The sequence below is a fragment of the Meriones unguiculatus genome, chromosome 2 (assembly GCF_030254825.1).
Source record: "Meriones unguiculatus strain TT.TT164.6M chromosome 2, Bangor_MerUng_6.1, whole genome shotgun sequence".
Taxonomy (NCBI): Eukaryota; Metazoa; Chordata; class Mammalia; order Rodentia; family Muridae; genus Meriones; species Meriones unguiculatus.
This window is the reverse complement of record NC_083350.1, coordinates 20,276,826-20,348,914: the sequence shown is the minus strand read 5'-3', so window position 1 is coordinate 20,348,914 and position 72,089 is coordinate 20,276,826. Positions and strand designations below refer to the sequence as shown.

General features: G+C 41.9%; 1 long non-coding RNA gene across 3 annotated transcripts; it reads left to right on the top strand.

Annotated features, from left to right (window-relative positions):
* The first annotated feature begins 40,466 nt into the window (after nucleotides 1–40,466).
* Nucleotides 40,467–60,184, top strand: LOC132652280 (uncharacterized). Of its 3 annotated transcripts, none has more exons than XR_009589757.1 (3): nucleotides 40,467–40,631; nucleotides 42,704–44,144; nucleotides 59,853–60,184. It is a non-coding gene; the product is annotated as an uncharacterized LOC132652280 (long non-coding RNA). The 3 variants fall into 3 exon arrangements; XR_009589758.1 differs by having other exon boundaries at nucleotides 42,090–44,144; XR_009589759.1 differs by lacking the exon at nucleotides 59,853–60,184 and adding an exon at nucleotides 55,147–55,866 and having other exon boundaries at nucleotides 42,090–44,144.
* Nucleotides 60,185–72,089: the final 11,905 nt, after the last annotated feature.

Genomic DNA, 72,089 nt, shown 5'->3' with positions numbered 1-72,089 from the left:
CTCCTGAGAAAACAATCAAGCAGATATGCCAAAGGTCTGCACATGTGCACTAAATAATGTTGCAGTTTTATGCATATTAAAATATGAAATGAGCTGCATGTTCATCAGTGAAAATTGCTTAGATAAAAACTCAGATATCCAAATACTAAATTCTTCATGCTTACCAAAATTGAGGATGCTCTGTAATTATTGGCTTCAGGAAAATGCCCATGATATTTTGAAGGGAAAGGGGAATATTTACAGAGCAGCACGCAGAATGCCATCCAGAAATTTACATTTGTGTGGAAAGCAACGGGCTTGCAAAAATATGCCATCTCAATCATCATGGGAGCGGGATTATGGCTGATTTCCTGTTGTGTGTGTTTCATCCTCATCTCATCTCGAGGACAGAGAGAATAGACAGTAAAGTCACTTTTAACCACCGGAACTAAGTGAGTAAAAATCAGAAGCACTTCAGCTCCGTTCTCAGCATGTGGTAGGGAATAGACGGTCATCCGTTTGTTCTTCTCCTGCCTCCTGAAACTGCCATGAAGTTATTTAAGAAGTGAGGCTCCCATCCAGCAGCTGATCAAATCAGATGCTGAGACTCACAGGCAAGCGTTAGGCTGAACTCGGGAAGTCCTGTGGAAGACTTGGGGGAAAGGATGGAAAGACCCGGAACAGACAGGGATGCCACAGGAGGACCAACACAGTCAACTAGCCTAAACCCGTGGGGGCTTGCGGAGAACCAACCAAGGAGCATGCTTGGCCTGAACCTGGGCCCCTACACAACGACCTTCATGTGGTTCCCCTCACGAGTTCAGTGGACGCTGTTTATGGCGTGAACTCTATTGCCTACTTCCCCCTAGATCACGTCCCTCTGACGGAGTTACCGTGCCTGGCCTCTGAGCTCAGTCCTGATGTGACCTGATTCATGGGTTGGTGGATGGCTCCCCTTTTCTGAAGAGAAGTAAGGGGGCGATAGTGGGAAGAGGGTGGGAGAGGGAAGCGGGAGGAGAGGAGGTAGGGGCTACGGTCGGGATGTAAAGTGAATATAAAAACTAAAAATAAATTTTAAAAAAGGTGGGGCTCAAAGTGGCTGTCCCACATTGACTCCAGAGGCAACACCAGAATGTAAGAGTTCATAAATTACCTCTTGGCATGCCACTGGACACCTCCAAAAATCCACATTAATTCTGGGGATTTTTTTTTTCTGATAAGAAAATTAAAGCACAGAGAAGGAGTGACACGTGACTACCATAAGCCTTGGGAAGTAATGCCAAATGTCAAACTGGGGAAATGCTGGATTTTAACAACTTAATGCAGTGAAGTGTATTCTTTGATTGTCCTAAAGCCCACTGTAAGTCGTTCTGAATGACCGAGCATCTTCCAGGATTGCACCTACGGTTCACAACTAGCCAAATGCTCTGAGAAAGAGTGAGTGCAGAGTGCTCAGCTACCAGCAGGACAGCAGGACATCTGTATCACACTCACACACCTAACTCAAGGAACATCTCAGAGGAGGGAGCAGAAAGAGTGTAGGAAGCAGAGGGTGGCAAACACTGATGTGAAACGTCATCTTCTAGACGTGACAACACCTGTGGTCCCTGCATAAGGTCAAGCTAGTCAGTATTATGGCACGGGAGAGAGGAGAAGGTCATGATGTCTCCCCCATAGCTGAGGAGTGTGAGGCAGGCAGCGGCTGCTGAGGGAGTGAGAATCTGTTTCCCTCAGGGCTGTCACCACTGGCATATTGTCCAAGTGCTCCCAATGGTGGCCCTACACTCCTGTGGATGTGGATAGCACTAAACAGATTCAGTAAAAGAAAAAAGAAAAAGATTAGGGCAGGAAGTCAGGAGGAGCCAGCTAGCAAAAGTTTTGAGGTAGGGTGGGGAGTGGGGACAGACACACTGTAAACACATTCACACATATATGAGGTTTCCAAGGATACAGTTTTGAAAGTGAGTTACCCACATGGTGACTCCTTGGGCCTGCAATCCCACCTTCTACTAGTGTTTTGTTTTGTTTTTTAATTGCACCTATCAAGCAGTTATAGAAAGAGATGGTGGATTATCCTTACCCTAAGAGTAATGGGTGTAGCTGCTGCTCATGTCTTGTGACCAGAGCAAGTTGTTTCTGCCCTGATAGTGGCCCTCACCCTATGCTGTACCTCAGTGTTCTGAACATCAATGCTACAGGCCAGTGAATGGGATCTCTGAGTCTCGAGAACTTGCATTCTTAGGAATATTCAGTATTCAGGGCACAGCTATAATAATCTGAACCCCTCGGGATGAGGCAAGAACATCAGAAGTTCGAGGCTAGCCCAGACAACATGGTCAGGTCCCGTCTCAACATAAAAAGAGTACAAGATGTAGCTCAGTGGCAAATCACTCATCTGATGTGTGCAGAGCTCAGGGTGGGGAGGGGGAGTTGAAGGGAAAAACAGAAATACAAAAAAATGCATTCTTCTTACCACCAAAGTATGCCACTTCTCTGTCTCTCTATTTCTGCTCGTGATACAGCTTTGGATCACATTAGCTCATGACCCCCACACTGGACAGTAGCAAAGGTGAGTTGACACCCAGTAGGAAAAAAACATTTGAACTGACGTGGGACAGGCAAGTGGAAGCCCTTACCTGACAAAATCATGGAATCCTCCTCCACGACTGTTCCTGGCCCTAATTATTTTCCCCTAAGGCTTTTAACCTTCCAAGAAGCTCTTGATAATAGGTGGGAGATTGTAAAGCCACACAGCATTAAAATAATTAACTAAAAAAAAAAAAAAATGGGGTTTCTTGTTGTTGTTGTTGTTGTTGTTGTTTTAGCACATCATTTGTCTTGGGTAATCCTTGTTTCAATCACTTAGGCTGTTGGAAACAGTGGGGATTGGAAAAATTCCCATAAAGATATCTTTTGCCTTCCAATGATTAACCACAGGCTCCATGGTTCCTGAGGACCCAGCTTAGTCACTTGCTGAAAATGCCTTTCATTTCTGTAATCACGACAAACAAATTCTAGTCACACACACCCCTAAACAGAGTGTGCCTGGAAATACTGGTTCTCTCCTTCCCCTCTTGCCTGAATCCAGAAGTGTGTATTTCACTGGAAGTGGCTGGAGGTGATAGGAAGGCAGAGGGCATTCAGCAGGGAGCCAGCTCTGTAAGGAGCCTCGCTGGATCCCAATGGCCGTGCTTCTTCACAAATCTGTAACGACCCTTCCACCTTGAGAACACCTCTGTGGCTTTCTCTTCTTCCTCTTGTGCATGAAATATCAGACAGAAAATCGATCGGAGGTGCTCCCACCGGCTTGTCAGATCTGAGCAGCTTTGTGTACTGGTTTCTCAAGTTTTAGGAAGTGTAGTTCTTTCACACGTGTTTGCCTACATACTGCTCCTTTAGTTCCTTTCCAATTCCCTGAAGCAGCAAGTGCTAACCCAGGGTGACTAGCCTAAAAAGCTGATCAGTCCCACTGTCTTCAGACATACTCAGAAATGATGTGCAGCAGCCATTTTTGGACGGGGCCAACAGAGGAATGGTTGCACCTGTATGTACTATACTATGTTTTTGTTCTTTTATTTGTTTATTTTTGTTTAATCACTTCTTTTTTTAATTTAATTTTATTTTATTAATTACACTTTATTCACTTTGTATCCCGCCTAGGCCCCTCCTTCCTCCCCTCCAGGTCCCACCCTCCCTTCCCCTTCATGCATGCCCCTCCCCAAGGGGGATAGGGGAGGACCCCCTCTCCTTCCTTCTGATCCTGCTCTATCAGTTCTCATCAGAAGTGGCTGTATTGTCATCTTCTGTGGCCTAGTAAGGATGCTCCCCCTCAGGGGAAGGTGATCAAAGAGCAGACCAATCAGTTCATGTCAGAGGCAGTCCCTCTTCCTATTACTGTGTAATCCACTTGGACCCTGAACTGCCATGGGCTACATCTGTGCAGGGGTTCTAGGCTATCTCCATGCATGGTATTTGGTTGGAGTATGAGTCTCTGGGAAGTTCCCTGTGTTCAAATTTTCTGGTTCTGTTGCTCTCCTTGTGGAGTTCCTGTCCTCTCCAGCTCTTACTATTTCCCACTTCTTACATAAGATTCCATGCACTCTGACCAACAGTTGGCTATAAGTCTCAGCGTCTGCTTTGATAGTCTGCAGGGCAGAGCCTTTCAGAGGCCCTCTGTGGCAGGTTCCTAACTTGTTTCCTGTTTTCTTCTTCTTCTGATGTCCATCCTCTTTGCCTTTCGGGATGGGGATTGAGTGTTTTAGTCAGGGTCCTCTCTCTTGATTAGTTTCTTTAGATGTACGAGCAGCTTTATTTGTAATAGCCAGAAGCTGGAAACAGCCCAGATGCCCTTCAACTGAAGAATGGATGCAGAAATTGTGGTACATCTACACAATGGAGTATTACTCAACAATGAAAAATAAGGAAATCATGAAATTTGCAGGTAAATGGTGGGACCTGAAAAGGATCATCCTGAGTGAGCTGTCCCAGAAGCAGAAAGACACACACGGTATATACTCACTCATGTAGACATATGATATAGGATAAGCCTACTAAAATTTGTTCTTTTATTTTTTTAAAAATATCTTTGATACCTGATAAGCTAGGGTCAAATGGAAGGGGAGGAGGACCTCCCCTTCCAGTGGACTTGAAAAGGGGCAGGAAGGAGATAAGGAAGGGAGGATGGGATTGGGAGGGAATGAGGGAGGGGGCTACTGCTGGGATACAAAGTAAACAACCTGTGATTAACATAAAAATAAAATTAAAATTAAAAAATATCTTTGAAATGTAATTATTGAGTATACAGAACACTGGAGTACTTACTATCAAAGTTATGATGACTTTTTTATACATTGCTCCAAATCCTCTATGGAAAACAGGTGAGAAGTATTGTCCACGGGACTGCTCTGTGTAATCCTTGTGCGTTTCTGTGATACGCTTATCTAGAATGTGTCAGATATGGTGTTCCTGCAAGTTTGCTTGACAGTAACCTTTTTTTTTCCCTCTCAAAATGATTTCAACAAGTCATAAATATTACCATTACTTCACTTATTTGCCAAACTCTTTCATGCATCAGGCTGGTTCAATTGGCATAATAAGAATTCTGAATTTGATTGGCATACTTTTTGTGGATATTGATCAAAAGGGTTACCTGTTCAGCAAACTGCTGACCACTTGAAATTGGTTGTCTCTTTTAAATGATATTTAGGACTTTGTTAAATGCTCTATTTAAAGTCATTCTTCTCCAACTATTTTTTCTCATTATATTCAACCTTTATTTTATTTCTTTCTAATAATCTGAACTTTTAGTAAAGCCAGACTCCCAAGTGTTAGGTCTCAAACCCAGGACAAAGGGCTAAATAAGGTTCCTATTTAACATAACAAAGCAGACCTTGTTGCCAGGTTTTCCCAGCATCCCTCAGGCCCTACCTATTACAGGGTGTGGCTGGCATACCATTTCCCTACCCTAAACTTCTCCAGCCCAGGAGCTGGGCTGCCCTTCCTCCACCTGCCCTTCCCTATATAATCCACCCGTCTGGTCACGTGGCCTGCTCAGGGTCATGTTCACTCTGGACTCTTCCCGATGTACTCACAGTAATCCTTCTCTTGCACCATACCCAGAAAGTCATGTCCTTCTTTTTATTTCTTTTTTGCATCAAGTCAGAGTTTTTCTTTATGATTTATACTTTGGTAATTTTAAGAAAAAAAAATGATGATAAATAATTTTCCCCTAAAAATATTGTTTTATTCCTTACTATTTGGGTTTTTTAATCCTCTCCCCCACAGCACATGACCACAGGATAAACAGTTATGCCATCAGGAACCTAATTTCATGGAAAATTAAAAACTAATTGCTCCACACTTGTTTATGAAACTAGTGGAGCTGTTTTTCCCATGCTACCCTTCAGAATTCACTAACTTTCCTGGCTATTTGTGTTCTGGAAAAAACTTTTGAACCATAGGAGGTTGTATTAGGTTGAAACTTTCAGCAATAAAGTCACTAACTATGGAGATAAGGATTAGCATTCTTTGTAATGTTAGCTTTCCTCATCCAAGATCATGATTTATTTTCCTATTCTAACTCTTATTGTCATTTAATAACTTTTTTGGCTCTTTATCGTGGTACTTACTATTCATCTTTAATCAAATGCATTTGTGCTTACCTCAGCATTCATGATGGCTCAAAACATCATGTAGTTAGCAATTATAGTAGGTTTGTTTATTTCACATGAAGAGATACAATATTCAATTTTGTGTATTGATTAGCCTTTCTGAGTTTTTCTGATGGTTCTACCAACTTGTCCATAGAGGATTGGGGCTTTTCCTTTTTTCATATAGACAATCAATATTCTTAAAATAAGAAAGTTTTATCTGTTGCTTTCTAATGTCTTCCCTCTTCCTTCCTCTTTCTCCCCTTCTTCCATTTGCTATCCCTTCTCCAATATCATGCCTCTTTCCTTCTCTTTCCAATACCTTCTTCCTCTGCTCATCACATGGCTAAGACTATGAGCAAAATTCTGAAATAGACTCTCATTTTTGTCTTCATAGTAACCAACATGGGATGCTCCAGGACTTTACAAGTATATGATATTTACTTCAGGCTTTTCATGATCCACTTATCAGGTTCAGAAATATTTTCCCTTTTTCCTAGTTTTCTCTGTTTTGCATTTGATTATTATCTTCAAACAACAAATCTCTGTAGAAATTGCACTCATTTGTAGCCCTTGAGATAATCACATATGATATCTTATTCTTTAGTTGATACAAATTACATTATTATATTTCTGGTGTTAAGATATAGTTACATTCCTGATGTAACCTATTTGTTTGGGCTTTTAAAAATATGCCAATGGACAGCTATTTGATGTTACTTTATCTAAGATGTGTGGCTATATTTTATAATTAATTTGTATTATTTAACTTTTCTTTTTTTAAAGTTTTAGCCAATAATATAGTCCTCTGTCACATTGTAACTTCTGAAATAAAGAAAAGATAATGTAATGGATTTGTTTCTAAAAGCTTTGATGCTGGGACCTAAATTACTCCTTAGTTTTATCTAAACCAGTAGACCACCAGTTGTCCACGTCTAGATATTGTAACATTTGTTACAATTTTCAGTAGTATCATTTTAATTTTTGCATATCGTGCTCTCATGGTTTCAGCTCTCATGACTTTGCATTGTTTTTGAAAATGTATTTACCTGATGTATGTACGTTTGTCTGCTTTATGTATGTGTACCGGGTGTCTCCAGAGGTCAGAGTTGGACATCAGATTCCCTGGAGCAGAAGCTACACAGAGTTGTTAGTTGCCTTGGAGAGCTAGGAACTAAATCCAGGTCATCTTCAAGAACAGCCAGTTCTCTTAACCACTGAGCCATTGTTTTAAGGGGAAACCCCTTGTTTTCCCCTTCAAGAAATATAATCTTCTTGTTGATATCTTTCAGTAGTCTAAGCACCCTCTCTTCAGTCTTTTTTTTTTAACTGTACTACTAAATTGACTTTTATTGATTTTAGTCAGTTTGTTCATTGATAGATTTCCTTTCATGTTTTCTTTTTGTTGTTTTCTTGCTTTCTCTCTATTTTTTTAACCTCCCTTTTTCTTTTTATTTAACAGTCTGGGACATCTCTTCAGTGTTTAACTGCTGAGAGCAACATCCAGACAACACTCAGGTCATCTTAGGATGTGTTCTTTCTCCTGCTCTATCACGATTTGAGAGACACACAAACAAATCCAATCATCAGAAGGCTTGGCTCAGTTCCTTGTGAGGAAGTGTTTTTATCAGCTCATCTGCCAGGGCCTGTAGAAACCCATAAAGCTAAGACTTGAGGCAGTGAGTCAGCTAGGACATTTCTCCTCAGCCCTCTCAGGAGCCATGGGGCTCACCTCAGTTCCTGACATCCAACTGTGAGTTTGGCAAGGTACACCCCTATGTCTGTAACATACATACTGACAATTGCTTCCTGCGTCAGAATCTGGCAGGTTCTGCACATTCAGCCTGAAGGGACATTTCATGTTCCATTTTACCAGTGGTCTGCAGATAGCCTTGTGTGCACTTCTATCCTTTGCCTTGTCTTATTTTCTAATTGTATCCATAGCTGCCAAATGTTTGAAATAGAATTCCTTGAAAAAATTAATCACTTTGCAATTGTACTCAATTCCTAAAAAAAAAAAAAAAAAGAAAGAAAAAGCTTCTTACATCTGTTTTTGTCTTTCCTAATGCCTGGTCACAACTGTGCATGCTCCCTTTTTCTAATAGTTATATTAATGAATGGAATATAATAATTAATGATTATGTTAATGAATTAAGAAAAAGAGGACAACTAAAAGAGAACTAAAACTATTGGATACTATTTTAAAGCACTTGAAATAATTAAAACAATTAATAATCTCATTGCTCAAAGTTCATGAGTAGTGTAGGCTTGTGTAAGGACTTAGCAGGCCTGCAACCTCTATGATTCTTTTAGCTTAACCTTTCTCTGACCCAGCATTACAGGAAACCTAACCACAATGGAAATATTTGCATTTTAATTCGCATTTAGTGAAAAAGAGTGACTTTCCATCCTGAGAAACCTCCAGCTGACCTGTATAAGGACTCTTTGGACAAAGCCACATTATCCTTTCAGTCCTTAAACTAAGGACCAGAAAGGTGTATCCTTAGATCAATGTGGCCCATCCAGTAAACTAAGATCAGTCTCTTAAAACATATTGTTACCTTCTCTAGAGCCGAAAAGTTTAGAATGGCCACTGGACAGCTAACCCCAATGCTGCTCCAGCGGGTAATTTGACTTACCCTTCCATGCCAGCACATTAAGTAATTAGGTGATATGGAAGAGACTATAAATTCAAATTCAACAGCATTATTCAGGTTAGGTTTGAGGAATATGTATTTAAAGGTTTGTTCTATGTATAAGATATGATAGAAAACATTGCTTAAAACAAAATCATTCACTCGGTATATTCACCCAGCGTGGTTGGTTAGTAATGACCTTTTCTTTCATTTTAGGATCTTAAAGAATCCTAAAGCAGTACTTCCAGGCAGCATCATTAGTACTCGTCTCATTTTACAAACAAGCAACGATCTTATCAAGGAACAGATGTCAACTAGATATAGTTGCAGAGAATGAGGACAGTGAAATAGCTGTCAAACACACTCTTTACTCACACTTGTTGAGAGTATATATATATACATATATATATGTATATATGTATATACTTGCTCAAGAACATAGAGGCAAGCAGAAAAGGGACAGAGGTTTGACATTTCTTTGTATAATTTGGCTTATTCTTCTACGTTTCTCATATCAAACACAGTCATGGGATGTCCATAGTCAAGATGTACAGGTACCACAAACAGGGTGCTGTCAAGGAGCAGATATGGTACAAGTTAGATCTCAGTGTTCCAGTTGAGCCTCGTCACATGTGAATAATGCAAATAGTTTGACCAAATTCAGGTTCGGGAATGGGGAAGAAATAGTGCTGTTTTGGGCCAGTGGCTGCTGAAACTGTTCTGTTGTCCAGCATTATCAGTGTAGAGCTAACTGATACCGATAGAAAGTAGAATGTAAAATGATTATTAAAAAAATTTAATAAAAAAATAACTACTGAAATGTCTCACTGGTTATGAGCATTAGAGGCTCTTCTAGAGGACCCAGGTTCGACTCCAGCACCCACATGATGGCTCACAGCCATCTATAACTAGAGTAACAAGAAATCTGACAGCCTCAGCTGGCACTGCATGTTCATCACATAAAATAAAATAAATTAAATGAATTAAAAGAGGTAATTTAATTCAAGATCATTTGGAAAATAGTTGAGTCAAAAATTACATCTGATTCTTGTAACTCGGACTATTGTTTTTTTTAAGACATTCATCAGCAGGCCACTGTGATGGCAACTCTGCAGACAGTTCTACTCTTTGCCTGTGGCAACACTGTTTCAACAAGCCATTCCTCCAGCCATGGCATCACAGAGACTGTGATTATTAGCTGTTACGTTGAGTTAAACAAGAGATGGTTGTCGAATATGAGAAAATTGGGAAACAACTCACTGCACTGTATTCACAAACCTTTTGTCCTATCACATGTAAACTGCACGTTTCCTCTGGAGCTGCTTCACGCAATGAGGCCTTGGTAATCACGTGGTGACTAATTAAGTTTAGATTTCTTGGCATTTAAAGCTCACTTCCCCAATCAGAGTAGCTGCCTTTCCTCTGCTCAGCCACCCCATGCTGCCAGCGATGCCTCACCGGATTACACCAACACAGAGTGCATCCATCATTCCAGAAATTTCCTCTGGAAGGCGTTCTTACAGAAACTATGTGAAAGAAGTCCATCTTTTCAATCAGGTCTAGTTGGCCCATTTGCAGAGTTTTGGGATACTCCCAACATGCTGTGCTTCACTGGGTCTCCCTTGTGAAATGGGTCTCTCTTGAAGTTGAACACATGCAGCCCTACAAATCTGTCAGCAGTGCTGGCTGGTGATGCTAAAGAAATGTATATAGGTAGCCTTGAGCCTGGCCTCCTGGTTCAGCTGGAGCTCCCTGCGATGAAAGAGTGGCTGTCTAGGGCCACAGCATCTGGAAGCAGGCTGAGCAGTCGTGCAGCTGTGCTTACCTCCAGCTCACTGCCAAGCTCAGAAGGGAACAAAAATCAATTAAAGGGATAGATCACTGTGTTTACAAGGAGGAAATCCCCAAACTTAGAGCACCGAGAAGAGGGAGCTAACGATTCAGAAGTGCCAGCATGGAGAGAATGATGGTGCTTGCTCTAGATCGGCTTGGTGGGGGGGAAGTTATTTTCAAGTTCCTGGTTTTGTGTTTCTCTTTGTAAGCTAAAGTGAGCGCATTCCTACACTGTCAAAGGATGCAATACAGAAGAATGTCTAGAATGACCGGTCTATGACAGGTGTCCCTTGTCATCAGTGTCAGAGCTGGCATCTCCAACCCAGGGACAGGTCATCAGACAATGCTCAATTGCCTTACATAGAATTCTGACCTTAGCCGAGGCTAGCACACCTGCTGAAGGAGTTATAAAAACAGGAGCCTATGTATCAAAATATATGGGTACTCGTATCCTGACAATGGACCCTTCAACCCAAAATTCAGATTCCTATCCTTGGTAAAAAGCTAACCCTTAAGGATTAGTATTTAAGGAGTTATATTTGCAACAGCAGCTCTTAAAATGCATGAAATATAAAAATGAATGTATGTCTGGGGGAGCAGTGTTTGAAAGCTTCTCTCCCAAATGAAAGAGACCCCCTGTTTCTTTTCATTGGGTAGTTCAGTTTATACTTTAATTTTTACAGTCCAGACACCCTGCAAAGTGAAGTTCAAGCCTACTTTTGTTCTTTCACAAAGGGAGTTTGTTTTAAAAGAAAAAAAAAGGTTAATAAAAAAATAAATAAATGAGTTTTCTAACCTTTCTAATCTAAAAGGTAGATTATTATAAGAGAGTGCGGTAATTACTTATTCAACAGGTATTTTGCTACGCCCGAATTTCCAAATTTAAATAAAAGCAGCAACACTAAGAGTATTATTATATGTGGTATAGAGACCACTCAATGGCAGACTGTCTTAAAATTAAACAGATAAAGGTTAAAAATAGCTTCCCCAAGAAACCTAGACATTTTTTCCTCACTAATCAATGACTTTGAGTCATGAAAACAATGACAGAGAGTGTCTTCCCTGGAATCTGTCTACCACTCAACGTTTCGTCAACTCGAAGCACATTATTAGCCGATGATTGTTAATCAGTGTTTTCTAAAGTTATTTACTCATTTCTTTATCCTTAGGAATGCACTTCTCATTAAGGTGTATTATACACCTGAAAGGTGTGCTTTAATTCACCACAAGGCAATCAATTACAATACAGAAAGGAATGTGGGATGGCAGCCACATGCAAATACACACAACTATGATGGGACAGGTTCCTGTTTTCAAAGAAAGGTACTCCGGAAAGAGTTGAGATTACAGGGGACTCACCGTAATTCAACATGTAGCGCAGCAGAGGATACTGCTTAACAGAGAATGAATCGCGGGAACTAAACCTGGACCAGTAAGAGTTGTTTGGAAGGCAGAACATGACTTCAGGCCACACAGAGGATGTGCTGTCAGGGTAAACTGAGGATAGTCATGAAACTAGGCACAGGGCACGAGGTGGAGGTAAGAAAGCAGGACTGCTGCCCTGGGAGTACAAAATAACTTCAAGGACTCAACCTTTATCATCTAACGTTTCCTTTGTGAGGTGCCGAAGATCTCCAAGTCATGGCTTGACATACCCTCACCTGAATATTGGGGGGTTCGTTGCCAGCCCATGAGGATGCGTGATGGCAGCTCCCTGTGGTGTCCCAGTCATAAGGAAGTCCAAAAGAAAAGCTTTTGCTTTTTCCTGGTGCCTTCCCATCTCCCTGGCGAGTTCATCTACCCTGTTCACAAATTTCATTTACTTTGTGAACACGGCTTCTTCTGCCTTCCACCACGGGTCCTCCAGCCTTCAGAGCTGGACCGAGTCAGCGGAGGATGAGGCATCCAGCCTCAGGGATTCCACAGCCACCAGATCCTCAACCTCTGCAGTGTGAGTCAGACATTGTTGTGCTACCCAGAGTGTGTTGTGCAGCCATCTAATAAATCCTCTTTTGACATATACTCATTCCGTCAGTTGCTCCTCTAGAGAATCCTGACTAATACAGATGGATACAGTTAGAATCACAGATCTTTTAGTGGAGTGTTTTGTTGTCAAGGACTGGTACATGACTAATGTGGGGCAAGAAAGGCATGGGGAAGATATGTACTACCTGACCAACACATCACCCTGGAAATGGCTGTCAACAAGGCCAGCCTGGTGTTTCTGGCCTTGATGAATGAGAGCAGGATGACCTACAAATGCAATCCAATTTTTCTTCTGTTGTACTTTTGCTTGCAATGTTATTTACCCTTTGGTGTATCTCCCAGGGATTTGGGGTGTCTGCCTTAATATATTGTCTGTCATACTAGCATTTATCCATTGCCAGTCCCCAGTAGAGTTTTTACCAATAATTATTGTTTATTCATTCACTCATGTCCTAAATGAATACTTTCTGTCCACTCTGTTCACATATCAGTTATGAAGAAGATACACAAAGTGAAAACAGTTGCAAGGAAAATGTTTGCAATACTCACGGGAGGCCATTTCTATCTGAGAGATCAAGAGAGCATTTTAGGGGAACTGATATTTGGATGGGGCGGAAGTGGGTGATTTAGGGTGAATGAAAAGGCAAGCAGATAGGTAGGCCAAGTGTGACTGAGAGAGAAAGTCTACGTTAGCTACCATGGGATGGCATGTAAAGGGACACTGTAAAAGCTGGCATGGGACAGGATTCCAAGCGTGTTCAATACACACCTTAACTTTAACCATGGGCTTTACATGCTTAAAATAACAACTGCAAGTGACACTGTCATCAAATGTTTTTACACATTCTAGAAAGTTCGCCTTGTATTGTGTTTTGAAGCTATTATAAATTAAAAGGGATTTTCTTCTAATCTGAATAACTAATTAACTTATGGGCATTAATGTGTTTGGGGCGCCATCAATCCCAGATTCCATCTCTGCCACAGGAGGCATCATCATACTGTTATGGATAGAAGGCAAATGAGAGTATGACACCAAGAAACAAACTAAAGTCTATATTGCACCCATGGAATGTCCACAATTTATTTAGAAAAACAAAAAACTTTCCCAACTCTCTCTATTAATTTGTTTCCAACCATCTAGAATATATAAAGAAAGTAAATTTTAAAATATCTGGCTTGAGAGTGCAGCCCAAGAAATTCATAAATGATCCTATCCAAAATTTGTTATGGCTAAACAATAAATTCCTGAAAAAATGATGCTTATATTTGTAATAGAAATGTCAGCAGAGCCTGTTCCCATCACCACAAGGCGAAGTCACATTCATAATTGAATTTTTCCTTGCCTTCCTACTGCGTGTGCCAAGTTCGTACCATGCAATAGCAGTTCTTAAATTTCAAAACTCAATTTTCATCTATTCAAATTAATCTGTGAGCCAGTTCTCTTCATTACCACTGCTTGACTTTTTTACATGACTATCGTTCCCTTCAAAGAATAGACCAGTGTGTCTTAGACTATTGTGTTGGTAAATAGTAGATTTCAGTCATGGTGAGAATAGCTTTTGGAACCCTTACTTCAATGATGAAAAAGAGAAATTTCCAAGTCACATCCTCTTTGCTTAGAAAGGACTATGTCTCTGATTGTAGGACAGCAGCGGGCATTCTTAACCGGCTATGAAAACTTGTGTCAATATTATTTATCAACGTGATAAGATGGCAATCATGGCCTCCATTATACTATTAAACAGCCACAAAGAATAGCAAGACAATACATACACTTAATGACCTTAGCATCTAGCATTCCCAAGCCAGCTCCCTGTGTCTTGTCAGAGACTTATGGAAAAACTCCACGTGGCTTGTCAATGCATACCACAAAGATGACTGGGTACAATGCTATGGAATCAAAGTTGCAAGTTCCAGAAACCTAATTTCCAAGTGACTTTTGGATATTTTACCAGATGGGATTACAACAGAGGTATATTTAACCCTTGAGCTGGCAGTCTGTGACAGGAACACTGCCAGCTATAAAAAATAATAATCAGAGGCCCACAAACCCCACTTTTTAAATGGTTACATTCAAACACAGACACCTGTAGTTTTACTGGTTGCTAAAATAGCTTGTAATCACACATGCATGAGACAGATGTTAACCAGAGCTGAAGTAAATGGTTTCCATTACACAAACACAGGTGAATGTTGGGCAGAAGAAGGGATGGAGAGCTGAGATCCGTACATATTAAAATCCAGCACTGGAGATGTCCATAAAGCCTGGAAAGCATTTCTTATTAAATATATATTCGTCTGCCTCTCTGCCGATTTTAAACCATGGATATTTACATCTCCCAGCATGATCTCCTTACATTTGGACAAGATACTAGTGACTAATCCCATCCCTTAAAATGTATATTCTTCAAAATGCTGGTATTTCTGAAATGAGTACCAGTGCCTTGTAGAAAACTTTTAACAGACTTGAATACATAAGGACTTTGGTAGGATTGCTGCCTGTTTGTTTGTTTGTTTATTTGTTTGTTTGTTTGAAATAAAACAACATAGTTTAAGGGCCTTATAAAAACAATCAGCAGGAAAGTATGTTTCCAGAACTTCAGTCTCTCAACAAAACAAGAGCCAGAGCCTTATTTCCAGCATCCTGCAGTTGGGTTCTTATAAAATTTACAGTACGGTGTGTCATGTCCCTGGGGACCGAGTCACATAGCCCAGGATGCACTTCACTGAGGAAGTCACACAAACTATTGCACAAGTAGATTTTTGTGAATGTTTGGTTTGCTCAGCTGAACTTCAGGGGATTCAAATGTTCCAAAATTCTGGTTTACAACATCTGGGATGTGGAGAGTGGATTGCTCATTCTAGAATTCCTTAGCAAGGAAAAATGAGACGCAGACTACTCTCACAGACAACAAGAGCTGTCTTTCCAGAGACCCCCATTACACCTGGGATGGGACCTTCGAGCCAACATTTCCTTTCAGAGTCTTTAGCAATGGGAGTGCAAACAGAATGAAAGAGCTGGAGCAAACAGACGTTTATGTGAAAATCTATCTGAATTGAGAAGGAAAACAGGATATGTGTCCACACTCCCATAGCTCATCAGGGAAACTCATTCCAAGTCATTCCTAGCGATGACCTACACCCCCAGAGGACCTTATCATTCCACTTTTTTTTTTCCATTTTGAAAACAGACTTTAAAAAAAAAATCTAAAGTTGTTCTTGGAATGAACCGCAGCCTCACAGAGATTGTGAATGAAAGACGCTGTAATCTGAAGGTCCACATAGTGTTCTTTTAAAGGGCTGTGAGGCTGTTCATTCTGCAGCCCCAACCATTCTCAGGACTCAAATGAGTCCTCGGGGACAGAACCGCCATTGAGGGAGGTGGAGTACAGAAAGCACCTGCCAAATCTCCAAACCAAGGACCAGAAAACAGCAAATGGAACCAACAGGGCAAAGCTGTTTGGACATATTGCGAAGTCATTTTGGATATTCCCACAATATCTGTTAAATATGCATGTATATTCTGACAACTATGCCTTTGCTGCAAAGCTTGAAATTATTGGGTCTTTAAGTTGTTCTCAGAGTATAAACCGATCACTCCTGGAAGCATATTAATTCTCTCCAAGTAATGGCATAACGTTTACTTCACGGGTGTTCCAAGCCTGACTGGGGAACCAGCACCGCAGAAGCCAGACTGCACATATCTTAAGGGCTCCGTGTGAGTCTGGTCCGTGAGACAACATCGGGTGGCAGTTTTGAGTCTGAGCGTCATGCATTGGAATGACTGACAGAGCTTTATTACAGTGCAGACGTCTGTGAGTGCCCCTCCTAGCTTTCCATCCAGTTGATCTGAGGCCTCTACACTGGCAGATTCTCTAAAAGGCAAATCCACGATTTTTAATGTGTTGTCAAGATTAAAACCAAAGCCGATATAAGGTGTGTTCATTGAAAACCTCCTCATGCCATGAACTCTGGCTACATTAAACCTAGAGACCCAGGAAACTGCAGGGCAGTTAATCTTACTATAACTGAGTATAACACCCATCTTGGGTGTTACAGATGTGCAGGGGAGAGTGTGAGCAGCTCATGTAGAGATGGCTTCTAAGATTTATCTATGCCAATGATTTTTTTTTTTCCTACAAGAAAGGAAAGACTATGACCATAGCAGGCTGTGATGGTGGCCAGTTCTCAGGCATGTTTCTGGGAAGGTTTCCCTCTTAACATTGTGGATCTCACTCTCAGTGTTCTTCTCAATGACTGACAGAGGGCCGTGAGCAAAGTCACAGAAAAATTGACAAGCTGTGACCCTACCTGGTGTCATTTCTCCAATATTAAAACCAAGGTCATCCAAAGGAAAAAGAAAGAAAGGAAGGAAGAAAGGAAGGAAGGAAGGAAGGAAGGAAGGAAGGAAGAAAGAAAGAAAGAAAGAAAGAAAGAAAGAAAGAAAGAAAGAAAGAAAGAAAGAAAGAAAGAAAGAAAGAAAGAGCAGCTTATATAGATTTCAAGTCCATGACAAAGGTCAAAAGAGACCTCTAAGTACCTATCTTACTTCATGAGCAAAAGTTTAATATAGCCTCGAAATACGTCTCTTGAGTAAGAGAGAGGCTCTGAGAAATGCTGCCAGAAAAACTGGTGATTTGAGACAGGAAACTGTCATCTACAAGATCCAACCTCCAGAACTTCTGAATTGAGTTAACAACAACAACAAAAGCCCTCATGTTTTAAGTAAGTTTATGGTTTTGTTCTAGGCAACATTTACAGCTGTCTCAGCCACACCCATCCTTGGGCCATGGTTGGACAAGTCTACAAATTAGCCCTTCTCTCCTGGGGAGCTGTGTCTTCAACCAGTAAGAGTAGCAGTAAGAAGTCAGGAAACATTTGTGTTGTATTACAAACTTTTGAGCCAGAGACCCCGCCCAGGTCCCTAGCAGCCAGAAAAGGAAATCCAGTTTAAACCTTGGGCGTCTAAACCTGGAAGCACAGGTTTCACACAGTTAAGAAAGCCTTCAGCCAGCCATTTGAGTCTGGAGAGACAAACACCCCCTCAGCAGCCCTGACATGTTTTTGTCCTCTTTAAATATTCTGACAATTAAACCAGGGAGGGGCACTTTAACAACCTCAGTGAAATTGATTAATCATGACTTTTCACTCACAAGAATGGATCTTGAGGACCAAAGCTTCCAAATGCAAATTGTTTTGTTTTGTTTTTTTCATTAAAAGATAAAATGGAGCTGAGGAGGCAGAGGCAGGTGGATCTCTGTTGAGTTCAAGGCCAGCCTGGTCTACAGAGTGAGTTCCAGGACAGCCAGGGCTGTTACACAGAAAAACCCTGTCTCTGAAAAAATAAAAAAATGTGTATGTGTGTGTGTGTGTGTGTGTGTGTGTGTGTGTAAAATCGTAACAAATATTTAAAAAGATAGAGTGAAAAATTTGTGCTTTTAATTTATACCTTGATTTTTATTAGGACAAAATTGTTACATCCAAGTTAGGTTATCTTGAAAGTCTTTTGCTTCTGTGATGAAAATATTTTGACAAGTGCAGTCAAACAATATGAAGGTATTGTTAGACGGAGGTGAAGGCTGCTCGTGGGGCCTTCCATCCAGCTCTCTGTAGAGCACGCTCGAGTCTTGATTGATGGTTTCTCATTCCTTCCAAGGAACACGATTCTGTTAAAGCACCTGACTTTGTTCAGAAGCTATGATGAAATCTATCTTCCATAAATTGTATAAACATACAGAAAAATAAATGAAAGAAAAATGCTTCACACTTATCGTCACTTTGCCATTGGGACAAGCTGTCTGCGCTTTGCGCGCAAGCCAATCTATGCATAGCTGCTTCTTTTTCTTTCCTTTTCTTTTTTTTTTTTTTTTATTGTTTCACCCTGAACTCATTTTTAAATACTAATTTCCATACGAATTTAGGACTACTAGGACTTCCTCTCTTTATTGTGATTAATATGATTAATTACAATTAATAATCATAATTATTAATGAGGTGGGTGGCACAGACAAGGCCAGCAGTCAGAGCTGTTTCTCCTTCAGTGATCAGCCCAGGTCCTGTAGCCCCAGCCAGCTTCCAACCCTTGACACCCTTCAGAAGACTCATCTGCTGGCCCAAGTTCATTCTCAAGCTGATAGTGCAAGGCTTGAGAGCTGTATAGGCAGTTCCATGTGATACACACAGCCGGGGTGGGGGGTGGGGAGTGGGGGGAGCGCTCTCCTTCACTATTCCTCAGAGAGGCAAGTTGGCCTTAATTCTCCTCTTCCATTTACTGTTGAATGGTGCATGGCAGAACCATGATGCTACTATTTGTTTTGTAACTGTTACTCTTCTCAATGATTTGAAATAACTGCTGCCCAAATGTTTATCTTTCCTCTAAATCTGTGGAGGGGAAAAAAATTAAGGTTTTGAAAGAAAAAGTTACTCGTTCCACAGAAAAGGAGAGAAAGGTTTAGAGGTATAGTATCCACCTTCTAAGACATTTTGTAAGGAGAAAAAAAAAAAACATTTGTGGAAAAGACCAGAGCAGCACGTTTCCCCTCTCGTTCAGCTTAACCCTACTCCTACCACAGCTCAAAGAAGTAAACAGGTTTAGAGTTCATAGCCTCTGCTGTGGTTTTCCATTCTTCCTGCAATAGATGCCCACTCAAGAGGGCTTAATTATAGAAAGAAAGAAAGAAAGAAAGAAAGAAAGAAAGAAAGAAAGAAAGAAAGAAAGAAAGAAAGAAAGGAAAAGAAAAAACTGGAAAACTGGGAGGGAAAATTTTTTCCTCTTTAACACAAAAAGGAAAAAACAAAGGACAGCAAAAATGTGCTTTGACTAAAGTTTAACAGGTCAGTGTTGAAAAAAATTCTTCTTTACTTTAGGAAGCTTTGTTAACCTTGCAGTGATGTGAAAATTTGCAAACACAGGGACACACTTTTCATTTGAAGGCTTCTCCTTGACTTTAGCACATGATTTGATTTAGCACATGAGCGTGATAGCTGGAGATTTATCACATGAGAAGTCTTTTTCAATGAGCCGAAAGTCCGCATACTCCACAGTGAATTCGGCAGCAGAATCTATTAAAGAATTTTAGGCTCTGAAACAAGGGTGTTCTTGGAATTATCTTTTCCGGTGAAAGCCCATCCAAAAATTGTGTCATGTTTTAATCAAAAAGCATTTAGATAAGCGACATAAGGTAAACGTCTCGGTAGCAGCCAAAACATTATCTTAGTTCTTGATTTACGAAATATTAATGTCATTTTTGTGGCAGGAAACTCTTTTTTTTTTTTTCCTTTAAGCATCTCTTTAGAGAAAGAATGTCAGAAAACAGAAAACGTTAACCATGCTGTAAGTGTTTTTCAAAGAGAGTACCAGCCACATTTGGGGATTTCTGTTTCTCCAATAAGTCAGACCATCACAGCCTGGCTTGATGACTCTCACAAGAAAACCCAATACTTAGGCTGAGGCAGGAGGATTGCTAGGACGTCAGTGGCAGCTTTGGTTATGGAGTAAGCTTCGGGACAGACTGGGCTACAGAGTAAGGCCCTGTTTAAAAAGTAATAAGTAAAAACGAGAACTAAGTCTAAGATGATTAGGGGATTGTTAAGGCTTGGGGATATGGGAAGCAGGCTACCACCCTTCCCGTGCCGTTCCTCCATGGCATTGACTCTGCCATTCCTTCCTCCATCACCTTAAGTCTGCCTGCCTTTCCCCAGGTTCACCTTTTTTTTTAAATTTAATTTTATTTATTATTATTACTTTTTTATTAATTGTACTTTATTCACTTTGTATCTGTAGCTCCCTCCCTCCTTCACTCCCAACCCCTCCCTCCCTCTTAGGTTCACCTTTTTCTAATGTAGCTGTTTCAACTAGAAGCAGAGGACAGGTGCAACCGCCAGAGCAGGAGGTGACAATGACTTGATGGGGTTTCTGGTGTTGCCTGACCTTCCTCTCGTAGAAGTGAGCAGGGGAAGCCAGTCGACTACCTAGAAGCACTTTTTACCAAGAATACCTCCCTGTGGATTGCTGAACTTTACCAGCGAGTGAACTTGTTTTAAAAACACTTCCCAGGAGACAAGAGTTGAGGCACAAATGAGATATTTTCCAGGTACCTTCAAATTTCTTAAAAATAAAATTGCTCGTCACCTCTCCCCACACCCCTGCATCACTTTGGCTCAAAGGAGAAATAACCAGACACGGTGTCCCCATTCCACTTCTAAATGCACTCAGAAGGGACAACCACTTTTACAGTTGATGTGAAAGGCTGCTCCCCAGGGTTCCCATGGCTTACTAGCATCAAGCATCTGGCAGATCGTGGCAAGAGCCTAGGACCGAACTAGCAAGATTACAATTTCATTTTGGTATTTCCTCACCCTGATTTTTCATTCCCGATATCAGCTCACTGGAACTCAGTGACAATTTCTGAGTCCCAAACACACACACAGGTGCACACACTCATGTGTGCACAGGCACATACGCACACACAGTTGAACATATAAAGGGGTGTTGTGCGTTATTTAAGTCGTGTACATGAATGTTCATGTGCATATGAATGTGACTGGACACAGCACACAACTTCCCTGAAACAATAACGCCCCTGGCACAGGACATGTCCTGGGGTTTGCAAACTGGCTAATAACAAATGATGGGCTTTGCATCATTAATTCCGGGATACTGTTCTTCTCTGCAATACTCCCTTTCTCGAGAGTTTCACGGCCATGATAATCAAAACTGTAAAAACACAAGCTCTTCAAACCCAATGGGCACAGATCTGTTTTGTGGGAATTACAGTTTTCAGCTGTGGTCCGGCCATCCTCTGCATGGTTTTCCCCAAAGAAACAGCGTGAATTCGCTCTCTGGAGATGAATCAATTTGTACTTATTCACACTATGTATTTTGTTTAAACGTATCTGAACCACCCCAGTCCACAAGGCCTTACATGCAAATATATATATATTCCTCTTTTTTGTTCCCTCAATTTCCCTAAGCAAAAAAAAAAAAAAAAAAAAAAAAAAGTGTCTCATGAATGGGGAAATGGATATCCCATGCTGTGGGTTGTTTTTTGTTTTTTTTTTTTTAATTGCTATATAGGCAGAACAGGTGCTGAAATGTGAAACCCTTTGGAGGAATTTTCTAGGGTTGAACAAACCAGTGCTGACATTACCCTCAAGTGAAGCAGGCTTTCTGCAGACACTCTGCAAAGCAGTGGCTATAGATGGATGATTCATACATCATGATTTCAAAAAAGACAAAAAAAAAAAAAAGTATACTGTCACTTTAAGAAAAAATAAACTAAAATATGAACTACAAAAAACCCTGCCATTTCCAGCCTGGGCTTGATTAATGATTTTTCTATCTAATAAAAGGTTCACAAACCATCTGTTTTTCTCCCTAATGCCTTGCCCAAAGGTTTTTCGTTCCTATTTCAGGCTCGGGGCCAACTGACATTCCACTCTTTTTTTTTTTTCCCAGCCTTGTAAACAAACCCTTCTCTCTTTTTAATCTTCCAGCGCTGTTTCCTACCCATCGTTATGCATATTCATTGCGAGTAAACATTTTTAGTGTCTACACTTAATCTCTTCCACTGGCAATTACTGTTCTATGCTGTTTTGTAATGCAGGAGGGCCAGCGCTTTCCGTTCTAATAACAGCTGGGCCGCAGATGGAGCCTGCAGTCATTGTAGAAAATAAAAATTTACAAGATGCCAGTGGAATTTATTTCAGTTTTATAGAGTCACGGGAGGGACCTTTCTGTATCCGCCTTCAGTGAAATCTGCAGGCACAAGGCAAGCTTTTGACATTTAATCAAAGGGGGGTTCAGGTAGGGTCTGGAGCAACGCAGGGAAGAAAGCAGGTGGGTCGTATTAGGTAGTGCCATGGTTAATTTATTTGGAAGTGATTGGCTTAGATGTACGCAGCCAATATTTGACATCATGTATATATCTTGTTTAGCACCCTGCCTCTAAATTGTTACCACTGGAGAGACAGTGAGCTGTCACCGCGGACCCGGCCAGGTGTTTAGTAGGGCTGCTACTTAAAGGTGCTGGTGGCGGTGGCTCTGTCCTCGCCGAAGAAGAGTGTTTTCTGCAGTTTCCAGAACTTGCTCCCTCCTCGCCTTGCCGCCTTGCTCTGCACCGCTGTCTGTACTGCTTCATCAGGACCCTGGAGCGTGCGAATGGGTTTTGGAATACGGGGCGGCCGCGTTTAATTTAACAATGTGGTTTAACTGGAATTTTTCTGTTATGTGACTCCACTACGTGAAAATGGATTCATCTGAAAGGCTTAAATTCCCGATGTGCGCTGTAACCCTGATCCAGGGTAGGATTAGAAGGGTGCCGTGACATACTGAGCAGCCCACAGTGGTTAAGACCTGACTACCAGCACCAAGATGAAAAATAAACTGCCGCACGCACACACTGTAAAACTGCAACCCAGTTCAGACGCAGCGCCCTTGCTGGGAGTTCATCCCTGGCTCTCGGACCTGGCACACGAGATCCCATCCTCTGCTCATCTATCCCATCCTCACCACCTTCGGCCCCGCCCCCCCAAAAAAAAGTAGGAAAGGAACCCACAAAACCCAGCGAAGGATATTCCACATTTAATTCGATAAATGAGCGTGGGTTTCTGGGTCAGGTGAGATCCATGTCCGAGGTGCTTGTATTTTTACATTAGGCCCTTCTATGCCACACACCTTCAGCTTGTTGCCTAGCAACCAGAAGAGACCCACTGAGCATGCTCACTGAGAAGCCTAATTGCTCTCACAATTTACTTTTTTGTTGTTGTTGTTCTTTTTCCCTTTTCTTTTTTTTTTTAACTTTATTAGCCAAAACAGGATATCTATCTATTTTGAAGGCACAACTAAGGTTTACATAAAAATTTGAGAAAGCAAGAGATTGTATTTTGATACCAAGAGAAGTCATTAAATGCCAATGTCAAGCATCTATGGCGGGCATAAAAGCATCAAAATCTAGTAAGAGGCATAAAAACTTCAAAATCGAGTAGACCGACATTAAATAAACTTTAATTTCCCATTTAGTCAGATTTTTATAGGCTCATTTCTTTTATTCCCTTATCTTTTCCGATTGTGGGCTATTTGTTCTGAGTCTGGGAGGAGGAAGAAAAAATCAAATTTTAGGTCATATGATTAAGAATATTAGTAAGCCTTATTACAGGATTTAAATTCTTTATAACAAAAGAAAGCCAGCTTTCACATCTATGGGCTTCCTTCCTCTCATTTCCTTTTGTTTTCTCTGTGACTTCAGATGAAAAGCTAAGGTCAAGCTCCCTTTATCATTCCACCAATGGCAAGAAATAATTTTGAACATCTCAAAAACAGAGGCATTTTTTTCCCCAAATTTGAAGACAACTGATACATTTTATCTTAGTTAACCAACCGATCCATTTACTATAATACCATAATGTGTGCTTTCTCCAGTGTCTAGATTTGTACATATATTAAAATATTCTTAGGATATTAGCTATTAAACTATATTTGTCACTAAACAGAATGTCTTTTAGATTCAATTTTATATAAAATTTACAACTACATTTCCAGAACTTCTCATTTTATTTTCCAAAAATTCTTTATTTGAAAAATCAACTTTTTGTTTATAACTGTATTTACTTGGTCTTTGCATAATTATTCTATTTTTTTCTACTTCCATGAACTCATGGCATGTCCACTGAGTCTATGGAACCAAATGTGAAATAGCTGTCTCTACTGAATTGCGCTGCCAAAAATTCTCTTAGGGGAAAGCTGTCCTTTTCACCTTCGGGAGCATGGTGTAGATCAGCAGGGGGTAGCGGTGAAAGAGCCTCCTGTGGTGGGTGCAATGAGTCAAAGCCTTAGCTGGACCTTTCCCATTCCACCCTTCCAACAACCATAACTTCCCTTTTCCTTCAGTGGCTAAGGTTTCCCGGGTAGGAAACACTGGCAGCAGTAGCCTTAGCAAGTGCAGAGGGAGGCTGGATCAAAGTGCAGTGGCACTGTTTGTCCAAGGGTGTGTATGTGTGTGTGTGTGTGTGTGTGTTACCAACATTAATAGTCCTTGTTTATGCATGAGCCAGTAATTTGGCCATTCCCACAGAGACAACAGCAGAGGGAGCAAACTTAAGCAGATGATCCGTATTACCTGATGTCCTCGCCTTGGTAAGAATTCTGGAGCCATACTGGATAAGAAATTAATAGAATCAAATATTTCATCTCATTATGATTAACCTTGTTATGCACAGAAGCAGGTCAACCAGCATGGGTAATGAAGAACTCAACAAGGGTAATTGGCATAGTCAGGCGAGCTGGGAGGGGTTGTGAAGCCAACGGAATAGCTGGTAAAATGGCACTTGATTCCTTTTCCCTTCTATTCCAAAAAAGAAAAACTACTAACAAAAAAAAAAAAAAAAATCTAAGTACATACACATATATACACAGTGTGTGTGTGTTTAGTTCCGTGGCTGGCAGTATTCAACTTCCATTTATATAGCTTCACATATGCTCTTTAATATTTGAGATATATGTTCCTCAGAGAAATCTTCCTTCAAATTCATTCATGCCGACAACCCTTTTTTCCTCCTCTCTCTTCCTGTCTTCTGTCTCATTAATCCCTCTTTCACACACATATATGCAGAGAGACGCACATACTCACACATGCAGACACATGGATTCTGCAATAACATTAGTCCTTGTTGCCATAACTTACAATGTTTTAAAAGTAAAATGCCTGTTAGTTGGTTTTCTCCTAAGCCTAACAGGGCAGTGGCCTAAAGGGACTCTGTTCTGAAAGCCCCTGCTTATTGCACCGGGCTCAGCAGAGGCCTACCTAAAACTCAGTGGTGAAATCCAGGAGGAACACTAGGTAGTTAGAGGGCCCGTGAGGGGTTTTACGACAGAAAGAGATGAGGCAATTGTGTGGCAGCTTGTCCTTTCCCATCAAAGATCAGAACTCACCACCTCTCGTATGCTTATTTTCTTTCTTTGCTACCATGAATGGTATCTGGGCCCATGTCGCTTTCAAGTTTTCTCAACCTTAATCTCTAGACATCCTGTAGAGTGCGGCAAGTTAGAACTCTGTTCCAGCAAGAGCATCTTTACATTTCCACACAGTTAATTCAATTCATTCATTTGAATGCAAGACCCTTAAGCATCTTCTCTTAAAGGTGTAGATTTTTTTTTCATTCTGTTTCCTTCTTTTCTCTCTTGCTTCTTCCTCGATCTAGTCTTCTGCTGTATTTCAAGCACTTACTTATGCTCTGTGCCCTCTAAGGAAAATCTGTTGATTCCGGTTTTCTTTTTAATTTCTATAATGCACCTTTCTCTCTTCTACAGAAATCTACTATTTGAAATTTTGATGTGTCAAAAAATAGTAAGCTAAATTGGTATTTAGAAACCGAAAGCCTAAGGAATAATTATTAGATTGTAATATATAATACGATCGTCTCTTAATTACAAAAGAGAGCTATTTTCTTTTCCAATTCTATACAAAATGGCAGAAACTTGCAAGTGGCATTAGGATCAAAATCCTAAATATTTATATTTTTCAGATTGTGTGGAAGCAAATTAAATATTACGTGTCTTGAACAACGGCAAACAGAACTCCTCAGCAAAGGGCTTTTAAGCCTTTCCTAACGCTGAAGAACCCTTATTCACAGAAACCAAAATAACTCCAAAATTTGGCAAATGTTCCTTTTATTAAAAAAAGGGGGGGGCGTGTATGCATGCCTAACCTTTTATTACAATTGAAATTCCTCTGGGGTTTGGCGTATATATAGTAAATGTAATCCTACATTTATCAGCTGCCGAGAGGAATCTCCTACTGGTTTGATTGATAGCACAGGCAAAAATTGGGGAGAAAAATTGTGTATATTTTTCTCCTATAAAACAAGTATCCATATGCAAATTTCATTAAGATAGACAAAGAGATGTCCAAATGTGGAAAGACAGAGTCGGGTGGGTTTATTTTTTAAATTATTACCGTTGAATGCCGTAGGAGCAGTTACTAGATGGGTTGTGGTTGTCTTAGTAGAAAAATTGCATCAAATATTTTAATAACGCACACCTAAGGTTTATTTCCTTATTAGTAATTGTTGGGAAACTGGCGAGCTTTGCCAGCCTATCTGACTGCACCTGTTACTGCATATTTCCAGGAGGCTCAACACACCAATTTTGCCTGAGTACACGGGGTGTATTTCCCATTGTTCTGATTGTACAGTGAGGGCACAGGCGGTCTGCATTCAAATAAGAAGGCACATTTTATTCAAAGAGGGAAGTGATGTCCTTGGAACTTCAGCCTTAATGAAACACTTTTAAAAGGACACACTGATTGGAATGGGAAGAGATCCAAAGAGAGGAGCTTCCAAAGACAGGCGGGTGGCTGCGTGGTCGAGAAGAAAGGAAAATTGATTTGATCTGCGAACTAGAACTACAGTATTCCAAGCAACTTTTGGAAAATCTGTATGAAGTCATCAGGGACATGCAGGCCAATTGTATGAAACAGAGCAAAAGATAAGAAAGCAACTATTCTGAAAGCTAAGTTAGGACGAATTCTAACTGTTTTGTCTAGTTTGAAGAGTTTTCAGTCTCAAATTGCTTAAATGAGTCATTGAAGTTCCCTTGACTAATCTTGGCAGAATTAACATTTCTAGCTGGTTGATTTGGGCATCCAGTGTCTTCGGACATCTGTCCTAGAGAGACGCCCTTTTGCTGACGGCCCGCTCCAGCGCTCCCCTTACCAAAATAGCACATTTCCGCCTATGTAGAACAGAGATTAGACTTTCCCCACACAACTCATACTTTTTAAAAGGCGCGTCAGAATTTTAAAGTGCATTAAATAAAGGGCATTGGCACGTTAATACAGCTCTCTTTGAGGAAAGATGTCGCATAATTTCCGCTGAACCGTTGCACAGACCTCCAATAAAGAAAGTGCTCGGAGGGGGAAAAAACACGCGCACGTGGTGTCCTTGGGAACTAAGTCACTTAATGTTTACGGAAAACTGAGCCCCGGAGATCCATTGTTGCACAGACTTAAAGAGGGTGGGAGGCCCCAAGGGGCTGTTGTTTTGTTAACTTATTTTAAATATTGTGTTTTTCCGCAGCTGTCTGCTCTGTGGCAGGGGCTGCACAGGATATTCTAATGTGCGGTAATTTATTTCTTTTCAGATAGTTTTTCTTCTCCATCCAAACAGGATGTACTAGAAACTAATGGGTTTCTGTTTTCATGGACGGGTGGCGTAAGGAGCGTGCTGGAAATAGCGCGGGAGGTGGACGAGCCTACCCGTGGCTGGGCTCGGGCCTGCCTCTCTGGGAGCCGCGCAGGCACAGTTAGGTCACAGGAGAGAGGGGCTACCCGGCAGGGCAGAGAACATCCTGCTACGCCCCGCGTTCGCAGCTCTCCATCACGACCCTCCTGCCTGGGAAATGATGCGCAAAATGTACAAAGCGGAAGGTGCAGGTGTCCAACTTCGAGCACAAAACATAAGGAACGGCGTTCAAAACCCAGCCCCAAACGGGACAGCCTCTCAGGACAGAGAGAGGGTGAACTGAGTGATTACAACAGGCTCAGTACATTCCAAAGCTTCAGTTTTTTCTTTTTTTTTTCTTTTTTTACAAAAGAAAACAAAGATTTTTTTTTAAAGCTTTTTTTTTTTCCTACAAAGAAGAATCATCCTAGACAAACACGTTGTTTGGGTTAGAAAGACCTGTTTTGTCTGATATCGTTTGTCTATTTACTAAGTCCGCGTCAGTCATATTTATTGTCAGATTGGAACAGGTAGAAAACAAAACAACACAAAATGGAGGAATTTCGCCGTAGGCAACATTGATATTGGCCTTCTGCATGGTAACTCTGGTCGCAGGAGCAAAGATCTGGCAGCTAAGCCTCCCGCATGATTAAGCTGGGAGAGTCCCTGAAGTTTCACCTGTAGGCTTCCAGCCCCAGCCCGCTCACAAAGGGAACCGTGCAAAAGTGTGCAAAGGGATCTAAGTCAGTCTCCTTTAAACCTCCAGAGGAAACTTCATGTCTGGCCACTGATGCTGTCTTCATTATTAATTTTTTTTTTAATGTGCCGGATACTTTCATTTGGTTCTTGCTCTAAAGCTTTGAAAGGCTACCACTTCTTGACTTCCCTTTTATATATATATATATATATATATATATATATATATTCATCATCTTTTGTCTACTATACCTGGTCCAGATCTCCCCTACTTAAATCATCAACTGCCCAGACCTGGACCAATGGGATAGTGTGAATACAGACATGGTCATCATAAATATTTACTTGGCACTAATGGTTTCCAGTCCTGGAAAAAGGAGGTGGAGAGTAAGAAAAAAAAAATTTTTTTTTTTGAGCAAAATTCAGGCATCAAAGATGCAAACTGTTATGTACTAGGAGAGGTGGTGTCACCTCTGCTGCTGAGGCGCATGGCTAAAGCAACATGGAAAAGTTTTTCTTGTCATGAAAAGATGGCAATTTATAAATAAGCAGACGGCATTAATTCCTCCTGGACTGAGGTGACGTACAGAATTTGATCAACAAAATTACAAAGAGAGTGCTGTGGGCACTTTTAGCGTGTTCTGATGTCATGGGCATATTTTGAGAAATAAAACAAGATTCAAACACTCACCACCAGCACTAGGTTCTCCTGAGCCCTGTAAGATGTCAAGGATGAAGGCCCCATTTCCCTTCCCTGAGAAAATGAATTACGCATTCATCTCAAGGGACGGATTACAGATTTTATAATTTGAGTAGAACAACCTAGCATGGCTTCAGCCTCCCACACAGTTGTATGTTACTGGGGCAGGGTAGGGGTGGGGGCTGAAATTCAGACCCCATTAATAATAGTGGTTGCATGCTTAATTTCATGTGCACTGCACTGAAAAATTACTTCTTACTATCTAACTAAAATAAGATTCGGGAAGAGCATGGGAAGTCAGGAGCACTTCCAACGTACCTTCTCAGTGAGCAAGCTTCCTGTGACATAACATCATTTAGCAGACAAAACAAAAGGCCCAGAGAGGGTGTCCCCTTAGGGCACATTCAATGAACGGTTGTCAAAAACAAAACAAAACAACAACAACAAAAAAAAAAAAACAAAAAAGAACCAATTCTATAATTCTATTTTGGTAAATTTTCAGAAACTTCTACCTATAAAATAAACAACATTTTAAAGGGGAGGTACGACCTGCATTGAAAGGCTTGGGTTCAGAGCTGAATACTGAACGGAGCCATGGGCTTTCTGTGTGTAACCTCTGAAACACTTTCACCGTTCTGACAGTCCTTTGCCAGTGCTTTCATCCTCCTCTTTACCATGTTCGGTGCAGAATTTCAGCGCTAAATGATGCTTCTGAGATGCTTGTCCAATCCTCAGGTTTTACAAGTGTAAATCGAATCTTAATGAGCCCCATAAAAATGAAAGGAAGAAAAACGAAACACCTGATTTTCTTCTATGGAGACTAATTCATCTCAGAATTTTGAGGAGTTTTCATGATGTTATCACTAAATGCTTTACCTTTTAGTAAAGCCGTTGGTCCCAGATTAATGAGTATAGCTGAGCATTGCTACTGGCAGTGTTGCCCATTATTTCAAGGCCCTACATCTGAAAACTACATCGGCCTCCTCTTTCCCACCTCCAATCGAAATGCCCCAGGCTTTTTGTCTTAAACTTTTTCTTTCTATTCCTACTCCTTCCAGCAGCATCTTCTCTGAGAGCCTCTGCTTTCCCTCTGGTCCTCTCCATCATCCAACAGGCATTTGGAAATGACTTTTTGACCATATTTAACCCTTGTCATTCTATAACTCAGTGTGATAATGGGTAGGCTGGACTGACTTGCTCAAAATACATCCCCAGTTATCATCCAACAAACAGTAACCGAATGAGGAAAGAAGTTTTTAAAAGTGAGAATTTTCCCCAAAAACATTCCTGTTTAACTCTTTTTCCTTGACTTAATGCAGCCTGGGAAGCTGCATTGCTTATTCTTTATCTCACACTAAAATTATGAATGCCTTTGTGGGGTCAAGACCAGGTTCAAGTGTACCTTCTACAGCTCCTGAGATGTGTAATTTTTTTAAAAAGCCTCTGTATTTCCAGAACTTTTTCAACTTTAAAATTGGAGTCTTCATCCACAGAGTTCTACATAGGGCTAAGTGAAAAGGGAACTCAGATGCTTGACCTTCCTGGGGATCTGTTGCTGCAAGCATGTAGTTTTTATTCACTGAAACTATTACCAGTTCTTTGAGACTTTTGTACTTGTTTTGATCATATTTGCCCCTCTTCCTCCAATTCTTCCCCAGCCCACCCCCTTCACTACCCACCCAATTTGTGTCCTGTCTTATTTAAATCCATCAAGACCAATTTGTAATGTCCAAATATTGTTGGAAATGTATCTTCCACTGGAGCGCGGATGACTTCCTGTGAGTATATACTCTTAGAGAAAACTGTCTCTCCCTCTTCTCACAGTTGCCAACAGCTCCAGGCTATGACTGAGATTTCTCATCCAACTCCCTTGCCCATGCTAGGATTCTGTCTGGCTTGGACTCTCATATGTTTTGTGCATGCCATCACAAGCACTATGAATTCATAGGTGCGGCTGCCCTGCTCTGTCCAGAAGATGCTGTTTCCTGGTCATCACCGGCTCTGGCTCTTACTCTCTTTCTGCCCCCTCTTCCGCAATGATCTGAGCCTGGGGAGGAGGAATCTGGTATATATGGTTCCTAAAGTATCGAAGCATTCTGCAGTCTCTCAGCTTCTGCATTTCAGTCAATTGTGAGTCTCTGTGCTAATCAACATTCTCGGCAAAGAGAAGCTTTTCAAACGGAGGATGAGAATTGCGTTGATCTATCTGTATAATGATGAGCCCTTAGGAGTCGGTTTAATACCATGTCCATTGAGCAAGGTAACACTGGAAGGTTCTCCTCTGGAGTTTTTTGTAATGCTGCCACACATTTAAATGGAGCAGCAAGGAGTTCCACGAATAGAAAAGACTACAACTCTCCAACAGGAAGGGGATCTCAATTTTCTTAATAACGATTCTCTATTGGAACAGAATCCTATCTCTACCTCAACTTAGAGTATATTTGGCAATTACTTAAGACTTTTTTTTCCTATAGATGACTGAGATGGTGAATCCAGTAGATAGAGGCCAGGGTGCAGCTCTTATCTTGCAATGTGCAGGACAACTATCCCAACAACAAAGTATCTTAAAATAGCAATAGCATCCAAACTAAGATGCTCCTTTCTGAAATGAGGTAGATTGGTGAGGGGACAAGACCAGGTGTGCCTTCCAGTTTCTTTCAACTCAAAACTTTCCAACTTCTCTGATTTCCTTGACACATTATACAGGTCATATACTCAGGCTGTTCAATTAATTGCACTTATTACTGCATTTTTTTAAGCTCAGCTTTTATTCCTGAATGCCAACAAAGTAATTGTTTAAAGATAATCTTAGGCCTGTCTCTGTTTAGTTCAGTTCTCACTGCTTCATCTTCTGTATTGCTTGATCCCAGATCTTGGTCCACTGTTGCACTTGGGATCTGAGCTCAGAAGCATCTCCAAGTCCTCAGGCAGTGGCTTAGGAAGCATGCAGCATGGTTTGTTACCTGTATCCATCCCTGTCTCTTAAAACTGTTAAGAGGCTGTTGTGTGCAGGAAGTCATCAGGTGGGCAGCTGCTGTGGGACTGCCGGGAGCAGGGTTTCTGGTTCTTCCTCCTGCTGATTGGTTACTCTTAGGGTTTTGCCTTCATCTCCAACCCCCAAGCTAAGACATCCCTGTGTCCACATGCCTGCTCATCCAACAGGAAAGGGAGAAGGGGAGAAAGCCCTTCCTTAAGGAAAAAAAAGGGTACCCACAAGAATTCCACTCCTACCACAGAGCCCACAATAGACGAGGTTGCACTGACAAGAGGACATATGACCAGGAAGGATAGAGGAGGAAGCCTTTTCCCAGGAAAGACCCCGAAGATGTGGATATTGAGACCCTGTCCCATATTAGCCAGACAGTATTGCTCTCATAGATCACATTAAAGCAGGAGAGCCTGGGAGATGGCACCGTCAGTGGAGGGCTTGCCTTTCAAGCATGAAGGCCTGAATTCAGTCCCCAAAAGCCAAGAGCAGCAATGGAGAGGAAAAACCTGTCTTGACTTACACTATCTTGGTGGGGAAGGCACGGCACAATGTCTCCTTCCCTGCTATGAGGTGCATGAGGCTGCAGTTGTTAACATAGGGGCAGACCAGAGAAGCGCCAGTGCTATTTAAACCATCACAATAATGGGATCTACGCGGATTGGGCAGTCTTGAGTCCTACCCCCACCCTTCCCCTTCTTGCTGGCCACCACCCCCAGCCCTTCACACTCAGAGCTTGCGACCACAGCTGCACTCCCAGTCTCTCCTTTCCTCCCCACCTCCTAAGCCCTAACACCAGTCTGATTGATAGAAGGTGAAACTGCTGGTGGCCATCTTGGCTAGGACGAGGTGAGAAGGCACAGACATCAGAGAGGAAGTGATGAGCATTCCTCCCCATCTCAGAGAAGTTCCTCAAGTGTCCATCCCTTCCCCTCTCTCCTGAGTCAGTAAGCGCCCCTTCCCTTCTCACACTCCCTTGCTCCTCTCAGCTGTATTTGTCGGTTGCATACAGAGAATGCCTCACTGGTGGCAACTTAGAGAAATGCGCATCCTGGTGAAGACAGAGGCCTTGTTTATTAAACTTTACCTGGCTCATCACAGTTCTGCTCCTACATATTCATAAATAATAACAGTGACATGTGTACACTTTTCTAGGGAAAAAAAATGACAGAATATATTCATGCATTTTCAAGAAAACTAAGCATTTACCTGTGCATAACCTATTTAGGAAAGATGCTACTGTTGAAGTCACAGATCACAACATTGGTGCCTAGCACTTCATAGGCTATTCTTAATATCTTTTAAAAGTTCATAAGATATATATTTTAAAAAATCTTCAAGGTAGTGCTATTGTTTTAAAGATTATTAAATCCAAAGGGAAAAAAGCTGTTTTCCTTGCAGCTAATATACAAAAGAGTCTCGCTGGTTATATTCTTTTGTGGCCTTGAGTCTTCAGAGGCTACCACACACTGCAGCGTTCGTGTGTGAGGCCGTTGTCAATGCCTCATTGAAGGCTTCCTCCTCAGGGCCAAGGGCAGGCTTCCATAGCCTTGGGCTCTTCCTCAAGAATGTCTTCTTTTCAGGGTGAGCCAAGTGCAAGTTGGGTGCCTCAAGTAGACTCAACTAAAAGCAGACGATCTGCTTCAGGCCTAGATCCGGGGCAACCCAAGGCTTCGTTTGCACTTGAAAATGGATTTGGTGCTAAGTCTTTTAAGCATGTTTGAAAGGGATTATCGGAACCAATGAGGTGAGGTCTGGAAAATGTACAATTGCTAAATTTGGGGCCCACAAGCACAGAAGATTGACTTGGCTGGTGAAAGGCATCAGAGCTCTCCTGCCAATTCAAAAACCCTCCAGGCCAGCCCCAGAACCTCAGGCTGGCAAGAACATCCCTGGCTGTCCTCGCCTGCTGGCCACTGCTGATCAGTGAGTGCCCTGGTACTAATGTTCAGCTGTGAACCCGAGGCAGCCTGCTGGGCCTGGCACAAGCCGGAGCTTACATAAACACTGTCCCCTTCCAGATGTGAGTGGTAGGCTCAAGCTACTGCTGATGCCACCCCTCTGAGCCAGAACCTGGGAGTTTTCCCTTGAAGAGTGGTCAACTGTTTCCTTTCTTTGACCATCCATCATGACCGTCACCTTCTATCACGTACACCAAATCGCTGCAGATTTGACTCCCTGACTCTTCCCTTTGTCAGCTCCCCAGCCACCTGCCAGGGACATGAAAGCAGCATTTTGGCTATGCTTCCTGCCAGGAACAGATTCTGTATAGATGGAATTGGGGGGATACCCATGAGATGTGATCTCAAGGATATATGAACATGTGCTGCTCAGGATAGCAGCATTCTCTCTTGATAGTGTCTGGCATGGTCATAAATAATAATATTGATTTACACAAATGTTTACTACATTTCTGACTCTGGGCTAGAAGCTGTATGTGCTAAGCCATTTAATTCTTTCATGGGAGAATTAGAAAAGAAGTGCAAAGTGGTAAGATGTTTGGCAGGAATTGTCCTGGCTGAAATTCATCCTGAAGTGTTTATGGCTGACTGTAGATCTGGTCCCAAAATACTTTTTTATGAATGTATAGAAGAGATGAAGGCAGAAAGAGCTCTCCGAGGAAGATGCTGGGTATCACAGTAGGGAAACAGCGGCTGAGATACACCCTCTTCTCACTCCAGCCCTGCCCTCCCTCACTTACCTTCTCAACCAAATATGTCTCAGGGTTTGTTTTCAACAGGAACAGAATCTGCTTCTATGTCCTGATCTCACACTTCCCTAAGAGCTCTCCATGAGACCCAAAAAGAAACCAAGCCTCCGCAAACCTGCGGCAGCCAAGGTAGACTTCCCCTCCATGTCCCTGAAAGCCACAGCCCCTGTTCCCCACTTCTCTTGCTTTGTCACCTTGAGACACAATAATAAGAGCTAGTTTCTGACAGCAACTCTCTCGTTCACAGAAAACAATACGATACATAAGCAAAGGATATGTAACCTTTCCACCCAAGACAAGTATTAGCTGGATAGCACACTGCTGTCTTCCGAATGCCTTGTGGGGACTAATTACATGATGTCTACAGAGCAGCCTGAGAACTCAGGGAAGCTGCTGTATAAATACAAGGTATGATTATTTTTAGGAGTTTCTACGACTGACATTCAGCATAGCATGAAAGAATGAAAAATTATCTCCATGTTCCCCGTCGTGGCAACAACTTCAGCTTAGGGTTTAGAAAACCCATTTATAGCAAGTTCTAAAATTAAAAATTGCATTCCTTACATGAACTCATCTGTGGGAGAAGACATTTCTAAGCACAAACTTATGAAAAACATGATGACTTTCGAGGCCAAAGTAAGAAATTTAAGGTTTTCAAGGAAATACTGAGGCTCCTGGCCACGGTCCAACTACCTGTCTTTAAGAGGTATTGTTTGATGGACACTGCGCACCCTAGCCCTGAGGCTTTCCAGAGGGACAGTCCCCCCCCCAGCTCGTCCTACTTCTGATTAACAACCCCAATACTAGAGATTTCCTCCTGTTCCTAATTTATTTGCATAGAAATGTCCCAGCTCCTGTTTATTAGTAGGCATCCAATGGCTACTCCAACAGTGAAAACCCCCTGTCTTAAAGTGTCCTGGGAATCCCAGGATGCCCTTTACTTTGGGAAGAGATGGTTCTGTTCCTAGACCAACTTCACCCCATCATTCCTCAGCACCACTTCCCTCACAGGTGTGATGGCAAATTTCACGAAAACTAAAGCTCCAGGGATTTCATTCCCGTCTCATCTTGTGTTGTATGCCCCGCTCATGAGAGTGAGCTTGAAACAGTATGTGCAGCAACAGCTCTCAACCTTCCTAATGCTGTGACACTTTAATATAGTTCCTCACGTTATGGTGACCCCCAAGCATGAAATTATTTCATTGCTCCTTTACAACTGTAAGTTTGCTAGTGCTGTGAATTGTAGTATAAATGTCGGTATTTCCCAAAGGTTTGGGGCAAACCCTGTTAAAGTATCCAGTCAACCCCCAAGGGGGTCATGACCCACAGTGTAGAACTGTGTAGAACAGGTGTAGAACTGGTGTAGAGCTACTGGGTCTAGTCACCAACTCTTGGGAGTTGGTAATGGAGAGCAGAAAATAAGTGAGGCCAGAATGTGGCACTTGGGAAGACAGAGACAGGGGCATCTGTAGTGAATTTGAGGCCAGCCTAGGCTACACAAGACCTAATCTAAAGAAATGAACAAATTTCTTTGTGGTCTGGCTCACAAGTGATGTTGGAGCAATCATGTGCCCCTGATGGACTTCCTGCTTCTTGACATCTCACCTCAGAACACAAGCACACTTCAATAATGTCTGGTCCTTAAACATGGGCTGTTTTGAGCTTTCACGTTTTCTCTTTACTTTTAAAAGTGGCTAGAGAAATGGGTCAGTGGCTAAGAGCACCGATGACTCTTCCAGAGGACCTGGGTTTGATTCTAAGCACCTGCATGGTGGTTTAAAACAACCTGTCACTCTAACAACAGGAAATCCAACACCTTCTTCTGGCCTCTGAGGGGACCAGGTATGCATATACACAGACATATATACAGGTAAAACACCCAGACACACAAATTTTGAATAGTTTGCCAAAATTTCAAATTGGAAAAAAAATTTACTTAGTTTATGGATTTCCACTTTCTGCAAAATTAATTATACCTGAAGTAAAGAACTCAGTCCCACACAAGCGTCCACTAGGGATAAGAAGAAGACTGTTTCTTCCAGAGAAGGAACTCTGGCTTTCCCTACACCCCAACACCCACCTGCTCTGCTGCACTCATAGGCCATTCTCAGCCCATCCGCCGCAGGTAGATGTGGAGAAAACCTTTCTGGGGAATAAATATTAACAGAAATGTCTACTTCTTAGCCCAATGTGGGTTATTTAGATGTTCCCTTAACTAACCCATTTGATTGTCATAACAGGCCTGAAATTGATATATCATCATCATCATCATCATCACTACCACTATGACCATCATCATTACTATCATTACCACCACCATCATCCCTTCCACCACCACTGTCATTATCACCATCATCACGACCATCATCATCACCATAATCATCACCTCATCATAATCATCATCACCACCATCATCATCATTATTCTTGCTTTATCTCTGTTGCTATGATAAAACACCCTTACTGAAATCACATTGGAAAGGAAATTCTTCTAGATTACCAGTTACAGGCCATTCCTCAGGGAAGTCAGGGTAAGAATTCAAACAGGAACTTGAGGCAACAGTCATAGAGAAATGCTGTCTGCTGCTTCCTGGTTCACTCATAGGCCGCATTATGCTCAGCTAGCTTTCTCACTCATCTCAGGCTCACCAGCCCAGGCCTATCGTGAGCTGGAACTTCTTCCTACATCAAGATGTTTTCCCACAGGGACCACATGCCAAGCTGGTATGAACCATCCCTCAATTGAGATTCCCTTCTTAGGTAGTTCCAGGCTTTGTCAAGTTTACGATTAAAGCTAAGTAAAAACAGTCACCGTCATCATCATCATCATCACTGTTTTTACCATCATCACCATCCTCACCATTATCATTGTAATCATTACTATATCACCATTACTCATGATTACATAAATTAGAGTTAATAAATATACATTACCAGGATAAAATCAGCAGAGATAAAACCGGGGATTGAACAAGGTCTACTGGAGGATTAGGCATCTTTACAGTAACTGTGTGTGTGCATACACTCGTGCTCATACACCCGTGCTTGTGTGCACACATGTACAAGATTCCCTTACTGATGAGGAACAGCAATTGCAAGGTATAGGAGTTGCCCCTAACAGTTCTTGTCACCTCATTTCTACCTCACGCATTGTTAAGCCAACTGCTGCCCTTCTGTCTGCAAAGTTCAAACATGGCTTCGTAATCCTGCTTAACTCTCCGCCTCCAGACAGGCAAACAAAACAATCAGAGCTGGAAAGTGTTGGTATCCTCTTGAAAGAGGGACTAGTTAGCGGTGAAAGACAGCGTATTCCCATTCTCATCGCAATCATATTTCTAGAGATTAAGTCACTTCCCTGCTTGCATCTCAGGCTTCTCCTACATAAAGTAGGCCTAATTATTTTTTTTCATTCCTTGCTGGGCTGTGGGTAAAATGAGAACAAAGGAGTTAATGAGCTCCTGGGGAGGTAAACGTGCTTAACAACTGTAAAGGATTATTTTTATGGTACAGGCACTTAATGAACATAAAAAAATAAGACATAAAAGAGAAGACGCTCCAAAATGAAGGCTATCCTGAAATAAAAAAGCAACTCCACCAAGTGTTTCCACCACGAATGCCGTCTGTAGAATGCAACTGTGAAAGCAAAACAAACAAACAAAAAGAGAAAAGAAAAAGAAACAAAATAAAAAAGTGGTTTAATTGAGACATCGGATAACGACGATGCCATTGATGAGACTGAATTTGGTTGAAATGATGGTTCATGCAACAATTATTTATTCATTGCAATGCCTATCACTGGGCAGAACCAGTTGGTGTTTTTAAACATATAATGATGTGTGTAAATGCATTGGTTCTCCTCTCCATTATCCACTGGTATAATGTGGTGACTTTGGATTTGTGTTCCACCCCTGGCTATTAATGGTAATCCATTAGATTAAACAAAATCCATTGAATTTCCTCCCATACCTAAAAGTCTATGTTGATGACTGTTTATGTTAATTTAGCAATGGCTTCAACTTGACAACATGACCTTCATACCCCTCCCCAAGGCCACCCCATCCTACAATTCTCTTAACCTTTTTCTCAAGGCTCAAACAGCTACTGAAGCTCCAGTGGAATAGTCAGCATCAGGCAAGAAGTTAAGAGCAATAAGCAAAAAGGAGGAAGATAAGGAATAGGAAAAGAGAAGATGGTGAAGAAGAAGGAAAGGAAGCAAAAGGAAGAAAAAGAAGGGGAGATGAAGAACAGGAGGAAGCTGGGGAGGAAGCAGAGGAGGAGAGAAGATGGGAAGGAAGAGGAGCAGGAAGAGGAGAAAATCTGCCCATTGAATTCTACTTGCTTTCCAGAGGAAGGCTGAGACATATGATTGTGTTGATATTGTTGTAGTTTTGTTTTGTTTTCAGGTGTACTCATTGCAATCCATCAGCATTCCTTCTTGAACATGAAGGAGATAATGGATATTCTGTAGTTTTGGCAATTTCAATGGAAGCATGAACTGAGTAACATGAAACACGAATTGTCATAGGGATTCCCTTTCAAAAAGCTTCACCCCCAAAGTGAAAACAGGTTGTATACTCAGTATAAAACAAATCAGAAGAGAAAATTGCCCATCACCTAGACAACACTAACCAACAAATGCAGAACTATTGTATACATACAGATACATCAAAATGTCTTTGCTCTTTTTTATTTAGGGAAAGACCAGCTGTCTTTTATTCCATTCTTTTTGCTGTTTGTATTTCTAAAAGTCCTACTGTGCAGGCCCACAGAGGCAGAGCAGGAGGCGTTGTGAAAGGCCATCTCATAAGTGTTTTTTCCCCCACATGTATGATTTTATTTCATTGTTCTATCCATGACTTATGGAAGAGAGTGTGGGTGTAATCAAATGTAATGAGATTTTATCTATGAACCAAAATGAACCGGGATTTTCAGAAAACAGGTGAGAGGATGAACCATGGTTGCTCTCTGTGCCCAAAATATATACCCTCATAGGATGTTGTGCAGGCTAGGCAAAGCCATGACACTCTGGGCTGTCATTTGTGATTCCGAGTCCAACTCATTTCCAATTTTTTTAAAGGAAGCCATTAATGGAAGACTGCCAGGGAATGATTAACAGCAAAATAAGGTGGAGATCTGGCACAATGTACCACCTGAGCTTTGTGGTTCCAAGGATCTAAGCACCATGGGCTCCCCAGGGCCGCTAGCATCTGTATTAAATGGTTAACTCACATAACAACTTTTAATGCCTATGCTGAACGTGTCAAAATCCTTAATTCCTACCAAGTCCTATGATAGATATTAAGGTATTTTCAAACTTACTGCAACTTTTAAAATATATGAGGAACAATAAAAATGTATCTGGGTATTGAGGTATGCCAAGAACCTTCTAAAGAGCCTAGCTGTCTCATTTCTCTTCCTTTCTGAGGTTGATTTATCTTCACCCTCTGATATTTGGTTCTCTTTTGACACCACATTCATAAATACTGCAGCCTTAGAGTTCTTACTCTAATAAGCTATTCAGCACTATCCTCTTGGTTGTTACATAAGGAGAATCAGGTGCCCAGATACCCGCGGCCTTCTGAATGCTGTATCAGCTCTGTCGTGCAGGAACTGCCATGATCATTTACTGCAGAATCTGGCAGCCGAAGACATGGAGGCTAGGCCCGCTGTGGAGGTACCTCTCCAGAAACCACCATAATCCAGGGATGGATGGAAGTGTCGAGCATACAACAAAAAAAAAGGTAAACAAGGGCCTGTCCCAGCAAAGACAGAAGCAGATGAGTGATAATTATGCGAATGGGGTGTTTCATAAGAAGCATAAAATAGGGTGAGTAGTTGGGGAATCCTCAAGGTTAGACTCACAGCTTAGGCTGGGATGGTGGTAGAGGGCCACTGAATGGGGGTGGGGTTAATAATTCTAGAGCTATGTGGTGAGATAAATGTAGCTTCCTAAATATCTGGGTGGAAGGACCTGAAAATTCATAGATCTTGAAGAAAGGTCTTGATTGGTCTGAGGTTTGAATTTAGACTAGATGAAAGGAGGCTGTGCGTCCTTTTGAAGTACATTGAGGAAGGTTGGGAGTCCCTTATGCATGGTTATTAGCTGGGTAGAAGTAGCCAGATTTTACTCTAAGCTCTGTAAGAAAAACCAAGCCAACTTGCAGATGCTCAGGAAAACCAAAAGACCTCTGAGGGCAGAACGCCACTATGGGATGGACTGCAAGAAGGCAGGAGGGAAGCAAGAGATGGCCAGGTAATAGAAACACTTACCTTCAGGCCCGATGACTTGAGTGTCAAACCCCCATGCCACAAGGTGACAGGAGGCAACTGACTCTGTAAGTTGTCCTCTGACCTCCACACACAGAAAGAAAAAAGAGAGAGGAAAGAGAGAGAGCGGGAAGAAGCAGGGATCCAGAGTTAGACAGTAACAAGACCAGAGGCTGAAGGACTGAGGCTAGCAAACTGTCCTAAGACATTGGAGAATTGGCACTGGAATACAATATGAATCTTGAGGTCACAGGGTTTATTATTGATTTTGAGGGAAGAGAGCAGCAAAGACAATCCTGTCAGTGATGTGGTTCACTTGGTAAAGTATCTGCCTAACATGCATGAGCCTCTGGCTTCAAACCCCAGAACTGTGTACATTGGGTGTGGTTTTGTTCTACCATAATTTCAGAACTCTGAAGCTGGAAACAGGATGGCTAAGAGTTCAAGGTGAACTTCAAATACATTGTGAGTTCAGGACCATCTTGGACTACAAAAGACCCTGACTCAAAAAAATAAAAATAATAATTAAATTTCTAATGTTGGAGCCTGAACATTAGAAATATGATTAGTGGCAATTCCATCTGTACAATGGCGTGGGGGTGGTTTATTTTTTCACAGTGTAGAGCTGGTGTTACAGTTTGAGACTCTCTAGAAGAAACCCAACTGGAAGTGTCAGATGTCCAGCTACATAATGAGCTCAGGGGAAAGCCTTGGGCTAACGATCTAGAGTCCAAGCCTCTGTTAGCACTCACCAGATGGAGACTCCGTTAGGTGTGTTTTCCAGTGTTTCCCCTGCTGTTATTACTAATCTAGCTTATCTGATAGACATGGCACTTGGATTTGGCACCATAAATCTTCATTTCAATTTCCAGGGAAGATTTGGGCTACACTTGGTTATCTGAAAGAACTGTCTGTTTGTTTGTTTGTTTCAGAGATTATGCCAGAGAGATAACTGGGTGCTACAGAGAGACATTGAGAGGAATTATTTCAAGAAGCAGTAGTCAGTCTCCAAAATAATGTTATCATCATCTGCAGAACAGAAAGATCCTCTCATTAGCTAGGTTAAGTACTGAGAAATTTGAACAAGTAAAATATACTACACTTACAAGATCATGAACTATAATCCTGAAAACTTTTTCCAAGGAAAAAGTTTTGTATCAGCTTTCAGTGACTTTTACCAGGAAACATCACACCAAGTTCTAACAGTATTGACTTTTGTTTTATAAAAATGATTTGTTGTCCAAATTCTGCATAATTTCTGAGTTTTAATATTTTCACAAATATGGTATATATTCGTGATCAGCTTTCTTGAGAACATACTAAAACTATAAAAATACCTTACAAGCAAAATAATTTTTCTCCACCTAGAAATTCTTGTTTTGTTTTGTTTTTTTAAGAGCCATTTACAATCATCTGTAAACCATGACCCAGGGGCTTAATCTGGCCAGCCATGGGTTTTTTGTAAATAAAGTTTTATTGGACAGCAATCATGATCATTCATGTATGGATTGTCTGCGACTGTTTCCGTGATTTAATGTTATTACAGTGAAAACCCAATGGCAAAGTCCAGGCTTCACAAGAGCTATGGCACAGCTGGCAAGGCCCAAGTTATTTCCTATCTGACCCTCTGCAGCAAAAGTTTGCCAAGCCCAGATCTAAGGGAAGGTGTTCCGGGGACACTGCTGACTGTTAAACAAAGTCAATCAAGGTGAGGAAGTGGAAAATGGGTCAGCTCTGGTTTAGACGTGACAGCTTTCTCTTTGGCTTCATAAAGACGGGGGAAAACAGACTTTATATGCCATTTTCTTGTTCCTCTGCCCCAGGCAGTCAAGCTCCTGCTGAGCCGGGGTCACAAAGGACTAGGATAATGCTGCATCTTCCATGACAGAAAATTGGCAATTGAAAAAGGATGGCTAGGACAGGTCTACTTGAGCTGACCGGGGGGCCCTGAGACACTGGCCCCATCCCACCAGTTTCTGCCACCTTCTACTGACTTGGAATTAGCTCAGAAACTGTGGACTGGCCACATCCCTCAAGCTCTCTGCTCAAGTCATTTGAGGACAGTCAGCAGGTTTTTATTGATATTATGAAGAAAATCCATCAACAGCAGTAGCTCGAGAGAGAGACATGGAATGACTTTCCTATGAAATAGGGACATTGCTTTAAGACTCAACCACTTCCCATATTAAACAGAACGGTTACATCTAAGCTCAGCTTCTTCACAAATCTCCGTCGTCCGTAGTTGAGGATGCAAAAATCAAGCTGTCTTCAACTACTGTCCAGAAATTTCCGCAGAACTTGCGTGGTAACACCACTAGAAGAAGAGAGGATTTTTACGTGAGGACTCCACAGATTATCCAGCGAGAAATGGGCAAGGCTGTGTTGACTGTCTCACGGTTGGATGCGCCTGCTTCAGTTTGCCTCCGGGGGCGCCATAGCAGATGTCCAGTCTGTACAGACTTGGGCTCCTTCCATGCTCCCCCAGAGAATAGTTCAGCATTACAGACCACTTCCTTCACGCCACAAACGTCCGTGTTGGGGGAGTCCCAAGTATGGGTTGGTACATTTACCGTCTGTTCTCAAAATCTCTGTGCTGGTGAGTGGGAAAGGTGCTCCTCTGGGGAGTTCTGGTTCCTGTTTGTAGTAGGGATGGACCAGTGAGAGAGGCAGTGATGCAGCTGCCGCCAGACGAGGCTCAGGCTGCATGTTTTCCGCAATGACAGACCACCGCTGAGTACGTCCAGAAGAAGCTCAGGAGATGCGCAAGTCCATGCCTTCCCTGGAGTCTGTTCTGCGGAAAGACATGTACGAATGAATCCATTTGTGAATGAATCCCCGGTTGCCGCAGACCAGTAGTTAGAAGTCAAGATAGCTGAAGACGTCGGCTGTCGGAGCAGCAGCTTCATCTGTTAACTTAAACCAGTGGTACCCAAGAGCGGCTGGCTCCAGATGATTTTCCCGGTTGAAAGGCGAGAGCTCACAAAAAGGTAAGCGTGGCATCGTGATGGCCAATCTTGGTCGTCATATTGATTGCATCTGAGATCAAGTATGAGACACGCCTCTGGGAAAGCCCATAGGCTTTTACGCTGTTATGTAATGGATTACATAACAGTGAGGACCGCCTCGGAGTGGGCAGGGCCTTCCTGAGGTACCCCAGATATTCATGTGAGGGAAACCTTTGGCTGCCCTCTTTCCTCCTTGCTGGTAAGAACACCTGCTCCGTTGTTGCTGTTGCTGCTGCTGCAGCTCCTACCTTTCTTCCCCACATTGGGAACCAGCATCTTCAACCTTCCAATACGGATTAAAGACCAGTGGCCCTCCAGGAATCCTACAGGACTTTAGGGCCAGATTGGGACTGCCGAGGTAGTCAGTTTGGTGAGCTGAGTTCCATTCTTAGCCTCTCCAAGCATATAGACAGCCCCGGTCATTGTTGGGAGACGGCCATTGCTGGGCCATGTAATCTTAATAAAGGAAGAGAATCTAATAAGTATTCTTTTGCTCTAGAGAATCTTTTATGGGTATATAAGAGGTCACATAAATCAATTGAATTTTTTTAACTTCTAAGGGCCAGATAGTGTATAAAAATCAGGGGATTAAACAATATTAAAACAAGACAAAACAAAAGGTATCCAAAAAAAACAAACAAAACAAAACAAGAAAACAGAACAGCAAAAATTAAAACACTATTGCAAAGAAGAGGACATCAGTGACATAATAAAATGTGACAGGGTACCCTGTGCTGGGTCCTGGCACAGAAAAAGGACACAAGTGGGACAATTCCTGAAACATGAATGAAGTCTGACATTTTGGTAGTAATGATGTACCAGGGCTGACTTCCTAGCTTTAACACTACAAAATGTCAACGCTCTGCATTAGGTTTGCAAATTGGCTGTTTTTCTAATAAATCTAAAACGGTTACAAAATAAACTTTTTATTCCCCCCTCCCAAAAAAAGATTAACTTCAAATAAAAATTGAACTTAACAGAATTAATTTTTTTTTTACAATTATGTTTTCTTTGTTTACATAAGGGGGTACTTGTGAAGATTAGAGGACAATCTTTGGGAGTCAATTCTCCTTTCACTCTATAGGTCATGGGGTAAAACTCAAGTTGGGTGGCAAGTACCTTCTGAGCCATGTTGCTGAGCCCATTTTGTTTTTTACATTTTTTAGTGCAGAAAAGAATTGTGAGAAAGCCATCAAAGCAGTCAGATAGACAATCAACCAAACCTACAGACTGCAAAAGAGTAGCCAAATTGTATTCATGAAGCAGAAAAGGACAGAGGACAGTCAAAACAGAGAGACATTTGCAAAGGCTTCTAAGGCTGTGTAAGAAACTTGGCAATATTTAAACGGTCGTAGGAAGCAGAACGGCTAGAAGGGAGAGGCTGGACCAGGACTGAGGAGAAAGGGGAAGCACAACAGACTGTGCACTTCCATTTAGAGTGTGCCATGAGATAAGCTTTGTCCTGTGAGAACGCTACCCGCCCGTGAAAACAGGAGAGTCTCCACTACCCCGACATTTTCTCTCACCTCCACCACTCCCCACTCCTCCCTGCCACCCCAGGTGACTATGTTCTGATCTCTGTCACTGTCGTGGCGTTTTCTAGAATCTTAGGTAAGTGGAACCGCATTGTTACAAGATTAACTGTCTCTGGCTAAAACTCGACGGATTGATTGCAATTCACAATACTTCAGAGAACGACTCTACCTGAAGACAGGCTCTTCAGGTAGTAACATAAAAATGAGGTCCTCGGGGTGAGCTTGAAGCCGACTGCTGTCCTTCCAAGAATATCTGTACAGAAGGAAGGCTATATGAAAACTCTGGGAGAGGGCAATCTACAAGCGGAAAAAAAAGGACTCTAAAGAAATCAGTTCTGCCTAGCACTGAATAACAATGTTTCCATTGTTAAAAAAGTACTTTGTGTGGCCACCTTAGACTCATACAAATTGTTCACACTTGCAACCTCCCAAGACTCAGAGATTATTCCCACTTGTGGCCTCCCTAGACTCATACTGATTGTTCACACTTGTCTATTTTTTTTCACTCCATAGATCTATACATCTGTATTATTTTTGTTCATTAACATTGTTTTTATATATCTATATTCACTTAGTGTTTCGTCTCAAACTTCTCTACCAATCAATCATGTGACCCTATCACAATTTTTAATCATTTGATTCTTGATGAGTGGTAAAATTATTGCCATTCTCTCGTTATAATGAATGAACTCTCATGAATATTGTGCATGAGGCTTTTCCTAGACAAAGGCTTTCCTTCCTCCTGGGCAAGGCCCACACACAGAGTAGCTTAGCAATATGGTCAGGATAATTTTAACTGTTTAAGAAACTGACAATTCGCCCTGCTGTTTGCATGTTTCACACACCCCTGCTAAGCACAAGACCTCCATTTCTTCTCCCTCTTGCTGTGGTGACTCTTTTGTTTTTGTTTGGTTGTTGTTGTTTTGTTTGCTTGCTTGTGTGTTTTAAAGACAGGGTCTCACTACATAGCTCCATCTCTCCTAGAACTCACTGTGTAGATCAAGCTGGTGAACTCACAGAGATCTGCCTGCCTCTGCTTCCTGAGTGCTGGAGCCATCTCCATGATTGCGAGGTGACATCACAGAGACTTTAAAATATGTGTTCCATGATGACTGATGATTGAGCATCTTTAACGGGGTTATTTGCCGTCTGTGCCCTTCCAGTGGTGCTATCTGTTTCAGTAATTTGTAAAGGATTTTGGCAATGTAGAATATGCCAAAGCATTAGGGTCATACTCTGTTTGCAGTGGGAGGACGTGTTAGCTATTTGAGCAGTGGAGTAATGCAGTGAGTCTTGTGATCTGGATGTGAGGGGAAATTTGCAGGCTAGTCCAGTGTGTAGGGGAAGGCTGACCAGAGAGGGACTTAGAGACGCAACCGGGACAGCCAGATGAGACTGAGAGAATAATGGGGTCCAGAGATGCTTGCTGGTGGAACCAGGACTGGTTGATCAGCTCACCAGTTGGTGAGAATGAAAGAAACAGAAGGGTTAGGTAAATAATTTGATAGGGGTGGGTTACTACCAGGGAATTTGGGAAAGAGAACAATCACATTGTCAGTACTGACTCCAAGACTGTAACTGAATCAAAATAGGAAGTTGGGAAGAGTCTAAAGCAGACTTGTTTCCTGGCAAAATGCAGAGACCAGAAATCATTTGTTTTTTTCTTAGTAACGGTTGAATGCCTGTTCTCTTCTGACCGCTTGCTGATGTCAGGAACCACAGCCTCCATACCTTACAGGCTAAGCTACAGAATCCTCCTGGGATGCTCAGGCAAGCTCCACACCTCTTCCGAATATGGTACTTCTATTGAAATGACTGATGATAACGGAAGTGGGTTGTCCTAAGGCAGAGGCCAGGCACTGCTTCTCCGCTCACGATCTCTGGCAAACAGCCCAGCCATGGGCAGGTACTAAACAAAAGTGAATCAATCAAAGGGATAGGCAGAGAGTGGGGGCCTGAGATGAAATGAGATAGTTCTCTCTACATTGTGTTGTGTAGCCAGTAGAGATAAAATGATGTGTGTGTGTGTGTGTGTGTGTGTGTGTGTGTGTGTTCATGTGTATAGGGTACATGGCTGAACTATGTGTGTGAAAGTCTTTGGTGTCATTCTTTGGCTGGTGCTGCCTATCGTAGGCTGAGCTAGCTAGTCAGTGATTGCCAAGGATCTGCCTGCCTCTGCCTCCCCGACCCTGGAATTACAGGGCCAGTTGTTTCTAGGTGGATTGCTGGCCACTCAGGCCTTGGCGTTTGCCCATGACCGCCACTTGGGATTGATTCTTTTTGAGGAAATGTGTGAAGTTGAGGCCATAATGAACTGCTTACCTTTCCCCCAAGTGGGCCCTCTGTGTTTTCTCTACTGGTGGCTCACCTATACTTGCCCTTTTCTGTCAACGGTTCCTGTGCCTTAGCCAACCGTGGGGAGCAGTAGAGGTGGGGTTACCTCCCAGCACCACTGAAGTTCAGCCTCAGGTCCCCCCCACCCACCCTCGCCCCACCTCCCATCCCCTGTGCTTCAGGCCTCGGCAGCAAGGAGACGCTGTGGGGCCTGGCTTGCCGCCTCGGGCTTTCTGTTTCCTGGGGCTGGCTGGCGTTAGTCCCCAGCACCATCCTGTTCTTTGGGAGGTGATCTTTTGCTGGCGTGCTCCCCAGTGTCTGTTGTTATGTTTGAGACTGACTTTTGTTCCAGACTAGTGGGCTGGGGAGACAAGACTGCACTAAGTAACAACATGAACAGAATGCTCGCAACATTTTCCAATCTCTTTCTCTCCCCACCCCCCCTTTCTCGCGCAGCATCCAAAAACCTCCCTCTGCTTGTTCCGAGTGCCTCTGCTCCCATCCATCTATGAAAGCTTACAGTTCGGTCTGCTTTTGGAATCATTCGCAGGGAAGTGGAAAGGAAATGGCCACGGGCTAAAAGCTAGCCCCTCTTCCACCTTCCCACGTGTGACTTCTGCCTTGCGGTTTAAAAAAAAAAAAAAAAAAAAAGGACAAGCCGTGTGTTTTCTGTTGCGCCCATCCACACCCCTTTCTTCCCTCCGCAACAAATCATACATGGAAGTTTGCTCACTGACCTGGGAGGGTCTTTCCAGGTCTGAACACTCACTGTTTTTCTGACATCAGACGTCAAAACTCAGGCCACCAAACATCATGACTGAGGCGGTTATGGCTTCCAGTAATTACAAACCCCCAATTAAGCAAGAGTTAGGGCTCTGTTTGCTGCTCTGATTTCTTCCTTTTCTCTCTCTCTCTCTCTTTTTTAAATCCTCCAATGTATGTCCTCCAACTGCTCCTTTTAAACCAAAAATTATTATGCTTTAGTTGCAAGCCAAGGAAATTTTTATTTTGGAAAGTTTGAGTCCAGTTTTCTGACTAACTCACAAAGGAAAAGGTCATGAAAATGCAATATTTATAACTTTTTTAGTTATTTTTTTTAAAGTTTCTCGGGTTTTGGAATTTTGTTCACGCAAAACTCACTTTTGGGCCAGTGACCTGACTCAGTAAGGTAAGGTTTCTTGAACATCTGGATTCTATTCCCGGGGTCCACAGGATAGGATGGGAGAACCGATTTCTGCGAATTGTCTTCTGCCTTTGACACATTTTCAAGGCCATGCATGTATGTACATGTACATTCTCTCATACAAACATGCGTACATAAATAAATAAACAAATGTAGGAGGTGCTTTATTTAAAAACATAAACCCAAATTTATTAAGGCTCTAGGAGTCCCATGACAAAATAGGCTATGAGCTGCACTTGAACAACAGTGTCAGTGTGTACATAAAGCCTGGTTTTCATAGTGTGTAATTCTGTGTAATTCGTAGTACTAACTGGTCATCTGTACCCAAGATCGGCTGAGCATACAGATCTCATGACCAATGAGCAACTGCAAAGTAATGTATGTTTCTCTGATCATAGGTATCTGTCCTAGAAACCTATGACTTCCTCAGCTTCTCACAAAACCAAAGCTCATGATTCACTTCACTGCTTCCTTGGCAAATTAAAAATCATATTTAAAGTTGACGCATGTTGTTAGAGCATCCATGGCTGCGAGCTTCTCTATTCCAAGCCACCAACTGATGGAAATGAGCAGAATATACAAATTATGAACCGAAAGCTCACCACAGTCGTCTAGCTGTATTTGTAATTCCACATTCCCTGAGGTTGTAGGAAGTAATTAAATGCTTTCACTTAAAAGGCCACCTGAGGGCTGGGTCCAGAAGTAAATTGTAAATAGAGCCAGCAAGTGACATTATCAGATTGTTTAATTCTATCCGAAAGGATTTTAAAATGGGACTTGTTGAAGGTAACACAGAACAAGAAAATCCTACTGAGAAGAGACGTGTAAACTCTCTCTATTCGGGCCAAGGCGGTAGTATAGCCTGTGTGTTTTTATTAACGTTTGAGTAACTTGAGAGGCATCTCAGGCACCTAAGGGACTTGCCCAGCCACAAGCTTTACTCAGCCAGAAAACGGTTCCCTCCTGGCTCCCAGGAGCGCATTTTGAACTCTGGGTAGAAAGCAGTAAGCCTTCGTTCCTGCTCAGCTTGCCACCTTAGGAAGCACAGACCTCTGGGCTCTCTTTTCAACAGAACTGAAAATCAGAACCTTTCTGAGATTTTCCTCTCATTTTCAAATGTTGGTAGTCAGTTGGGAATATTTTTAAATACATTATTTTAATAATGCATTTAAATACAATATTTTTAAATACAGAGCAAAGCACAAGTGTATACCAGATATAACTCAAGGGTCAATAATCTACAGCATCTGAATTATAAATTTACCGTGGTTAAAAGTAGCTGATGTCTCCATTGCATCAGGCATTATTTTAGATGTGTTTTATGAAAATTCTTTTTTGTGTGTTGCCAACTAAAAGCAAATCTTCTGCTCTGTTGTTCTCTCAAATATAATGCTGAAGTTTTACTGTGTGGATTTTTCTCCCTTGCTCTAACCAGTTTGGTAGAATGTTTCTTACTGTTTTATAGCGTAGCCTTCCATTTCAAAAAAATACAAAAGAAAAAAAGGGGTGAGGAGGTTGCCTTATTCTTCCTAGAGTTAAGCAGAATTGGGAAAGGTCACCTATTCACCTTCCGAGCAACAATTAATAATAACAATGATACCAATAGAACCAAAAAGGGAGAAAAGAATTAAAATTATTGGTTTTTCCCCTTCATGTTTGTTTTTTTTTTTTCATGGAAATAAAAGTGAATATTTTGTAACGTGGTTAAACTCATTTTAAAAACTACAGAAAGAATGTTGTTGTTGGTTCAACACCAGGCTCTTTGGTGAAGTGATAAGATTTTCTAAAAGCAAAGCTCTTCACCAGGTGTATGACACCATTTCACATAGCCATTTGGGTTTAAATGAAATGAAACTGGGAAAAGAATGCATTTTGCATTCGTAATTCAGTTAAATAGCTGCAACACATGAATTGGTCTGCTGTTAGCTCCCCATATGTTCCTTTAGTCATTTTAACATGTTCCCCACAATCACTAAAAATGATCAGTTTCCTATGAGGTTTAACCTGTTCTTTTCTTAAATATAATAATTGAGCCTTCACTGCTCTTGTCGTAGTAAGTAGAAACAATGCCGAGAATGAGTCATCAGGGGCTTGTCACCATCAGATAATCTGCAGCGGACACCTGAAAGACCTATCACTCTGTCACACTAGTACTCACAACCTTAGATACCACGTTTGTCCTCGTTTGGGGAAAGGAAAGACAACTTTATTTTCCTGGATTGTCCTGGACAGTCCAGAAATGACATGGCAACTTACATCGTCACAGCAAGGGGAAAATGAGGATGTATTATTGATAAGAGGAATCACTATTTTTTTTCTTTAAAAAAATTCAATTAGCTGTAGCTTTATTTGAAAACCTCGGCTATTAATGTTGTAGAAAAATGTGTTCAAATTATTACCTGAATATTATAATTTTTCAATAGTTAGGTTCGCATATCATTTAGCACACCATAAATGTCACCATCTGTCTTCTCAGAACCTATGATGCGAACTACAAAACCCACCATCAGCAAGTGTACATTACATTGCTAATATCTGGGCTCCATGCTTCAGGGATGGATCCAACTGGAAGACAGTTTTTCACCCTCCAGATTGCCAATCCCTGGGTTCGACTCCTTGGAGTTAGATTTAAACATTTTCTTCCTTATGTCCTCCACCCAGTGAAAATACTAATTCTTGGCCCATAGCATTTGATGGGTTTTTCTTTTATCTTTTCTTTTTTCTTTGATATTCCTACCAAACTAGTTCATAATCTTCGTTTCCATTGAGTATGGACTCCATAGGCATTCTGGGTACATTTGCCTGAAACCTCATTCCAACCTTGACACATGACCAAGTGTGTGGGAATGGGGAGGAGGGGATAGAGTCGCACTCCAGGAATCTCCAGGGTCAGGATGAAGACAGTGGTCCACAGAACCTCTGAAGCATTCTCCAGTGCTTCAGTCTTAACGCCTGGGATAGAACTTTTACTACTTCTGCCACTTTTTAAACCTGATCTTGCCCTTTATGAGATCAACACATCAGACTCCTTGCTGGGGGAGAATGGTGAGTATTTCCACCTGAAGTCACCAGATAAAGGCCATAGAATGTAGAGAGCACTAAGATGGAATTGTGCTGGAAAGGGTAGACTCAGAGAGCAGCCACAATGAAATAGAGAGGCCTGGCAGTAGAGAGATAATGAGGAAATTGACCAGCTATGAACAGGGATGGGATGGCAGAGAGTCATTGGGCTTATAAAATCAACCAGAGCCAATAAAAATCCGTATGACTAGAAATGATTGTAGAGTCCTGTTACAGGTCACTCAGCTACCAGTTGCTCACCTATCTGCCTACCATGAAATCCGGCACAGGGAAAGAGCCATTACCCAAAGACGAGATGAGCTGAGGTACTCAGCACCACATTCCATCAGCAGACAGGGACTCATGAAGTTCCCCTAGAAAACTCCTGTGACATTTTAAAGAGGTGTCGAGGGTGGGACAGAAATAATATTAATGAAGCATGACGCCATTGGAAAACTTACAATGTCAAGTCCCATTCAGTGCACACCTCGTACATCAGTTCATTTTCCAGTAACCTTTGAGGGGTTTTATCTGATATCGCTGCCATGGCTGATGGAAATTAGGATCACCATGGAAACAAATTTCTAGCGATGTCTGTGAGGGATTGCCTTGATTGAGCTAATTGAAATGTGGAGACTCACCATGAATGTAGGCAGCACCATTCCATGGACATGGGTCCCCAGGCTGAATAAAACAGAGAAAGATAAACATAGCATCCCTCACTTCAGCTGCCTGACTGCAGGTGTGACGTGAGCAGCTTCCCCCTGCTCCTGCTACAGTGACTTCTGCCAGTGCCCTTTCTTAAATTGCTTCTGTTTGGTGATTTGTTGAAGCAATGAGACAAGGAACTAGTACAATTATTGTTCTCATTTTCTCCACCTAGAAGGTGAGATACAGAAAGAGTAAACGATTGTTCCAAACACACAGTTACTAAGTGGTTGTGCAGGGATTCAAAAGAGGTGGTTGGGTTCCAAAGGTCTCAGTCGTAGCCATTCAGTTATGGTACCTTCTGTTTAGAAACAAGAAATGTTAGTTCCATAAAAACTGACAAAATAGCCCAAGCAAAGAATCAGAAATAAAATAAATACTAGTGACCAAGAGTAAAATAGCTAGCCCCTGTTCTCATAGATGAAACCACAATCATGAAAGGAACGTGAAGAGAGATAACAATAGTGACAGTCCTGACATTGAACAGTTGGTGTTTCTAAGCTTTGATCTAGATGGCGTACTTACTCATTTAACTCATTTGCTCTTCGTTATGGCCTTGTAAGACAGAAGACTGCTCTCCACTGCATCTTTATTGAAAACATGGCTTCCTGTGTTCTTTAATATGGTGGCCAGGAACTGCAGATGCCTGAGTACGTGAAGTGTAGCTAATGCTATTGAGAAAAAATTGTCACCTTCCCCCACCCCTTTAATTTCAACCTTAGTGGTTGAATTAATTAGATAGCTATATACGGCTGCTGGCCTCCAAATGGCAGGTGCAGTGGTGAACGGTTTTTCCAGGTTAGGCACCAGCAGATGAAAGGGCAGAGCAGCCGGGTACCCTGTAAGGTCACAGAGCTTTTCAGTAGTGAAGCCGGGGTTCCAACTGAGACAGCCTGGCTCTGGAGCACACTTTCATGCTAATGCTCTCCTGAAAGAGCATGAGCAGGCCCTGCAGAACACAGCACTGCCTACAGTACTGTTTCAATTACAGAACTGAACATTTAGGTTCTTTTTTTCTCCCAACAGTTGGGGGCTTATGAGGAAAACTAGATCTATTACTAACAAAACAAAGACACTACATTTTCTCTTTAGAGTTTCTGAACTGCACAGTCTATTCCCCGGCAATGTGGTGAGTTTCCAATTGTGTAGTTAAGGCGGTCTCGTTTGGCTCCGTGTCTTTTGTGCACACTGAACTCAGAGGGCAGCAAAATCACTATGGCCCTACAAAGTCTGAAGCAAAAGTACAGAGCAGGGGGCAGCCAGCACTGTCTGAACGTTGCCAAGCCATCTCACAGATGCACAGACCCTGGAGTCAAGCTGCAGGAAAGAAAGTGGGAATCGCTGCTAGCAGTGAGGAGCCCTCAAGGCCCAGTGTGATGCAAATCTGAGTAGTCCAATTGGGAATTACTTACTAACCCAGGGCATAGCCCTCAAAACGAAGACCTCAGCCATTAAACCGAAGGCTGTTTAAGCCCACCAACACGTTCCATGACGATAAGCAAGTGTCTGCCTCTCTGAGGTTCAAAGTCATCTGTGAATTAATGATAATACGTCTGTCCTCTCATTCTGCAGTCAGCGAGGCTTGTGTGTAAAGACAGAGGGAAGGTTATTAGAATAGAAGGAGGTTTGTCCTGACTTTAAGCACTCTTGGCAATAGAATCTTAGAAGCTTGACAAGAACTGAATTTGCCCGAGTTTTTTCTGTTCTACTATTTGAGCCCCCTCTGGGTTCAGGAGAGTAGAGCAGGGAGTCCATTTTTCTGGATCTCATCTTGGAAAACATGTTTTGGTGGGAATCAAATCAGGGACATTCAAGGGTTTGGGGAAACAATTTCACATGAAATGTTCAAAGTAAAGCTCTCTTTCTTTTTCTGTTTTCTCTCCTTTTATCTTTTTTTTAAAACTTGTTTTCTTTTTTAACTAAAAGATCATATTAAATTAGTAAGAACATGAAGGAGAATAATAAAGACAGGTTGAAACCGAAGGACTTTTTAACCTGCAAGTTGACTGAGTATAGAACTAAAGACAGTTAACAATTTGTTATAAGGAAGAAAAACATGGGGAAAATTTTGTGCCAAGGGGGAGAATTTTGCAATTCAAAATGTGTGTGTGTGCGGGTGTTTGTGACATTTGTAAAATTTCACAAAATGTTTCTGTTTTGCCAGGCAGTGTTCACAAAGCCAAACCTTGGAGCTCCACACAGCACCTAGGCCAAAAGCAATCAACAGCCTGAGCCCACACAACAGCACATTAAAAAACATGCCAGCTTCCCTCACATCACGCAAAAAAACCAACACCGCAATTCTGAATTGTGTAACTCCCCGAGGACAGAACGAGACCAAAATAAAAGGAGGGAATCATTTAAAGGACAAGTTGTTGCTGACAATTACACAAGGGGGTGACAGCTTCAACTTCCTTTAATGCAGAATATAAGTGAACGGGATGTCTGAACATCTATCTGTGCAGCCAGCAGACACCCTAGGGGAATCAAGATGCAATAACATTTGTCTCCTGGGAATGCTGACATGAATCCCATGCATCCATGTACTGAGAATTGTCTTAGAACACTGGTCAGCACACACTTTCTATGAAGAGCCAGGTAATAAACTGTTTCAGCTTTGTAACCCTGGTAGTATTGAGTAGACAGACCTGGCTACCCCAGTCGCTGGCCAGTGGACTTCCTGGTTCAGAACTTTTTAGCCACAGCTATCTTGGAAGGCCCCTGGATCCAGCGGACGCAAGAACCACATACCTAAATGGGAACCATGTTATCTACACTGTTGGAAAAACATTGTATTGATTCCAGAGTTGAACTCAGGCTTTGTGAGCAAGCTGCTGCCACTATTGAATTCTGCTGATGTATCTGAACAAGAGTTGCCATACCAATAAAACTTTATTTACAAAAACAAATAGTCTTAGTTTATGAACCTCTGTGCTAAGAAGTCTCAGAAGCGGAAGTCTTACAAGGCTTAGAGGGTATGCTTAGAGACATTATACGATAAATTGAACTTTAGTGATATTTAGAGGAAAATAAAATTGTTATGAAATCTGCATAACTCAAACATAAATTTATTTATGTGTAATATTTTAATGCTAGAACCACAGTCTGAAGTGAAAATGATTGTAAAATCTTCACTATCCAGGTGAAAGGCTTCTTCTGGGAGAGTTACCCTAAGGAAATCCAGTCTGTCATTCTCTCTCTCTCTCTCTCTCCCTCTCTCTCTCTCTCTCTCTCTGTCTTTCTCTGCCTTTGACTCTCTGTCTGTCTGTCTGTCTCTCTCTCTCAAGGTTTTTATATTTGCTGCAGGGCAATGATGGTGCATGCCTTTGATCCCAGTACTTGAGAGGAGAGGCAGGCAGATCTCTGAGTTCAAGGCCAGCCTGGTCTCTAGAGTAAGTTCCAGAACAGTCATTTGTAATTATTTGCATGTCTCTGTGCTCATGTGCAGATGCTGATCTCAGCCAGAAGGAGTCAGATCTCCTGTGTCTGGACTTTGGGGAGGTCATCAGCCATGCAACTTGGATGTTTCAGCCAAACTCTGCTAACTGCTGAGCCCTCTCTCTCCACCCTCAGTCATTCTTTTTCTTTCCAGACTTTCACTTGTAGATCAGGAGTCCTGTCTTAGTTCTTGTAGCTTGGTGTTGTGCCTGAAGTATGGTACTTTTACAGCTGAATAATTGGCTACGAACCCATTTCATTCTTTTCCCCTGAACAGTGATCAGAAGTGAGTGGAGAAATGGCATCAGAGTGTAAAGGTGAACGATCTAGGTTTTTTCATTTTAATTCCCAATAACTCAATGAAGTCATTTGGGTTCATTCAAGACATTCAGGGACTTAGGAAAATGTGCCACCCACAAAGTCTTTCTGAAATCTTATTCAAGAGTGTATGCCAAAAAAGCGAAAAATGGATCCAAGGGGAGGAGAGGCAGAGTTGAGAAATAACAACTTAATACACAGTATGATTGAATCAAAATGATTTTAGCAGTGGTGCTTTTAACTTCCGCGCAATAATTACCAAATAATTTTTTAGAAAAAAAGATCCAATGTAAAAACACTAATCACCAGGTTAAAATAAAACTTCTGTCTATTCACAGGGGGGTTACTGAACAGGAAAAGAAGGCGTGAAAAACCACAGTCTCAGTGCTCAAGAAGAGGAGAGAAAAATGACTCCTGGGACAGTGGTTCTCAACCTGTGGTCGTGTCCTCTTCGGGAGGTACCCTTTCACAGGAGTAGTATATCAGATATCTTGCCTATCAGCTCTTTAAATTATGACTCGTAACAGTAGAAAATTTATAGTTATGAAGTAGCAATAAAAGTAACGTTAAGTTTGGTGGGCACAGGGGGTTAATCACAACCTGAGGAACTATATCAAAGTTCACACAGCATTAGGAATGCTGAGAACCACTGACCTAGAAATAGATGTTTTTTTTGTTGTTGTTGTTGTTTTTTTTTTTTTTTTTTTTTAAGAAGCACGTTTAAATGCATTATTGAAAAAAAAAGAAAGAAAGCCTAAGCACTGGGTAAATAATGGTAGTCCACATACCCTTCAAACCAGTAAACAGAAAAATAACAAAGAAAATGTGATCACTCCAGGAAAGGGTAAAAGCTCATTTGCATAAAAATAGGAAAGCAAACAGGCATGCCAGAATGAGACCAAATGTTTCCATTTTCCTAGTGAAGGCAAAGGATAGATTTCCCAATTTAAAGACAGAGACTTTGAGATTATGTTTTCCTTTAAGCAAATTTCAGGTGTATCTGTCTCCATGACATGCATCCAGAACTAAATGGTTCTGAAAGATCAGCTCTGAAGAGGAGCCCCAGATACCCTGGGCAACTGCTAACGACAGGGCCCGGAGTGGTGGTGACAGCAGCCAGAACAAGATGCAAAGCGGACAAAACAGCCCAGTGGGCTATCACTGGAGTCTTCAATAAGATCTGTCTCCAGCAGAAAATAACCATTGATGAGGCTAATACAAATGTAAAACTTCTTAATACCTGTCTCAGAAATCCATGGAGAAGTGACGTCCTCCAAATGAGGACTTGACTAAAGCAGTTCGAAAACTTGAACTGGGAAGTCTATGGGAAGCTTTGTAACAACTAAAGCAAAATTAACCTCCTTTCAACTACTCATGACTCATGTATAAAAATGATGAAATACCAAAGTGCTAAAAACAGTCTCAAAAGATTTTTAATAAGAAAAGTCACCCAAACTGTATTCTACGACGGAATGTGGTCAAATTAAACACTAACAATACAAAGTACCTTAACAGAGTATATCAAAGAGATAAATGACACACCTAAATTGATCTTCAATTAAAAGAAAATAACTGACATTACAGACTGGGCAGAAGGCAATGGGACTGAAAACTTCTCATGTCAACATTTGCAGGGCAGGTGAAACAGCTCAGTGAATAAAGACACTTGCAGCCAAACCTGATGATCTGAGTTCAGTCCTCAAGACTCACATGATGGAGAGAGAGAACACTCTCAGATTGCCAGTCTCTGAAATTAATCTATGTTTTGTTGCTCAAATTTTTCACTGGCAAGCTTACTTGGAGGGGCAAATAGTAATAATAGTCGATATACTTTGCAAAAATAAATAAATGCTAAATATAGGGTGAAAAATTGCTACAAGCTATGGTGACCAAAACAAGGTAGGGTCAGTGAAGTCAGATGTATAAAGTATGGAACAAAGCTCCCCTGTAGCTTGGTGAGATGGGCAGCCAGGTAATAGTTATATAAATGAGAAGTCTTTCAACCCACAACAGTGTCGTAAACCGCATGCAAAAGAATAAAGCTGAATATTTGCTTTAACTGTATGCAAAACAGATCAAAGATCTAAACATGGGCACTCAAATGATACAATTATTAAAAGAAAACAAAAATCTTCATGATATTGAACTTGGTGATGGCTTCATGGTTATAACACTAAATCCAGAAACAACAAAAAGCATATAGGTTAGATGTCATTAATTTTTTTAAAGTGCGCGCTAAAGTACACAGAGTAAAAGTCGAGAACTCTTTTTGTTAGCAACCAAATGTGCCTCCAAATAGTGACCGGTACCTGATGGAAGCGAAACTGTCCTGGCTGTAAATCATTGGGTTCAACCATCAAGATGAGTAATCTTAACCCCCCCCCAAAAAAAAGATGATCTGCACACATACACTTTAACCCTCTACTTCATCTAGTAACTGTTCAGGACCTCAAACTACACAAGTACGAATTACTTTGGTGACATCCTTTCATCTTACCTTCAGAAATGGTTCACTTTCTTTTCCCCTTGTTCTGACGAAACTCAAAGAAAAAGGACTCAAGGGGAAAGCGTTTACTTGCTGTGGCTCACAGTTTCAGGGTAGGGGCTATCATGTGAGGGATGTCACAGCAGCAGAAGAACTACTTGGCCATGTAGCGTCCACAACCAGGGAGAAGAAAGGGATGAAACTGGCTAGTGTCCAAAGGGCTTGGATAGCCACAGCTGTCCATTGCTGCCACTTGAAGAGCTCACAGTCTGTCTTGGGAAGGCTCCACTCCATGCCTGCAGCTCTTCTTGACAGATGTCCCGTGGTCCTAACATCTCTAATACCCTGGAATCTCCACTACAAATTTGGGTTCAGCTTCATGCAATAGCTTCTTGGGCCTTCTTTTAGGGAACTCTGATCCCGCCTCAGAAGCTCACCATGACTCCATCAGTGATGGCTGTATTACTCTCTGTGTTTGTTTTGGGGGTTTGTTGGTGGTGGTGGTTGGTTGGTTAGTTTTGATTTTTTTCAAGACAGGGTTTCTCTATGTAGCCTTGACTGTCCTAGTCTCACTTTGTAGACCAGGCTGGCTTCAAACTCACAGAAATTCTCCTGCTTCTGCTCCCCAGGTTCTAGGATTACAGGCAAGGCCATGTGGGCTCTCTGTGTGTTTCTTGTTGTGGATGTGCTAACAGCAACTAGAAGCCCCTGACACCCTGACTTCCCCGTAACACTGAGCTGGACCTTTGAACTGTGAGCCACCAGAAACTTTCTCTCCTGAGTTGCCTTGTCAGAGCATTTTATCACAGCAACAGCAAAAAGAAACAAGGACAAGAAATGAACACAGCTCTTTTCATTACAACCCGGAAAAGAGTTCACAGTGTATTGGATGCCACTGATCCACTCTAAGGTATAAGGAGGATCTGCTGCTAGTTGCATGAACTGAATCCCTACCTCAGCCTTGGAATCTGTGGGGATGGTAGAAAAGAAAATCCTGTGTGGTTAAGAATAAAAACATGGTTAGATTTCTAAATCCCCGGATTTACTCTGTATAATATACATACAAACTTTATTGAGTGCTGCTTTGCCCAAGGTCAGACCTTCAGGATTCCAGGAAGGAAAAGAAGTGGGGGGAGGGTAGAGACCTTACTATTGTGGCTTATAATATATAACAAACAACACACAAAAGAGAGGCAGCTAACACTACAAAAGACCCTCTTGAGCACCAACATTGAAAGTAAAAAGAAACTCATAAAGCATAAGGTTTTCTGTTTTATTTTCAGGAAAATGCCTGGAGTGGAAGAATGCAATCGGATTATTTGATACTAAAAGCTGCTGGTTTTGTATTTGTGAAAAGCAGAGCCAAGGGCTGCGAGTTTTGTGGAGCTGTAGGTAAAGGGGAGGAAGGGCAAGGCCAGTAATAAGCTGGACTCAGACTTACTGGAAGTCACAACTTGTTTTTAAGCCTTGCTGGCAGCTGTTCTAGCTGTAAAGGGTTACTGAAAGTGGACATTATTTACACCACGCTCAGACAGAAACACAAACAGTGTTTCCTTAGCACCTGCGGCAGATGGTTAAGGGGAAAAGCTGAGCTCACGCACCCTCCAGAATCACAAACATACCAATCTTTCCAGTAAGAATGCCTCTCCCCCTGGGGAGCCCAGCCTGCTACTGCACATGGGTCACTCAGTTTAAGCTGAACTTGGATGAACTGCCTCTCAAACCCACCTTTGACTGTAAACCTGTCAGGTCTTAGAAGCTGAGTAGGTTCTGGGGTGGTCAGTGCCTGAGTGGACTTCGTCCAAGGAAAATCAGAGTGTTGTCTTAGAAAGCAGTGACTCAGAAACCTCTGGGTGAAAGGGTAAACCTCTGCTGTAATTCAGAACCTAAGTTCATGTTTAATAGGAAGGAGGGGAGGACTACCCAGCATCCTGTCTGGACGGAGAACACAGTTCAAAGAGGTATTTCTCAGGGTGTGTTCCCTGGAGTCCTCAGGACAACATGGGAACTCATTAGACCTCTGGGTTTGTAGTTTGTCAGCGCCATGTTGCCCTTCCTAGCATCAACTGGTGATTTTCTTGCTGCGTTCTTCCAAAGCCTCTCACTTAGAACATCGTTCTTCCGCATTTACCCAGCTGAACCTAGCCTTAGCCAGGTTGTTTGCTTGAGCTGGAGTTGCTGTTGAGCTGTCAATTAGGAGTCAAGGGTGTAGAGAGGGAATTAGGTCTCCTCTCACTTTAGATCAGGAGAGAGAATCCTCCTTGGATGGCTTGTCCACGCTCAAGTTCTCCGCGGAACTTTTATTCATGTTTCAAGTTCAGTTCCCTGGCACAGTAGGACTCACAGGGTGAAAACTGCGTGGGGGCTCCTAGGAAACCCTTCTAGTTCCTCAGAATGTGACCTCACATCCAGGAAGTGATATAACCAGGACAATAGTGTCATCCATGTATCTTGAATTAAGCAACATAGGCTTCCCAGGGTTTGTTAAAGTAAATATTATCATCCTCGAAGATGGAATATTAGCTAACCACAGAGTCTGCAGCTAATAAGCCGTTCCTCAGTCCAGGCTTTGTTCCTAGATAACACCCCCCCCCCCTTTGGGCCACACTCCTCATAATCCTTCTTCCTGTGGAAGACAAACATGTTCAGTGATGCCTTTAAAGCCTGGTAAGACTTTATTCATGGCTACCCTAGCAGGTATAAGGAATAGGACTGTAGAGTCACCACGGGGAGAAAGAGTTCACCAAACTCAAGATTCAGCACGTACGAGTGGGTGGTCACGGGCCAGGGTTAGAATCGATGGGCAGGAGATTACAGAAGAACCTCCCACGGTTTCAGGCTAAACTAACCTAACACGATTCGGGTTAAAGAGCCCCTGGTAACTGGACCTGGGGGCTGATGGGAGCTCAGGAACGCTATCACTCAAGCTGCTAACTCAGATATGAAAGGGAGGGTGTGCGTTGCGCTGGGGAGGGGGAATCTGCACAAGCTGACCTGGGGGGAGGGGCCTTCTTGCTAAAACTGGATCTTACAAGAAATGCGCCGACGATCCTCAGAGCAGGTTCTAGAGATTAATAAGACTCTGGTTGAGCAAAAGGCCCTATCACTGCCCAACAAGCCCTCACTCAGTGCGTAGAACCTTAGCTTCATGAACAGGGTAGAGATTTCCTGTGTGGCGCCTGTTAGCTCAACTGTGGCTTCCATCTGACTTGCTAAGACCATAGCTCGGAAGGGGAGCTGGGCTTGCCTGGCATGCAAAAATTCCCAGGTTTCACGCCAGCACGGCACAAATCCCAGGCTCTGTCAGAAGTTCTTTCTCTAGTACACAGGAAGTTGAAGACCAACCTGGGCTACATGAAACCCTGTCTCAAAAGGGGAGGAAATGTGTAGAGAGACTCAGAAAACAGTTGATTTGAACAAGAGGAGCTGCAAGGGATTTCAACATCAACATGACCAGCTCCATCCAAGGAACTACATAAGGAACTAAGGGGAAGGCATCCAAACCCACCAGCTAATTGGTGTAGAAGCCAAGGCTAGAATTCACATCTCCTGGCTCCCAGAGCTTCTGAAAAACTGCACCAGCCGAAAGGGGTGTTCACAGAAGGAGCACCCTGCTCGTGCACACTCGCCACCTCAGCAGATAGAAAGGAATGTAGGTGGCGCTGAGCCGGTTTAAAGCTGAAGGGGTCTTGTGTAGGCGTCCCTCTGAACCACCTTTTCTCCTCTCATTTACGACTCTGTATCAGCCCAGCGTGGCTGCTTTATTTTGCAGCCTTGGGGACCATTTTTCCTTCTCTGCTTGTGCAGTGAGGAGTGAGGGGAGGGAGCAACTGCCTTCTTGGAAACAGATTCCACACGACTCAGTCTTGAAGGAAAAAACATCTGTTGACTCATCCACTTAATGACTGGGTTATCTCCAGCCAGTTTTAAAATAATATTTGCTTTGCTACATTCTAAAGCAGCATGGATAACAAATTAGAGAGAGAGAGAGGGAGTCCTCATTAGAGTCCCTCTACTTTGCTACATTGTCAAGCATGTGGATAACAAATGAGAAAGAGAGAGAGAAAGAGGAATCCTCGAGTAGAGAGAATCCTCATTAGATTTTGGACAATCACTAACGTTGTAAATATAAACTCAGATTTATAAGAACTGCGGTCAAGGTGAACAGAAAACCAGTTATGACTTACTTTCAGAGGAGGCTGGTGGTTGAGAGATGAGTTAGGCAATTCTACAGTTCTTTAATGCACTCGATAGGACTAAGAGAAATGACTGGACTCACCCGTGTTTGAAGACTTCTAGTGGTTGATTTTAGAATGTGGTTTCTTTATCAAATGCCAGGAGAAAGAGCAGATATCCCCCCCTTCAAGCCTGAGGCTGTCCCTGAGCAAGGGAGCTCACTATTGGTAGAGCTCATCTAATTATAGGTCACAGCATAATGACCCCAAATCACTAGTTTTTTTTTCCTTTCCTAAACAGACCTGTTTTATCTTTTTTCTTTTTTATTAAATTATTTTTTATATTACAGTTTATTTACTTTGTATCCCAGCTGTAGCCCCCTCCCTCATTCCATCTCCATCCCCCTCTCCCTCGCTCAGCTCCTCCCTGAACCTCTCTAAGTCCACTGATAGGAGAGGACCTCCTCCCCTTCCATCTGACCTTAGCTTATCAGGTCTTTTCAGGACTGGCTGCAATGTCCTCCTCTGTGGTGTAGTAAGGCTGCTCCTCCCTCAGGGGTGTGGGAGATCAAAGAGTCAGCCACTGAGCTCATTGTCAGAGACAGTCCCTGTTCTCCTTACTAGGGAACCCACTTGGAGACTGAGGGAACCCACTTGGAGACTGAGCTGCCGTGAGCTCCATCTGAGCATGGAGGTTATCTCCATGCATGGTCCTTGGCTGGAGAATCAGTATCAGAAAAGACCCCTGTGCCCAGATATATTTGGTCCTTGTGGAGCTTCAGATCTTACTAACTCCCCCTTCTTTGATATGATTCCCTGCACTCTGCCCAAGGTTTGGTTATGAGTCTCAGCATCTGCTTTGATACACAGCTAGGTAAAGTCTTTCAGAGGCCCTCTGTGGGAGGCTCCTGTCCTGTTACTTGTTTTATCCTACTTCCAATGTCTATCCATTTCTCTTTTTAAGTGAGAATTGATTGTCTTACCCCAGCTCCTCCTCCTCATTTAGCTTCTTTTTTTTATTTTTTTATCATTTTTTTAACTTTTATTAATTACACTTTATTCATTTTATATCCCCCCATAAGCCCCTCCCTCCCCCCCTCCTGGTCCCACCCTCCCCCCGACCTGTTTTATCTTGCACTAAACCCTTTCCCTATTTTTACTTGGTTTGCTGGTGCACACCATTCTAGGCAAAGCCCTTTGTCCCTGAAGAGGAGCCACGGATGCTTTGTGGGCTCAGCTCTCCCTGCCTGGCGTCCTTTTCTTCATCCTTGCTTAAGAACGCGGCAGATGGTATATCTCAAGGCCTTCAGAGACTGTCCAGATGAGGGTCCAGGTTCCCTTTCCTGTCACATGCATTTCTGTCATATGTTCTTCTGAACTTGCTTCAGCCTAAGCCCAGAGGTGAATGACCCAGGAGAAGGGACCACCCCTTACAAAAGAACAAAGCTTCATGGAGGGGGAATGTAGGTCCAAGTACATCGTACGCTGGGAAAAATATTGAGTCAAATTACACCCCATGAATTATTTACAGTATTTTTTCTTTGCTAAATCTAAGTAAACATTCCCCTTGCATCAAATCTACTCCAGGAGTTTTAACTGTTTATTGTAAAATCGGGCCCACAATGGTCCTTTCATGAAACATTTAGCTGTACGTTTAGCGCTAACAAATATCACACATATATTATGAATGCTTCCTTATTACAAAGCCAAACATTCAGTCCATGAAACTTTCAGCCCTGTATTCCAAATCATTATGAACAAGATGTTTCCTCTCAGGCAATTTATTCTGGTGATGTGGAACCTTTGAATAAATAGTGACGCTAGTATTTTTTAATAGCAGTTTCCCACCACATATTGCAAAGGAAACATTAACAAGGGCTGGATTCATAACTCATCATTGAACAAGTCACAGATTTAACAACATTTATGGCGAACCATAAATTATTTTATATGCGAATGTTCTGCCACTTGGATAATTTCATTTGGCTCCATGTTTTCCACCTAATCATTTTAAACAGGAAGATACCCTATCTATGCCATATCCTCAGTCACGACAGGACATGCTAACAGAACCCCTTCAGAAGACAGCATGGCATGTGTCTGTAATAACTTAACCAAGCTTTTACTCACATCTTTGAAAAAAAACAAACAAAACAGATTTCGGAGGTAGAATAACAGTAACACAGCACAGAGTGCTCTTGTGTCCCCTTCTCCCCTAGACAGTCCCTTTGACCTTCTTGGTGTCCAGGTAGCAATAGCCCATTCTTGCTGGGGTGTTGTCATTTTAGAAGCACTGGGAGTTGAGTCAGGGGCCCTCTTGCCGTTCTCCAAATGGCTATCAACATCATGAAGGACTATTTGTTCTGGGGTGGCAAGATGGCTCAGTGGAAGGGTGCTTGTGACCAAGTTTGACAATCAGAGTTTGACACCAGGGATCCATGTGGTGAAAAGAGATAACTGACTCTTGTGTGTTATCCTCTGACCTCTACGTGTGCACACATGCACACGCACATGCGCACACATACACATACACACCACTAGTGATTCTGGCTGTCTGATTTCTTTTCTGATTTCAGTAGCGTTCTCAAGCAAGAAATCTCGTTTAACCAGTTCTTACTGAATAATGGGAATAAACTCTATTTTGTAAGTCTCTGTCTGTGATGAAGTCCAGAATTGGGAACTCTGCATGGTTTTGATTAATGCCTGTGTTACATTCTTTGGTCCTCACAAAAATCATTACTGCTTTCTTCTGTGTCAAGGATCACATGAGGTCCAGCATATCATGTTTGGAGGACACAGGAGGTCCAGCAAGCCTTAGGAGGAAAGCTTCTACAACACGGCTGATCGGGCCCTCACCCATCTGCTAGGGTATGTTGGGGAAGCAGGCCAGCAATGTCTATGTTTTCTGAGTTCTGGGAATTCTGAGGAAATTATTATAGTCTGCATAATCAAATTATAGACCTTAACATCATTTTTGTTTAAATATAGCAGAACCCTAGAGTTTTGGGAAGGATTTCACCCTCGTTATTTTTAGAATCTTATTTTCAGAGACATTTTTGTGGAAATAAAACAATTATTTAGAATGTGAAGAGTTCTTCAGTCTTACCTCCTTTTTCACCTATATTGTTCAATCCAAATGACTACTAAGTGTAATATGCTTTTTATGTCATAGTCCTTGTTTCAATAAGATTATTTTATCTTCCTTTCTATTCTACATGAACATTTATAAATCTCCACTCTCTATCTAATGGCAAAGTATGGTGATTTTTCTACCAGCCGTGTTGATTTAGATGGACAATTCAAGCGCAAGGAAAGCTGAACACAGTGAGGCAGGAGGATGTTGAGTGTCTGGCCAGCCAGAGCATAGCGAAACAATGTTCCAAAAGGAAAGGAAAGAAAAAAGAAAGACACAGAGAGAGGGGAAGAAAAAGAGAATGAAGGGGAGAAAAGAGAGGAAAGGAGAAAGAGGGAAGGGGGAAGGAGGAAGGACAGTCAACACCTAGGTGGCTATGAATTGCAACAAAGGTTGCTTTTCATTATTTTTTACCGCATGAACTTTCATGTATATTTTTCAAAAAAATTATTAATCTATAAACCAATTGTGCATTATTCTAAATTATTTTTATAAGCAATCTCAAGAAGTGATTTCATTGCCTGGAGTTCACTCTATTATTCTATGTATGTTTGCAATATCATATATATGTATATTTATTGTGATCAGCTTTTAAAAGCTGTCTAAATAAGTCAGCCACTTCCATACATTGAAATTCAACATTTAAATATAATGAACTAGTCTAGATTCAGTGATAAGGAAAGACTCTCTAAGCTTTGGGCACTTTATGAAATTCATCTGACTGATAGGTACAATATTTTCCTACTTGAGATAATAATAACAATAACAACAAATGTGTATACACAATCATATGTATACCTTCACACCTGGTTGCATATAGACCACACGTGTGGAAATTTAAGGAGAAGGACTAGATGATTGAAATGGGAGACTTTGTTTTTATTTACTACATCTGTTTTAGTGAGGGTAACTGTGATGAAACCCCATGAGCAGAACAACATGACAGAGCCTATTTTCCTTACACTTCACATCACTGTCCATCATCAAAGGAAATCAGGACAGGATTTCAAGTAAGGCAAAATCTTGGAGGCAGGAGCAGATGCAGAGGCCATGGAGGAGTGCTGCTTGCTAACTTGCTCCTGGTGGCTTGCTTAGCCTGCTTTCTTGCGGAACCCGAAACCACCTGAACCCAGGATGGTCTTACCTACAATTCACTATTTATTAAGAAAACGTGCTACAGGCTTGTGTGCCTACAGCCCAATCTTCTGGAGGCATTTTCTCATTTGCAGCTCCTTCCTCTCAGAGGACTACAGCGTGTGTTACGTTGCCGTAAAATTAGCCAGCACACTGTCATTCACTGCTTTCTCCTCTAGAGTGAAAATGGTTGTTAAGAAGGAGAAGAAACTTCTATGGTGATTTTGGTATTTAGTCCTTAATTTCATGAAGGAACCGGAAAAGACTTGGAAGCAGCTGAGTGTTCTAGCCATGTCAGTACAGTCTCTGTAGAGAACTGAGGACCGACCATTGTTTGTATTTTCTGGAGCTGGTGCCAATGCTGTGTGTTTGTGATCCCTCGACTGTGCAGAGTCAGTCCTGAGATGATAGCAGGATTTCCACATGGCCACCTATCTCTACAGTCTCTTCTCGGGGCATTCCCAGTGTCCATCATTTCACAAGAACCAATTACACCTCAACTCAGTGTGATTTCTGGAGAGACTACTGCACTCTGGAGGAAGTGAAAGTCAAAGCCTGGACCTGGGAATGTGTGAACTCACACCTACATGATTGGCACCGAGAACCCACCCCACACTGATGGTAATGTAGCGATGGCTTTCACTTAGCTTAATTCATGAACTCTTAAGATCAAAATGAAGACAGAGAATTCCTAGAGAGAGAGATGGTTCTACAGTGTGCTTTTGAAATGCTCAGCCTTAAAGTCAGCTCTCCTAGTCCAGCTAATTACAGACCATTCCAAATGTTCAACATGGAGCACCTTCAAACGTCATAGTCTACCATCTAAGAACCATCTAAGTACTAACCAAGCCCAGTGCTACTTATCTTCTGAGATCAGGCAAAACCAGGTACATGCAGAGCAGTGGCCACAGACTCAAGCGTCATGTTCTGATGGGCATTTTCATATGTGGACTTAGGAACATCATATACCACAGAGAAGCCAATTTGCTGTTTAAAATTAATTTGCTTTCCAAGCTCTCTGAAAAATCTTTGCTTGAGTATACACAATAAGAAAAAGAAGATGTTTTGGTTTAGACGCTCCACTACCTTCTCCTAATTGAACGGCCTTCAATTATGTTGAAATTATGTTGGTCGCTAGCCATCAGACCGTCATCTCCAATAGGCAAACAATAACACAGGCTTCTTGGGTATTTTGGAAATAATGGAATAATATGTGACAAGTGCCAGTAGTATTCTACTTCAAAAGTGGATACAGAATAAATGTTAACTTCCCAACCGCCTCTTCCCTAGAGTAAAACCAGTTCAGAAAATGCAGATTGTAAGGTTAAAAACAAATTATGTATATCTATCCATATATATTTTCTTTTAAAAAATCAACCTCAAACAGAAATGAATTCAAATTATGAATGTGGTCATTCCTGAGCTGAGATGCTAAATAGCTCATCATAATGAACTGAGCACTATCAGTAGGAAGGAGAAAATGCCAAGACTATGTTTTCATGTATTTTACATCCTTATATTTCTTCTTTGTTGATAATTTTCAAACACCAATAAGGAAAAGTGATTTGAAGTTCATAATTAAAATGAAGGACAGGTAGAAGTATTGAAGCATATGGAAAGCATCTCAGGAATGTGATTGAGACACAAATGTTAATGGAGAAAATAATGAGGCCTTGTAATTTGAGACAGCAAAACTACCTCAAGGTCTTCATATACATGCTTCAGATGCCAGAGCTAATATTCCAGCATTGTTTCCTGGTAGGAAACAGCTAAAGAAGCGTAACCTCCACAAGATCAAGATCAAGCCAGATGAAGCCAGGAGTGGAGTGGTGGTGCACGCCTTTAATCCGGCATTCAGGAGGAAGAGGCAGACAGATTCCTGAATTCAAGCTAACAGGGTTACTTAGTAAGATTCTGTCTCAAAGTTTGTTTAGCTAATTAACTTAATTAACCAAAGAAATAGAATCTCAGTTTTTTCCCATTTGATTTTTTATATGATGCATACATGTTGGGCACTACATGAAGTCATATATTATATAGAAAAATAAGTATTACTTGTTTATTAGTAGTTATTATTAATAAATAGTACTTATGTGTTCATTAAGTCCTTAATATCGGACACCTTATGCTATGTAAGACAAGGATATGTATTTCTGTTTTTTTATTTTCCTGCTGCTAGAATAAAACACCTAACAAGAGCAACTTAAGGGAGAGAAGGTTCATTTTAGCACTTGATTTCAGCAGAGATACAGACTATCATGATTCAGAAGTTGAGGTGGCAGGAGCATGAGGCTAGCCCATCTCATGGCATCTGCAATCCCAAAGCACAAAGTAAACAGGAAGATGGGGCCAAACTAAGGGTGGGCCAAACCTCATAGCCCACCCCTAGTGACATACTTCCTCCAACAAGGCCACCCTCTTAAAGGTTCCCAAACATCATCATCAGCTGGGGACCAAGTATTTACACCTATTAACCTATGGAGGACATTTCACACTCCATCCACAACAACTTGTGCAACTGGCTGAAAGCACAAAGTTCATTAATTATAATTCTGTAATTATAATTATAGCCCATAACTGCAGTTATGATTTGAATGTGAAATGTCTCTCAAAAACTTCTGTTTCAACTGTGGAGTTGTTTGGGAATTTTGGAGTGGCTGATTGAGGTTGTTCTTAAAGCATGGATCTTTGAGAGTTATAATCTATCCTACTTTAGGTTAGGTTCTCTACTTTCTGGTTCTGCAAGTCATGAATGAGCCATCTTGCAGACTCCAGTTGCCATGGACTGAGCTGCCCCAGGTGCCATGCTTCTCTACCATGGCAAACTGAAACCTTTGGTAAAGACGTTTTTGTCACAGCAGTGAAAAACAAGCAAACAAACAAATAATTGTATTGCCTTTATTTGTGTATTAACTGATCAATTCTTCTCTGGAGCTAATAATTAGTGAGGAAGAAACACATGGACTTCAAAAATAAGGAATATGGGCATCTAAAAAAGTATATAACTCCAGGGAGCATAAAACATGAATTGAAAATAAAATTGTCTTAAGTATGTCAAGTTAGTGACTTGATAAAATGATGCAAATGGTAGTGATGATAATTCATGCAGCACGCAAGGCAGAAAGCTGCCCCTCTCCACTCGGTGGACAGTACCGGACCCCTTTTCTGCACCTGAGGTATCAGAACACAAAGAACATCTTCCTGGGAAATGATAAAACAATCCATCATTTCCTCAATGACATTCATTAGGCACCAAGGCAGTGGAACTCCCTGCTAGCATTAGTTACGAGAGATAAAACAGAAAAGACGTCTCATGTCTAGTGTCGGTATTTGACACGTTGTCTTCCGCACCTGCACCTGCACGCCTCCACGCACACTCACACGCGACAATAATTATTTTTTAACTTTGAAGAAATAACGTAGTCAGGGAGAAAAAGACATACAATTCTTGTCCTCATCACAGAAAAAGGAATGACTGTAGCACACAGAGAAATGTTGTAGGAGAGACGTAAAGAGAAGGAACTTAACGGTAGATTAAGGGGCAGGTGAAAGCCCAGCCGACAGCATCAGCTGCTCTGATGCCAATATTAGCAAGTGTTTAAGGACTTCAGTACCAGCACTAAAATCTTCTGTGAAGAGAAGCTGCTGAAGAGAGAAGTCAATTGTGACCCAAGGTCTTTAACCTCCAACCCCATCAAAGTAACAAGGTTTGGATTTCTCTTTCTGCCATAAACATTCAAAGATTACCTTCTCGTGTCAGAAAGCAGGCTGCAGGGGACTGCAACCTTTGGGGTTAAAGGGAGACTTTAAGATGATTCTTCCATGCACTGGCATTCTGCCTCGAAGAAATTTATAAACTTCCACACCAAGGAAGGGATCCTCTAGCAGAGTCCTCTAGCATTGCTTACCTGAAGGCAGAACTCTGTGCATAGGAGGGAAATGTGACAGGAAATTGTAGACTAGAATAAAAGGGGATGTAAAGCTATGTAGAAGAACTCCACAGTTAAGAGCACTTGCTGCTTTTGCAGAAGAACCAGGTTTGCCTTCCAGCACCCGCCTCAGGCAGGTCTCGATTGCCCTATAACTCCAGTCCCAGCGAACCTGATAGCATCTTTTGGTCTCCTTCCACACCTACGTGCATGCGAGACACGTTCAGACAAGCAGGCCCACAGAGGCATGTACATGCACATGCTCATACATTGCTCACAAACAACAACAAAAAAGAAATACTTAATGTGCAATCAGATTATTCAATGCAAAGTTCAATATATACCCAAGACCATGTCTTACAAAGAAGATAAATTGCCCCTACAATACAGGTAAATCTTAGCATGCCTTTAAAAATATATTAGTATCCAAATAGGGAGAATGAGAGACAAATGGAGTGGGAAAGAGAAGGAAGGGAAAATTTTAAAATGAGATAG